The sequence below is a fragment of the Lepisma saccharinum genome, chromosome 2 (genome assembly GCF_977018435.1).
Source record: "Lepisma saccharinum chromosome 2, izLepSacc3.1, whole genome shotgun sequence".
Taxonomy (NCBI): Eukaryota; Metazoa; Arthropoda; class Insecta; order Zygentoma; family Lepismatidae; genus Lepisma; species Lepisma saccharinum.
The window spans coordinates 122,285,424-122,357,512 of NC_139230.1; the positions used below are offsets into that span (position 1 = coordinate 122,285,424).

The 72,089-nt window shown below is 37.6% G+C and overlaps 1 non-coding gene across 1 annotated transcript; it reads left to right on the plus strand.

The window, feature by feature from the left end:
• The first annotated feature begins 36,541 nt into the window (after window positions 1-36,541).
• On the plus strand, window positions 36,542-36,631 carry TRNAI-UAU (transfer RNA isoleucine (anticodon UAU)). The gene is given in 2 exon segments: window positions 36,542-36,579; window positions 36,596-36,631. It is a non-coding gene; the product is annotated as a tRNA-Ile (tRNA).
• Window positions 36,632-72,089: the final 35,458 nt, after the last annotated feature.

Here is a 72,089-nt window from a genome sequence, read left to right on the forward strand (position 1 = left end):
CTCCTGTATTTTCATTGATTTGAGACACTTTTGTGAAAAAAAGCCACAGAAAAACCTCAGGTTTCTTTTTTCAATAAAGCCATTTTTTCCCAACAATTTCCTATCCTAATTCTGCATGGATTTTTCTCTGTGCACGTGAAAATAGCAACGTTTATGAATCAAAATTCCATTGAATTTATACATGTCTACAAATATACTGAGGCACGTTTTTCACAGTTCAGCTTTATTTTTATCAAAGAAGGAAAGAAAGCTGTGTGCAAAATAAAACAGAATTCTTTCAATCCATTTACTTTGTTAGTATCCTTTGCAGAACAATCTATCTGACAGATGGAAGATTATTGCAAGATAAAATATCTTGAAGTTGATGTTAAATTGAGTTTGAAATTTTTATATATGCCGTAACATTTGTGATTTATGTTCATAGATGCATTTCGGGTCTTAGTATGTTAAATGGAGAATGTAAACTCTGCACCATAAATTAAATATTTTTTTTTAATATGTTCACCATTTAATTTAATTGGAATTTTTGGATACATTGGAATGACTCGGACACTTTATATTGTTACTATATCTGTGTGTGGGTGGTGAGAGATGGTACTTATATGTAGGATTGAAATAGAGAGAACATCTATTTGCATGTACCCTTGAATTTTTGGAAAATTCACCTTTAAAACCGGAAATTATACTTGAATATTATCATGGTCCTAAAGTTGCCACCATATAAGATCACTTAAACAAAAAAACAAATGTTTAAACAAAATAAATGTATTTTTGTTATTTAGTATCACTTTTCTGTCACTTTTGGCTATTCATGATGATGAAAATGAGTGATGATATGGTGAAGAGACAGTCACAAAGAACACCCATGTCCAGGCTGGGATTCAAAACCTGGGACACCCGCCATCGTAGCACACTGTGGTCACCCGTTGCCACAGAGGTCAACTAAACAAATAATGAATACTATTTAGGAACAACACAGCAATAGAATTATCCAAACGCACCCAGAAAATTCAATAGTGGTTCTTTGCAAACAATTTTTGTCTGACAACAAGGAACGAGGAAGAGCATGTTATGGTGAATGATACAATGGCTAAATGTAATAAAGACAACAGTATTGAGCCATGAGAGATAACACAGGTCAATAGAAAATAAGTAAAATAGAAGTTTGTGATAAGGGATGGAGTTTGTAATGTGGTACAAAGGTGCCCGCAGGAATTTTTCTCAGGGAGACTCAAAGTGAGCTTTCATATCTTGACCCTCAGTTACAGAAGTTGTTACCTTTTCTTGTTATTATTATTTTACAAATTATAAAATTGAAATATGAGTGAAAATACCTTGCCACTGTTGACAAATTCTGACTTTAGTCCACTATTTAAATAGAATTTCGATTTGCCTTGCTTCCTTTCCATAAATATCTATCACTTTGATGATGAACAATTCTTTATCATTTTGAAATTTTTCTTGATGCATTGATATCAAGCAGAGAGCACTTAATCTGCTCTCCATCGCGGCACCAATGATGAATGTTTGATGTTGTTGTTGCATCAAAGGTTACTGTATAAAATAAAAGTAATTCAAAATGGCAGCATGTGAATTGCCTACTTTGGGAAATGATTTTCGACTTTTCGAGATCCCGAGGAATCAAGAAATTCCAAAGGATTGTTTTGGGAAATGGTTATTTCTAGGTATTTTTTCTGCTAAAAATGTCTAAAATTTATTGAAATTAATGTTTTTTTATTTTTATATCAGAAGTGCAAAAACAATCACTTAAGAGGAAGGGGATAGTGTGTAGAATTCAAGATTTTCACCGTGTTCACAAATTTTGTAAGTTTCCCAAAACATGATTGGGGAGGGAAATTGTATCATACGGAACTGATAAAATTTGCCATTTCTGGACTAGTTTCAGGATGGGAAACTTGCAAAATTTGTGAACATGGTGAAAATCTTGAATTTTACACATGTTCTCATCACAAATTTTTATCCTTGGACACCCCTAGTTATGGCAGTCAAATGTTCTTTCCTTATTTTGTTCGACATGGCAGTAATTGCTATAACTTACAGTTTGCAAGTCATAAAAAAATATGATTATTTATCATAAAATATCACCACTTGAATTACATGGTATTTTCTCAGATATCTTAGCTTTTAACGAGTCAGAATATTTTAATATTTTAGTAAAACAACATTGCAATTTTGTTATTTTAGTTATGGTAAGGGCTGGACCCCGCATAACGTGACAGGTGCAAAATAGCCTAGGTGCTTACGCACCCAAAATTTTAAGTTCAAATTCAAATTCAAATAAATGTATCTCCAGAGTTTTTTACTCCTTAAACCACTCTATTCTTGTGAAAAAATTGTTGTAATTGCTGTACAGAAATCTGAACTATTTGATTGATTGATTGAGTTGGTGTTTTAAGTCCACTTTATGCACATTAAGGCTAATTGGGACTGGACCTGCAGTTTAAAGTGGGATCCGAAACACTATGTGACTCCACCGGGTATCAAACCTGGGACCCCTTGATTACAAGGTGACAATGTGCCATCGGGGAGGCCAGAAATCTGAACAAGAATTCATAAAAACAGTAGGAGGGAGCCGTGTTGGTATCGATAAGTATCTCTTGAATTTTCTCCACTGTTGCCAATGATCTTGAGTGACTAGATGAGCAGCCAAGAGAAACAACTCTTCAGTCAAGATATGTCCTTTTCAAAAGTTCATTCACCTTTGTGACTTGGGAGTCCAACACAGGAAGATCGCGGTGCAACGCCAAGGGTCCTGGGTTTGAATCCCGGTCGGGTTTGGTTGTTTTTGAATGTCCATTCATCAATTTCATCATTTCATCACTCAACTCCATCTTCACAAATTAGCCAAGAGGCACAAAAACGCGAAGTAAAATAAACTAAATCAATCAATCCAACACAGGAAGTTCCACGTAGATTTTCGAGAAATGCTGTACCCTTCTGAAAAACAGATGACAAGAACCAAGGCAGAACTGATGTGCTGCACCCAAATGTGACATCGAAGGCATGTAACTGCCTAGTGGTCAATGCTATGTGGAAAAATGAAACAAATCATCCATTCCCAATTCTTGCTTGCAAGCGGTAAGAACGTGGGCATTTTCAAAACCACCATTATCATCATGCTGGGCCGATTCCAGAGTTCTTGGGAAAGGGATGAATGTCACTGTGTGGAGGGAGGGTTGTGGATTCCTACTCTTCTGTGTAAGTCTTTTGTGGGTCTGCTGACTGATACCTACACTGCAGCGGCTTGTTTTTATTGCACATGACAGAAAATAATGGGCAGCAGGGGCATAAACAGAACTGGTCAAATTAGCATTATTATTTTTCCGTATTTCTATATATGTCTATGCCATTTTCTCCGTCTCCAGGTTAACCCAAACAACAAGAATCTTGATTACATCAAATTGAAGTAGGGACGCTCATAATAATCCACCAATTTTTCGGTGTAACTGCAACACTAAAAAGGCTTGCAACATTTCAAAAACAACTTCTTCTTTTTGCATCCTCTGGGTCTAGAAAGAAGTTCACATAAAATGTCATAAGACATTTTAAAGTGCTATAATGCTACATGAGAACAATTTAGGAGTTATTTAATGTGATGAGTTGTCATAACTCAGTAACTAGACTTTATTTTAAACTGCAATTATACAATCACACAGCCCTCCATTTTGGGGGAAAAAATTGGATGATTTCAAATCAGTAGGCGATTCTGAAAGTATAATAGTATTTTGAATGCAGATCACAGAAATGACATCCATTTTTTTCCCCATCATGTCATGATTTTTCAAAATTTCACAATTAAAATTCTCACATTCACCATTCCATTACACTTATTACAGAATGCAATAAACTAAATTTAAACATGGGAAATTTCGGTTGTTTACAAACCAATAGGCGATTCTGGAAGTATTTTGAATGCTGATGGCGGATATGACAAATTTCTTCCCATCATGTCAGATTTTTCTCCATGTCATTAGGTTCAATTAAGCCACCGTATTATAACATTCTGTTTTCAACACCTTCCCAAACACTCAATGTGTAATGAGAAGAAAGTAACACATGCCAATAATGTTTTCTCTTTGGAACAGTTCTTCATGTTATGAATTGGGTATAATATCACATCTTTTTTATTTGGAGTTTTTCATCTTGTGTTTCATTTATACATATATGTATGTGTGTGTGCGTGTGTGTGTGTGAGAGAGAGAGAGATGAAGGAATTGGGAGCATAAAAATTGAAATCTCCATTTGTTAAAGCATAGCTCTGAACTCAGATGCAGAGCCGAGTAATAAGAAATTTCACTCAGCTCTGCACAGTCAGCAAGGCAACGGCTCTTACCAGCAGTGATTTGCACCTCCACTATAACTATCCACTAGCACCAAGGGATACCCCAGGTGAACATCTTGAGGTGCAAAGTCCACCATATCTCAAAGAAATTCTGAAGTATAAAAATAAACCTGGAGATGGTAAATAGACACCATCGATGCTGATTGATAAGATTACATCATCACGAGGTGGTAACAAGTGTGCAGTACAATTGCAGCAGTCTGGACTACAGAGAGAAAGAAGCCAAGAAGCCAGTGTAAGTCCGGAGAAGTAGCAGTCCAGCGATAAGCCACCAAATCTCCTGCCGCCTCCTATTGCTGTCAACATCTAGGCCAGCAGTCTCCAGCATCTCCTGCCATCTCCAGTGCACCCATCTCTGCCCAACTGTCACCGACGCCAATAGCCGAGGGCCAAATCATCAAGCAAGTGGTATCATTCAACCGACTAAGGCTCCCAACATCCTTAGTCCACACTATTCAGGGTAGAGGTGGTCAAGCGTGACCCAAATTGAAATCTTATGTTTATTTAATTGAGCTATGTCCCAGCGTGACTCAATCCCATAATTAACCTGATGTCACACTACAATATATATACATAAGTAGACTTCTGTCACCATATCTTCCTGACTTTCTAAACCCAATCCTTAGACTTATTTATGCACAACCATCATTCCGATTTTTCATATAAGGAAGGGGGAACACTAAAATTTTGTTGAAATTCAGTTGAAATAGCCATGCTTATGAAGGGTTTGTGGTTGCTGTGCATGAACAACATGAGTATGATAATGAAATACAGTTATGTGCCCTGTTTCTTCATTTACTGTGGCTTCAATTCTTGCTGGACAGTTTACACGTTCGATTGCTAGTTGACAAACATACCACTGTTTTATGCATCCATCCTGAAATGTTTTTGTCCTGATCTGTTGAAATGGTTGGTTCTATTCAGTTCCTGATTCCACCTTAAAAATTTTACAAGAATTGTACATGCTTGCAGTTGTAAGAAATGTAATCTGTGAGTTAAAATGTCTCATGGTAATAGAAGAACCATCACATTGATTGATTGATTGAATTGGTGTTTTAAGTCCACTTTATGCACAGTAAGGCTAATCGGGACTGGACCTACAGTTTAAAGTGGGATCCGAACCACTATGTGCCTCCACAGGGAATTGAACCCGGGACCCCTTGATTACAAGACGACAACGCTATCACTGCGCCATCGGAGAGGCCCAGAAGAACCATCACATCAGATAATAAATACTCGCATTAGTGGAATGTCAATAGAGATGGGAGACAGTGCCTATCTCAACATTTTATTAGTAACAGCAAATCAAATATATATTGATTTTTTTAAATGCTGTATTTGGCAAAAGGATGAGTGTAGTGCAGTTCATAATCTGACAGTAAAAACAGAACACTAATCCAAAACAAACTGAACCATACCTCATCGGAGGCTGCAGCAGGAATGGGATTACTGATGGGTGATTTCTGGTTTCTATTTAGACAGGTTTCTATTTGCTATGCAGAAGTAAACTAGCTGATTGGAAGAATTTATTTAATTACTAGTATCGACACCATCATTCTTGACCAATCCTCTATTGCTTGACCAGAATTTTTGTGGAATGAACAAATGATGTGATTGATCATTCAGTTTGTGACCTTGATTTCTTTGTTTTGAGTTTCTCCATTGTTTGTGAATCCACTAGGTTTGGAAAACAATATGAATCTTTTCTTGTTAGGCTCAGTGCCAATCATTATTAACTTAAGTAGTAAACATGGTATCCCCCAGCTAGCAAAATTTTCCCAAAGCCTACTTCAACGGTCCCGTTGTCACAACGTCAAACCATAAGAGCATCTCCCACAGGGTGTTTATCAAAATAACATCCAAAATTCTTGACTTTTTCATGACTTTCTTGACCCCCCTTTTTTTTAACATTTATTTAATTGCCCTCTACTTAGGTGTACTTGGAAGTAAAGAAAATATAGATTTTTATTCAATGAAAAACCCCTACCGCAAGGCCAGTTAAGATCAAAATTGAAGCTCTACTTTAAAAAGAGATTTAGACTTGCTTTAATTATTAATACATGTAAAACTTAATGCTTCAGACTTCATCCTGGATGGGGAATGGCCACATTACTTTAATAGTTTTACAAAACTTCACGCATACAAGAATGTAATTCTTGAGAAACAGAGTGAACAAATCTTTACCACAACTCAATACAATTTCAAATTTCCAAATTTATCAAATCCCAGTACAATGTACATTCACTATACTGTAAAAAATAGCAACAATTCTTGACCACAAGCATAATTTTGTGACTTTTTCTTGGCCTACCTGTTAATTGCTCGACTTCCTTGACATTCCTAACTGACAGACACCCTGCCCCATATAAAATTTTCAACCTCAGGTGCTAGTTTAATGCAAATATTACATCAAACTGCAAGTTACACCTGCAGGCTTCGTTGCCAACAATTTTTTCTGGCCTTCACTACATGCATATTTATCATATTGGCAGGGCCTCCCTGATGGTGTAGTGGTAACCATCTTGTAATCAAGGGGTCCCAGGTTTGATACCCAGTTGAGGTACATACTGGTTCAAATTTCACATTAAACAGTAGATTCAGTCACAATTAGCCTTACTGTGAATAAAGTGGGCTTAAACTCAAACTCTTAGTGGGTATTGTCGATGTTAGATACAAGCCTTTTGATCATATAAGCAAATATTAGGAAGTAGTTTGGCCCCAAGCAATATCATTAGCTCGGGAGCTTGACAGTCAACATGTTAAAGGATCCCACATTCAATTTGCAATGGAGATACATTACCCAGTGGTTCAGATCCAAAGAGGCATGAAAACAAAAATTTGGAGACCTTGTATTATTCTGTAATACTGTTTACCATCAAATCGAACATGGCTTCATCACAAATATTTGTTTTAATTGTTTTTGCTAATATGCATTTTAACTTAGTGGGTCCATACACATGGTTTAAATTCATGTAGCAATAAAACTAATACATTGTGTGAGAGATTTGCATCCTTCAAGACTCTTATTTGTTTCTCAGACAGTGTATCCACATAAAGTTATTGTGTTAAAATCATAACATAAGTTCCCTTGAGTTTGTTCTGAAGAATAATCCACATTTTTGAGAGATCTTAGGGAGAATTCACACCATTTCGTCACTTCGAAGTGACACCAAACTGACAAGTGATGGTAGACACTTGTAGCTTGAGGATTTCACCAATCAAATGTGTCCTACAATGGTGCTATGGCTTGGAAATCTCCCTCAGTCTCATCTTAATGGACTTAATCACAGTACACCCAATCTGATTCATTTATCATTGCACAACAACTATTCCCCACAGTACTAGCCAGTGTTTGCTTCATCTCTACTTGTGGATATTTGCCTTCTGTTATTGAATGAAGGCTTTGTAATTTTTCAAGTGTACGCGAATGTCTATAATCATATACAGGGACATATCCAGAAATAGAATCTTGTGGGGAGGGTCCAGCCAGGGGTGACCATTCCCAATCCCCCCCCCCCCAGATCAAGTATTTAATGATGACAGCATATCTATTATTATTATTAATAATAATATTTACTACAAACGAAGTGAATCATGTTTCACACACTAACAAATAGTGTTTAATAGAACGAAGAAGAAAAAACAGTTTCGCGGATAAAGTGAGTATTAGTTTCCCCGTATTTAAATAGTGTTTCTTACTGCCTGGTAGTGATGCAATATATTGTTTTTAGGAAATCACCACCGCATTTATTATTCTGACGGAGCAAAAAACAACATTACATACTGTACCAAAACAGTTTCTCACAGTGGAGTTCAACATGGAAGACACAGGCTACATTTACTGTATGACTGGCACAGTGTGCACACATTCCTTCTGGGTATTGTTGATTTAATCACGATTGTACACAATTAGATCTGCCACTCATATCATAACCTCGACCTGCAATTTTTTTTTTCATGTCAAGACCAAGTTTGTGACATTGTTCGAAAAGAACTGATGTCAGATTTTCAGCTGACATATCACCACCCAGTGTGAAACTTGTAAACTTTTAGTGGATATTATTCTCAGAATCCACAAACCATGCACACAGAAAGAATTCTTCTATACCTGCTACATCGTGTCTCATCGGGAAGTATTATGAATCAACCATAGTATTTTCCAAATTTGGGGAGTATGGAGTTCCAGACCCCCTGATCACATACACACATGTATGCATGAAACAATATTAACTAATAATGGTAATTTGAAATGTTGTGTGTTAATTTATAAGAAAGTGATTAGGGTGGAGGAACCGGTTATGGCCACCTTAAGACATTTTTGTACTGTAGATGTAATTTTGTATCAGGAGAAAATTGATATTGATTTTGGAAGATTTGAAATGTATAGTTTGAAGTTTTGTGAATCTTGTCATATGGTCAAATTTATTCTATACATAATTCACAAAAGATGAAAACATTTTAAATTTTTGATGACACGTTTCCCCACTTTTGGTCACTCTGTATCTAGTTATGGGCATCACTTTCTCCATCTATGGTCAACCAAATTAATCTTAAAATTCAGCTACCAAATTCAAGTTTATGAAGTAAAAACAAACAAAAAAAAGGAAAAATCATTTATTTAGACATGAAGGAAAAGGTATGAACTGAAATATGCCAAGACATAGGCACCAAATGAGGCTTAAATGACAAGAAAGATATGACATTTATAAAAAGCAGTTTCTTAATGAAAAACAAATTGCCTACCCCAGTTTGAAACAATGTTACAAAAATTAGTGTTTTTCAACTGTTTTGACAGCCCCAGGAAATACATTTACCAACATACAACCCTCTTCCTTAAGGATTTAATCTGGTAATTTACTGATTATGTTCACAATATTAATTTGTGATATGTTATTCTCAATGATTACAAATTGTGTTGTTTGTGAGTCTACACATTTTAAACATTGAATAACAACAAACTCACAATCACATATTTTGTTCACAATTACACTCACATATTTGTACTCTGTCACATGGATATATTTTTTCCCTGCAAGATAAAATTTCGCCAATATGAATTCTTTACTTTTAGATTTTCTGTACCACTTAACTCGATGTCCTCAGGGTCATCTAATTCCCCCAATGCAACATCATCTAGACTGTCCCCGCTTTGAACATATTCTTCATCAGAGCTGTTTGGATAAGATTTGGATGACCTAGGCTTCTATGCTTTCAATTTTAATAGTAATAGGCTAAATGTTATTTGTCTGTCAAATTTTATGTTAGGTAGGACACTAAATCTAATGATGATAAGCTTTCGAATGATGCAAAACACGTTAAAGTAGCACTTCTGGTGTAGGTAGGAGTTTGCAACCAAAATTCAGTATGGAATAACAAGTAGGCTACGTCGTTGTAGGTATATATAGGCCTATATAATAACCTATTAGAACAAAATATCATGTAGATTTTTTTATGTGGAAATAATATTTATAGTGACTAGGGACTGACCAAATGATACAGGATACTCTCTATAAGTATTATTTTTGCCTAAAAAAGGCATTGCATAATGTTATTTATGTCATAGAAGCCAGACTATTCAAAGACAATTGAGAGTGTTTATACATAAGCTAAGATACATAATTACTTCAAATAGTTTGCAACTTTTACATAGGACTCTTGTTATTTTAATAACAAATTCAAATTACTATCATAAAAACCAATGTGGCCATAACAAAAAACTGAAGAAAAAACATGACCCACTAATGGCCATGCACATGCTCATGATGTTTTTCAGGTTATGTCAGTTACAATCAAACAACACACAAATAACAATGTTTTCTTACCTGGGAACTGAGTTTCTTCTTTGCAGGTTTTCAAATTAATTTTCTGTGATTTTCCAAAAAATTTAATACTCTTAAGAAATTTCATAAGAAATTATAGAGCAATTGAAGGTGACGGGAGTGTTTTCTGAATTATTTACTAGAGAATTTACTAACGAAATAAGTTTTCTGGATCAAGTATCAGAGGTTCTGATGTCTCGGTCAGTTGTTGAATTTTGGATTTTACGTGTGTTAGGTGTAATATATTGCTTTTCATAATTGCGATATTTCTCCTTAAAAACTAAGGAAGCCATGTTTTGTGGAATGTTTTAGGGAATTTTTTGACGAAATTAGAGGTAAAATGAGTGCTAATGGAACCTAACCTAACGTCGTGTGAATGGTTCGTGGGGCTCCCATGGATGGTTTCTGGGGCTAACGTCAATGGTTTGTGGGGCTACCCATTGATGGTTTTTGGAGCTAATGTCAATGGTTTGTGGGGCTAACATAACCTTCAATTTTCGGTTATATCTCAAGTTACAGACGTGACCAGGAAATTCTACTGTGAGATTCGTGTTCAGGAGGCCTCATTTAGCAAGTATACAAAATTTGAAACAAATCGGGGAACACTCCCGTCATCTTCAATTAAGCTGAAATTATACATTTCAGAACATCACAACCAATAAACCATGACATCGCATCTGTATGCATCAGAGTTTGAATGGCTACTGTGTAAACCTGTAGCTAAATGTCAGATGTTTTTTTATAAGCTTGGTTCTGATTCCTTGAAAATAGTCTGATGTTTAAAAATGGACCAATAATATGCAAGTGGCCATAAGGGGTGTCGTGGCCATAACCGGTGCCTCCACCCTATGTATTTAAAATGGATTAGTTCAAGAATAATATGAAGACTAAGGTATTCTGTTCATGACATCTTGGTTTGAGTATAGATAAATGCCCCCAATGCATCCTACAATATGTTGTTCATGTGAAACATATCTTCATTTGCTGTTCATAAATCATTCACTTTTATAGAAATGTTTATTGCACTGGGCATAAATTCCAGCTTAGTGGCCTGGTTTAGATTTTACACTTCCTCGTGAAATGCTATTCTGTCCTTGGTGATGTGACCCTAGTAATGGGATGACTTAATAATTCCTGCCGTGTTCAACTTGATCCTATGCCCTTCGTTACTTGTGTTTAGTAATAATCAACCCTAGCAATCCACATACCTTCTTTCTATAAAGTGGGTCTACTGAACTTCAGTCCCAGAAAATGAAAATTATGATGATATTCGTTGTTCAGAACTAGGAAATCTTTCAAGAATTCACCTCACAATTGCAAGTTTGATTCCTCGGTAAGACAAAGAAGAAAAAAATAAGCATGATTTTTGTAAGTCCGCTTTATACTCAGATTGTCTAATCAGCACTAGACCTACAGTTTAAAGTGGGATCTTAACCAATGTGAAATGTACCTCTACTGGAAATCAAACCGAGACTCCTTAATGACTCTGGTGGCAGCGTTACTACTATGCTGGTAAACATTGGTGGTTTCTCAATGCTAAGCCTTGTCTACCAAGGAAAAGTAAACTGTCCTTTACCCCTACCCTTTTCCCCCATATTTGGCACCCAATCTTTGCTACTGATTTTATAGCATATATTAGGCTCATAGCCTAGCAGGGACCTGGCTAGCCTGGCACTGCCATCAGTCGCCCCGACATTACGTAATTAAAACTTATTTCTATTCTAATTTGTTTTCAGTGGAGAGTGAAAATGTAGACAGCAGATATTACTCATATTTCACTGACAACTAGGTGAAAGATAAATTCAAAGAATATTAACAGTAACTACGGTAACGGTTCCGATTGTTTTATGATTTATCCAAGCACGACGACTAATTATCGTAAAATTTTGGAAATCATTGTCACACAAAATTTGAACCTTCCTTAAGTAATGACCACTGTTTGGACTCGAAAAAAGTTATTTATGTTGAAACAAACAACTTGAAAATTACCTTACGCACTTCTCATGGACAAGATATTCTCAGTCGACAAGCGACAGTAAATATCGTAGAAGCGTGGGAATGAATACAGAAGTAAATCGGAACCTTAGTATAATGCATTTAGGGACTTTATTTTAATGCTAAGGGAACCAAACGTAACATACCTAACCTAACCACAAAAGCATATATTGAACAAAACCTTAAATAACAATGATAAACAATGAAATACTCCTTTAAATAAAACTAAGCGATCTTTATGTATTCAGATGTGCTGATAACGAATATCTCATCCGTTTTCCTGTATCACCTAAATGTTTTGCAGAACACCCACATTTTATAGTTTTATGGTTTCAGGTCTCCGCACCCTGCTCCGCATCCGGCTTAACGTTTGGTTCATAGCAAATGGATATGAACCTATTAGCGACCTTGTGTGCTTATTACTGGCACTTTATATTTCGTGGAGGAAACATCTGGCAGTAGAGTTATTTCCTGTTTCTCTGTTAAAATTTGTTCTTTTTTTTATGGGTTAGTCAAGTCTTAACTTCCTTACTTCCTTTCCGAAAACTTCTCGAGTAGCCGTATTTTATGTTTGTGTATGTTCGTGAAATTGTGAATGTAATATTGTGTATAGTGAAGTGAAGTGTAAGTTGTATTTTAACAAAACGATCAGAGCATTCATAATTGTTTTTTTAAAGAAATATATTATAACTCAATTAATGAGTTCACCATGTCACGCAAATGTGTGAATAACCCTAACTTGTTTTGTTATGTTTGCGGGGAATTTACTCCGAAGTCACAGAGAAATACTATCACTCCTATAGGGAAAAAATCATATGAGTTGTATTTTGGAAGTAAAGTAGACGAGGGAGAAAGCTGGGCACCAGGTAAATTTGTTGTAATTGTTCGCGAACTTTACGTGGTTGGCTTAACGGCACTCACAAATCAATGCCCTTCGTAAACCCTGTAATATGGACAGAACATAAAGATCATACTACGGATTGTTACTTCTGTTTAACAAACGTAGTGGGATATAGTTCTAAATCAAAACATTCTATATTTTATCCTGATGTTCCTTCAGCCAAGAAACCTATGAGTCATGATTTTATACCAATTCCTAAGCCTCCTTAAGAATGGACAGTGGATGAAACAGAACCAAGCAGTGCTTCTCCAGATGACGAACCTGGACCATCATATTCAAACACCGATCCAAATTTTCCTGATCCAAATATACCTCACTTTATTTCCCAATCCAAACTAAATGATCTAGTCAGAGACCTCAACCTTTCTAAAGATCAAGCGGAATTATTAGGTTCTCGTCTCCAAGGGTGGAATTTATTACAAGATGGTGTTAAGGTGTCATATCGGAAACACCAACAATCACTGACACATATTTTTTCTGTTAGTAATGAGTTAACTTACTGCAATGATGTAGAATGCCTTCTGCAAGAACGTAGAAGGAGTCACAACCCAAACGAGTGGAGACTATTTTTAGATTCATCTAAGAATAGTTTAAAAGTAGTATTGTTGCATAATGGGAATATATACCCATCAGTACCCCTTGCCTATTCTTCCACCATGAAGGAAACATATGAAAATATGAATACAATATTAAAAATGATAAATTATGAAAAATATGGTTGGCAGATATGCGGAGACCTCAAAATGATTCGTATACTCTTAGACATGCAGTCTGGGTTTACAAAATGTTGTTGCTTTCTTTGCGAATGGGACAGTCGAGTAAAAGATAAACATTACAACATTGTGGATTGGCCCATACGAAAAAACTTAATTCCTGGAGAGATGAGTGTTAGGAATCACCCTCTACTTGAGAAAGATAAGATTTTGGTACCACCGTTGCATATAAAGTTAGGGCTGATGAAAAATTTTGTTAAGGCTTTGGATAAACACGGTGAGGGTTTTGGGTACTTGAGAAAACCATTTCCTAAACTCAGTGATAGTAAGTTAAAAGAAGGCATATTTATTGGGCCGCGAATCCGTGAGATCATTCATGATGACAACTTTGTGGAATTGCTAACAGAAAAAGAGAAATGCGCATGGTTAGCTTTCAGACAAGTATGCTATAATTTTCTTGGAAATGTGAAAGCTAACAACTACAAGGAACTTGCTAAGAACTTGTTGAAGTCTTATCAGTGCATGGGGTGCAATATGTCCTTGAAAATTCACTTTTTACATTCACATTTGGACTTTTACCCCATAACTTGGGCGCGGTTAGTGACGAATGCGGCGAGAGATTTCACCAGGATATTTCTGTCATGGAGAAACAATATGCAGGAAAATCGGTACAGAACATATTAGCAGACTACTGTTGGAACGTCAAGGAAGAGGTTTCTGGTGGCAGTTACAAACGGCAGAGTTCAAGAAAGAAATTTTGAAAATGTGAGTAAAAATGTGTTTCTTTTCTCATTTTTTTGCATGATATTTTTTCATTGAACAGTCAAAATCGGTCCTATATACATATATATTTTAATTTTTTTATATTTCATAGTTATTCACTTCAATATTTAAATCTTATTTCATGAGCAAACAAACAAAAATAATTTCAAACTTCGATGTATTATTACAAAGGGAATTAAATTTTTATTAAAAACAAAAACATGTAAATCCAGGGAAAACGATAGGTGATACATCATTTCTACTTTCAGATTTGGATTCAGCGGGGTCGAATTATAAATAATCACCTATTTTCGTTCAAAGGAGCAAAAAAAAGTTTGAATTTGTTCATCAGTGTAATCGCTAAAACTCCTCATCAAAATCGAACCATGTAAAAATTGCATTCATAGCATAATGAAATCGCAATAAAACAAAAGGAACTTGGGTCGTAACTACTATACTCATTCATCTATGAGCAGAAGTCTTAAGTATTGGTAAGTATTTAGAAGATTCTCTAGATTTTAGACATTTCTTTCAAAGGGGGGCTACTTTATCTGTGCCTTCACTGCCCCTGTTGCAGCTTCCCGTTTAGACAGAAATCTGTGAATTTGACCTTGATGTCATAATCCACATTCCTTCCACATCTGCGTCAAAGGTTAACAGCTCACAGGTTTTGGGAAGGAAGGGCTGGAATACATGGCAGGCACTATGACTGAATATTGTGCATTCATTTTGTATGATGTATATATCTGTATCATCAAAATTATTTTAGTAGCCAAGTGTGTAGTAGAGGATGATGTCAGTAGCAGTCAATTAACACCTCAAGATATGTTTTAGAAGACATATAGAAAAACTAGTATTACAACACACACATTTAATACTGTTAAATTTTGTTAATTTTAAATACATTTAAATTTTGATTGATTTTCGTCTTTATATTTTTTCCCTTGCTGTAGAGGATATTGCAACGATGAGATGAAATAGAACTGCCCTTGCCTTGCCTAGGATTCGAAGCCCAGACTTTCGGGAACAAGATCGTGAGTTTTATGAAATAACTTTCCTTCCAAAGAATCGAATTTACCAAATCTTTCTTACGTGAATAACTTCCTCCCAATGATTTCCATGCACTTTATACTGGTGTGATTTCAAGCTGCAGCAATCCACTGGACATTTAATATTACCTTAATTTGTTGTACATTCATGAGCTGATTTGGCATGGGCATTCAACGGCTTTTTATATTTGTAGGTTTTTGCACAAATGTCGCAGAGAAAAATTTCCACAAGCAAATGAGACATCTTTGCCACGAAGTTTGTATTTGCGTTTGCTTGTGTTGTGTTGTGCCTTTCAGTCGCAATGTTGCTAACTAAAAACTCTCATTTTTGTTTAAAGAAAATAGCATATTCGCATACGTCCGTAGCTTCTTTCTGAAGCTAATTATTTTTCTGGGTTGGCTACTCTGATTTTGTGAGACCCCGGAATCTGGATTTCATTATCACTTCCGGTGCGGGTCCTGGGATATGTGGAAAAAGAAATTTCGCAACCCGTACGCTTCGAGTACCTTAAAGTCGTGGAGATTTGAAACACTAATACGTACATTTGCTGGCAAGTGTATTAAAATTTCGGTAACCACCAAACGTCTCTAATTCCCTTATTTTCGTATTTTTCACATTGATACTCACATATTCTGCATTCGTAAGGATTCTTCTATTCGTTTTTTGCAGGCAAATAGTCTCAATTTTCGAAATATCGAGTATTTTTATTTTGTTCGCTTTTGCTTGCGTTACATGCGATATGGCGGAGAAATCTTGACTAGCGTAGTCCATGATCAGTGGTTATGCAGTGTTGCGACCTTCTTCATAGCAAAATATCTAGGTTCTAGTATGCAGAATACTTAAGTATGAATGTGAAAAATACGAAAATAAGGGAATTAGAGACGTTTGGTGGTTACTGAAATTTTAATGATATGGATAACAACATAGACCTTTAGCCTAAAAATAAACTTGAGTCTGCTGACGTCAGAACGGAAGGTAGCAAGAGTGTTGTGCGATAAGTGATTGAAATAAATCAAAGCAACTGATTGTGAAATAGGTAAAGCCCCTATCACACGGAACTGGATTTCTAGTTGGAATGCCCTAGTTGGCGATGAACTGACTTTCTGGGTAGTAATCATGGCCGCCTGGCTGACTGCTTGACTGGTTTTGAGCAGGGTTGGCAAAATTTGTGTTTTTTTTAAAAAGAACAAAACAAACTGTTTTTTATGTTTAAAACATGTTTTTTTTTGTTTTAAACATAGTTTTAAACATGAGTTAAAAAACATGTTTTAAACATGTTTTAAACATGTTTTAAACAAAACAAATTCAACCTTTTCCCAGTAAATTATAGTTAAAGTCGTTAAACAGAAAAAATACTCATTTTTATGAGTACATTGGCGACAAGGACAGTTTATTTCCCTTTGGAGATAAGGTTTACCATACTGCTGGGTAGGGGTGTGCGGGACAGAATTTTTTGGGTCGGGACGGGAAATTCTTTAAATCCCGACATTCGGGACGGGGAAAATTCTCAATTTCCCGAAAAAGTCGGAAAATTTTCGGGACGGGATGTGTTTGAAATTTCCCAAAGCTCTTGAAATCTCGAATTCTACCCGTAATTTCCATCTTAAGTGCTTGTTTTTGCACTTCTGGTACAAAACAACAATGCAGTGAACGTCTAGAATTGACGACGTTTTAAAATGACCATTCGGAATTTCCAGACTGCTTGGGATTCCAAAAAGTAGGGAAGTCATTTCCGGAAGTCGGGATCGGGACGGAAATTTTCTTTCCCGATCCCGGTCCCGACTTTTCGGGATCCCGCACACCTCTAATGCAGGCATAGGCGCCGACTCCATGGGGCTTGGGGGGCTCGAGCCCCCCAATATTAACAATGTGGGGGCAGAGCCCCCCAATAATTTTGCTTAAGAGGATCTAATGTATTATTTTGCTTCTCTTGTAAAGTTTACTCTGAATTGTACCACATGAAGTTAACTTTTAATAAACATTTAAAATTTTCTAGACCATCAACTTTGGGGGACTGAAACCGCTAAACCATCAACTTTAGGGAGGCTATGACCAGAGACAGCAAAACGCATGATTTATTACTAGTATATACTAAGTATGTAATTATGAGTATTGTTAAAATTTTTACTAAAAAAAAGTTTCAAAAGACGATGTGCATGAACTAGGGTAGTGGATGGGACGTTCGGGCTACAAATGGCTCTCGCATGACATTCAGAACGAGATCATTGATATATTAGGGAGATCTGTTTCGCGCTCCGTTGTAGCAGAGAATAAAAGTCGGGAATATTTTGCTATTATGGTTGACGAAACTTGTGACACATCCATCCGTGGACAATTAATATTCTGCATTCGAACTGTGAATAAAAAAATGATATTTTTGAAGAATTCATGGGCTTTTATTAGGGGTGTGCGGGACGGGATCTGGACGGGAAAAATTTTCAATTTCCCTACTGAGTCAGGAAATGTTCAAAATTTCCCGAAGCTCTGAAAATCTCGAATTATACACGTCATTTTCACTTTAAGTGATTTCTGGATTAAAAACTAACAATTTACGGTAAGTTCCAGAAATTGACAATGCAGAAAACGTCGAGAAATAACGACATTTTCAAATGAGCATTCGGTATTTCCCGACTGCACGGGATCCCGAAAATTCGGGAAATCATTTCCCGAAGTCCGGATCGGAACGGGAATTTTTTTTCCCGATCCCGGTCCTGACTTTTCGGGGTCCCGCACACCCCTAGCTTTTATGAGATTCCGAACACTGCGGCCAAAACTTAAAAAAAGGAGAGAGTGAGTCATTCATTAATTTATTCAGTGATCAGAGCCCCCTCCCAATAATTTTGACAAGTCGGCGCCCGTGACTGCAGGGACAAAAGTTGTTGGTAATAGCCCCCCTTTTTCCGCCACTACTGAAGTAGGTTAGGATTTATATTAATCTAAATTTCAAGAAACTAAATATTATAGAATTCCTATCCTCGTCTTGAAAAAATCACGGTTAATTTTTTCCTGCTGCCTGAACAGTTTATATAGCAGAAAAAAAAACCGCAGTGTCATAATAGATTCTCCAGATGAATTTTTTCAAAGTACAAAATTATGTTACCAAAAGTAAGCATCTGCGCTTCATTCAGTTATACAGACCAATGAATCGTATCGCAAAAGAAAAAGAAATCAGGTCATGATCAAAATCACGCATTGTGTATTAAGATATTAGTTTCCATTTCAAGCTTCCACCAGTCTCAAACTTACAGGACGATACGAAACAAGGAACTGAGAGGTTTCGATTTCTACAGTAAAGCACGGGTCTTTCTTGTCGCACAACAATTTTGCTACCTTGTGCATACATAGCTAGCCTGCCTAATCTAACAACATAGGCATTTAGCCTAAAATTAAAATGCTTTCTCCCGTGACGTCAGAACATTAGGTTGCTCAAGTGTTGTTCGATGAGTGAGACCTGTAAAGCACGGATTAATTGACACAGATTCAATGAAAAACAGGGTTGCCAAACAAAAAAATTATCACAGACTATAAAATATCTACCACCAAAATGTGTTTTAAACACTTGTAAAAAAAACATGTTTAAAACACATTGTTTTAAACGTTTAAGGGCCGGTTTTTCAATGTTCAGTTAAGGTTCATGTTAGCACGTAACTGGAAGTTAGTGAAAATTTCGGTTTTTCAATGTACAGTTAGCTCGTAACTGGAACTCTGGTGGCGATTATCTTTACTGGTGCTTCTTCTTGCAGTTACCAGCCTAACTGGAAGTTGCGAAGCAACATGGATGCCTCGTGCAGCTATCGAAGTTCCACACTCGCAACTTCAATGTCAGATTAAACAAGATATGATTCATAAAACTGTCAAATTGGTACAGAAAAAGACTTGTTTTGTTTGGCAGAGCTTACCAACGTCCATGCAAATATGGAAATTAAGCAGCGTAGTTGCTAGAATTCGCTTGGCAAGGTTGTGTTAGAGAATTTGTGGCCAGGATATCCGGTCTACTAGGCGTGATAATCTCTAATCGGTAATTTGGTGTAGCGGTTAGCGGCACCACCTTTGGGAGCGTGTTGTGTTTTGTAATACGAGTTCGAGTCCTGGTCACAGGTATTTTTTTTTCTTGTCAATTATTTATTACGTGTGTTGCATTCAATTCACGCTTTATTGTTGAATGATCTTCTCGGATAAATATTACAGTAAATTTTAAAATTATTTTTATTATTTTACCTTCATATTTTTAGAAGTTTAGAAAGCATGCTTGCTATTAACATGTTGTTTTCTCGCTCAACAACATGCATAGACAGGTACAAAGCATGCAGTCAAATGTACAATATTTACATATTAATAATAATAATAATAATGTTTATATCAACAAACCGTTATTATTAATGTCTCGACTTTCGAGTTCTTCACGTTTCTTCTACAAGAAAGTATGTGCGCTTGCGCCTCATAACATTGGAATTGGCCTTTATTAGAAGAAAACCAAATTTGTAGTGCTGTTTTTCGTTAATATATTTCGTAAGCATACAAAATGGATGCGCTGCCATTGTTCATATCGATTGATTTGTCGTTTTAAGTCCACTTTATGCACAGTAAGGCTAATTGGAACTGGACCTACAGTTTAAAGTGGGATCCGAACCACTTGTGTCTCCACCGGGTATCGAACCCGGGACCCCTTGATTACAAGGCGACGACGCTACCACTGCGCCATCGGGGAGACCCTACTATTGTTCATATCGTTTCACAATGCAATAACGTGCTTTCGAGCACGGCGTGCTTGTAGTTCTACATTTAAACGCCAGGCTGTGCGCCAGTCGACGCGGTTTGAAATTATACTAACAGATGGCGCGCAGATCGATTTCCTGTAATTTCCGTGCTTCAGAATTGCCAACACACTGTTGCGGAGAACGAACCATGGTTTAGTTAATTGGCAGTTACTTTCACATTGAAAAAACCCGGTGCTGGTTAAGACTGGCTGTTATCTCCAACTGGCAGTTAGTTAACAGAAAGATTAACAGGACATTGAAAAACTGGCCCTCAAACATTTATAAAAAAAACAAAGCCGTGTGTTTTAAACGTTTAAAACAAAGTGTTTTAAACACTTTTGTTTTAAACATGCCAACCCTGGTTTTGAGGAATAGGACATGTTCTAATTGCTACTAACTTCTTCGACTAGATTCTGTGGAACAGACAATCAGAGCAAAGTTTGGCCATGTGAAGATATTCTGTGAGTTTGTAAAGTAGCCTTTTTTTGTCTGTGGCTTCCGAGTGCATACAACACGAAAGGCATGTTTACAATTGAAAAAGCTAAAATATTCTTCCATACGTGTATAGTAAACGTTGTAAAGTATGTATTTTATCAGCGCCGTTCTTCTCTACCTAAAACAATTTAATGCGATGCGATATTCCTCTCGGTTGAATAGTTATCGTATTTTAAAAGTGTGAAGTGATACGTTGTTTACATCTCGCGCGGCCGCCATTATGGGAACGAAAGACTATCGACAAGTACGGTATAACACAGTGGTTTCCAACTTCAAAAGGTCCGAGGGCCAAAATTATATCCAGCAGTTGATAGACGGGCCGCATTTTTTTTTGGGGGGGGGGGGCCTTACAAATTACAAAAATTGTAAGTACTGAACTGAAAATGTAGTACTTTCGCATGACCTAAATTTCTAAAATGAAGCAATAAAACAATGGAATTACAAATCAAAATTGTATAATTACAATTTATTTCACAAAAACCCAATACTTATTGATGAACTGAAAGAAATTAAAGACACACCATACACATAATACTTCATAGTAGGGACACTAATTTATGGTAAATAAAAACTGAGGAGAGCGGTAAATAAAATGTTAGATCAGCGGTATATACCAGCGATGGAAAAAAAAGAATTGGCACACACTTTTTCATCATGAGAGGAAACAACATACAAAAGAGCTATAAATTGATAAACTATTTCTTCATTTTTATATACTTTACACATACACAAGTACTTAGCTGCCCAACCAAAAAGAAAACATCAAGAAAAAATCACTTCATTTCTAAAATGCATATTCGGGGGAAGAAAGGAATGCAGCTTGACATGGAGCGAAGTTTTCGAACTGAGATTATGTGCATAGGCAATCCCAATTTACAGCGTCTTCCTGATGTGATGGAAGTTAAAAAACGTTCTTCAGCTGCAAGTGGTAGGAAACTTTAGACAAACGTTTCGTTACAAATCGACAGTTTGCGCGCACAACCTCGATTGCCGGTTTTTGGGAGTTTTCTACTTAATTTGATGATATTTCACGGTTATTCCGCGAAAAAGCGTTCATTTCGTGGAAAAGCACACATTTCGCATTACTTCGCGAATAAAACTCATGCATATTTCATCATTGGGGGTGTAGTTACGTGCAGAATGTTCAAAATTGCATATTTTTTTTTCACATTTCGCGATTTCGCGCATCGCGAAAATTCAATGTCCCTACTTCATAGTAAGTGTTCAATGTAAGAATTGAGCCCGATCTGCATGTTTTATTAAAGTTGTATTTGAATTTCTGTATTTGAAAGTCTCAGAAGGTGAAGGAGTGAAGAATCTGCCAGTCTGCTTCTGTAGCGGTTCTTGATGAACTTCATTGAAGAAAAAACACTTTCACACGTGTATGTGCTGCCGAACATTGATGTCATTCTTTGCCCAAAACTACGAAGGTTTGGAAAGCGTTCCTTTATAAGGTATTTGAAAAACTCTGGCCCCTTTTCTTGCCTAGTTTGAAGGAACACATCGCCTTGCAAATCACGCAATTCAGGTTCGAGAGAAGCTATTTTCATTTTCAATCTTACGTTTTTTGGAGATATTGCTCATTTCGATATTTGCTTTAACAATCAGTCACAGTACAATCCGAGTTGGAACACTGGAAATCTCTTCGTACTTCGTGCGTAGTGAAACAGATCTCTATAGCGCCGCAGTTTGTTTCTAAACACAAAGAGTGAAGCCTTCACGGAAGCGGGCGAGTTCATCCCACATAGCGAAGGGGTGGAATGCATGGTGTGAAGAGAAAGTTACGTCACTTTAGATTCTTCTGATGATCATTATTGACTGCAAAATCAATTCTACCTGTGATATGGTCTTTCTTCACAGAGCTTCCGTTCCTTCAGTAAAAATATAACGTATTTTAATAAAAATAAATAAAATTAATGTATTTTGCAAACTGGCTTCGCGGGCCGCAGAAAAAGGCAACGGGGGCCGCATGCGGCCCGCGGGCCGCCAGTTGGAAACCCCTGGTATAACAAGTACCGTGTGAGGCGAAAACTAGCAAATGGGTAGCCAGTCCAGCGTCAACTAGAGCATTCCAAATAGAAATCCAGTTCCGTGTGATAGGGGCTTAATACACGTCTCGTACTCTCATTTGATGTCAAAGAAAAAGTCTGACGAACTTTGGATTTTTTCCCCACCTACTCGGAGCGAATTGACAATATAGAGAAAGGCTCCAATTTTGTTAATTTTCGGTATACTAACTAATTTTGGCCTCCTAATCATGAATCTCTTGTTAAAATGCAGGGTATTTATCCGATTTGTTTGAAATTTGGGATATTTACTAATTTGGGCCTCGTAATCACGAATCTGCACTTAAAATTTGGCGCTCACGTATAAATTTGGCGTTGATTTGGGGGCAGGTGAATCCGGCCAATTTCTAACATGCCCTTAACAGGGAGTCTATAGAAACAGGCGGGGCCGCGATAGCGGTTGGGGGCGGTAAGTCGATTACCCCAGGGGCGGAGCCCGGAACCGGCGGGAAATTCGGAAATCGAGGGTGTGGAAATACGAACTTAATTGAGATTATTTTGCTATTTGCACGTGTGAGCGCCAAATTTTAACTGCAGATACGTGATTACGGGGCCAAAATTGGTGAGTATACCGAATTTCAAACAAAATGAAGAAATTCCCGGAATTGTCAAATCCCTCCTTAAAATTCCATGTTGAGTTACAAATTGTACTGGATTTTGAACCCCATCGAATTTCACCACGCATCCTTTGCACGTCATGGTGTCGCAAGTTCGTTATGGCAAATGATGAACAGTAACGCAGGTTTATTTACGTTCTATATCTGTTACACAGTTACAAAACCGCGTATTTGGAAACACTGACCGGTTGTTACGTCATGAAACGCTCGCAAATATTTGGTTCACGTAGTAGACGGACAGCAAGGGAACAGCTTTCGTGCATCGGAATGAAATTAATGTCGAAAATTACATGATTTACCGCCAAAAAAATTCAACGAGGGAAAAACAAAATTCCAAGACCTTCCTAAAGTATAAATAAACGGATTTCGGTAAGTAATTTCTCCTATAAAATTGAAAAAAGACGTTTTGGGGAAACGAAAATTTTACCGGAAATGTAAATCATAGAAATATATAAATACAGGCGTAGAAGTTCAATGCAAAATTTTGAGGTGGTTTTGTCTCGTATCTTAATTTGTAATTCTTATGCACGTAGAAAATATGTAATATCTGATCATGCTGAATATAAAATAACTACAATACATTACAAGTTGTACAAGCGTGTTTTTCGTTAACACAGGCACAATAGCTCAGTCAATATAGCATCTTGACTACCATACGTTCGACCTGTGTTCGATCCTCGGGTTAGATGATCTGGGCCAGGCATTTTCCCAACAGTTAATATAATTTTTATAACAATTTACCTTTTGATTGTAAGCTAATTACTGGCGTAGCAGTGCAACGTGTACCGTGTTGGTTTCTATCGTATATTGCACCTTTTTACATTATGGGGTCCGTTGTCTCACTGTACTCCGTCGAGAATTACTTTGTGTTTTCTTTTAAACGACAGATTTCGACCATTTATGTAATATAAAATTGGTTCAAACATGCGGAAAACACATGTAGCTGAGACATTTAATCCCAAAATATGATCAGAGTAAGTAACAACTTGCCATGACAAAGTTGTTTCGCCAGTTTTTATGAGTAAAAACCGGTTGTGTGCTCACTCAAATAGCTAAAAAACACATCAAAAATTGCTATCAGCCCCATACCTAACCCTCCTAACGTAACATGTAATATTATAACTGCTGTTGTGATATGTCGTGTTGGGTGCTACATTCACTTGCATGAAACTTTCAGGCTGTTATGCTCATGTTAAATTAACAGGTGTACTTTTCTTCACAATAACACATTTCTGCAGGCTAAAAGCAAGGGAACATTCAAAAAATATTTCATTTTCTTGAGAGAGTTCAGAGGGCTAAACACATTGTTATGTTAAAAAGGTCAAACAGCGAGAAATTAAGTTTTGAAATTTTTATTGCATTTTTATTCTTTCACTGATCAATTTTCCACAAAATAAGTATTTTAATCTTGTGCGCATGAAAGTGGTGCATCGTGATAGTATGCCAATTATGTTCCCTGTGCCTACTCGGATATTTCCAAGTTTTTGCCACAAAAATGGTTGATGTTCTACCTCCTTCCGTCCGTGATCTTAGCACCGAATTAAAAGCAGAAATAAGCGACATGAACACAGCTGAAGCAACGATACAGTGGCGCAGGAACGGGGGGGTACAGGGGTACATTGTACCCCCGCAAATTTTTGAAGGGGGTACTGTACCCCCTAAATCCGTAAATCGAGTTGTACCCCCTGTACCCCCTTTGGTAATTTGATAGCAGACGGAAGGTGCTACTGTTAAAATTACCAATTATCAATTCGCCCAATAAAAAAATGTATTATTGTTTATAAATTTTAAGCATTATAGTCCTTACCACAGAAATTCAAAACATTTAATTGTAAACTTATTATACTACATTGTGCTTGCTAGTAGTTAGTTCATTGACCTATGTTCTTCGAAACCTCTTTAAGGAGATGAAAATGGTTTAAAATGTGTGTGGAACGATGGAATCAGATTCACTCTCAGGCAATTACGCTGCAGACGATTGCTGCTTTGCGTAAGGGGGGGGTACACATTTCTAAAGCAGTGGTCGCTTCGATTCGAAGATAAGATACAAATCTTCATCAGAAGAGTATATGACTAACCCCATTTTCTTTTGAATATTTATAATGGAATTTTCCGAAACGGAACACTTACACGAACGAGACGAGACACGACAGACCAACTTGGGGGGGTGGGGGGATTACAATGCACTCCTGTACCTCAACCATATTTTTCATAAATTTGTAAGAGGGTGTTGGGAAAACTATACTTAAACCTATATATTTTTAAAAATAGAGTGCCGATTAGCCTATCTGAGAATGAGGTGAATTTGGAATAAGTTTTCATAACTTCAGAGTGGAAACCGAAAGAAAAATAAGCACAAACAAGAAGGAGAAGGACCTCACCACACAGGAGACGAGATGAGGCTGTGACAATTCTCGACTCATCGCATCGCGATATCATTCCTAGGTGAAATTAAATCTTTCCTAGACATTTAAACAGGGTGCAATTTGCGATTTTATCAGAGGGGGGACTATTTTTTACCTATGTATTAGGTATACTTATAATTGGACATTAATTGCTTAAAAACTAATTGTGATATCGAATGCAACACAAACACAACGCCATTTTATGTTAAACTCTAAAGTCAAATTGTAAGAAAATTACATTAGTCAGATAAATGTACGAGATAAATGAGACTCACTGCAGGTTCTATTGGTAGATTTTGGATTGGATTTACAAGGTCTCTGGGAGTACGATGGGAATATTTGATTGATTGATTTGGTTTATTTTACTTCGCATTTCTGCCACATTTGGCTAATCGCGAAGATGAGGATGAGTGATAATGATATGATGAAATTGATGGACACTCAAAAATAACACCCATGGGCAGGCCAGGATTCGAACCTGGGACTCAGGCATCATAGCGCGCTATGATAACCCCTCCGCCACGGAGTCTGGCGAGGTGGGAATGTGTTTTGGATTTTCTTTGTAGATGCGAAAATCTTTAACTGTGACGCGCACATGCTTCTGCTTACATTAAAGTTTACCTTTTCACCTAAACGAGAAATTGACATGTCATCCTAAAACACACGCATGTATCTGCATTTAATACCACTACATACGAAAATAAACCTTGGCCGGCTCTTCACATTGTCCACCAAAAATTGAAAAGAAAGAATAAACTTTTGAGCGTATGGTTTTCCTTACTTCTTCTGAGAGCTGAAAGATTTCGGTTTTGTAAATGTACCGAATGATACATATTACTTTCAGTACTTGAAGAGCGTCATTAGATACAGCTAATTATATTACAAACAAATGATTTGTCAAATTTTTCACAAATATTTCAAAGTTAGACTTCTTACGAGTTGATTGGGAACCATCTGAACTCATTTTTTTCTTTTTTAATACAACGCCCTATAGAAGTCTGAGAAAATACCAAATACATGGCTTCTAAAAGGCATTGGATGTAGTACACATCTGCCATAAATTGTTTAAAGATATTTTTATGCGTAGCTATGGGACTTTTAAAATTAGAATGAACGGATCGGAAGTGGAACTCTATATAATGTAGTTTCTATATCCAGTAGGTGGGAGATGATTATTCCTGGTTGGAGTGGCTCAAGATTCCCCTCACTCCTGATTTTCCGTTCCGTGAAATCCAAATAAGCTCAGAATGAGATCCAGAGCTTACCCTTATATGTTTCAGAATTGTTATCTGATTTTAAAATCAGTTTTATTTTGTTTGTTTTTTTGAAAACTTAAATTCTAACAAAAACAATGTAAAATATTTTGCATTAAATAACAGGACATTCGTGTGTGCCGTTCTAAAAGAGAATATTTCTCATGGCTTCACATTATACCTAGGTATCAAAGACGTTTTTGTGGGGGTCGAGGGGGTCCGGACCCCTTCCCCCCGAAAGACTTACCAAGTAGTAAAAGTAATTTATCAAAATATAATTGTTTAGCATTTGTTATACTCAATTTCCATCAATGCCAATACCATGCTTGAACAGCGTAACAATTACAAGTTAGGGTGCGGCAGAAATATCTCCCGGATTTCATTTGTGAATAACAAAGCAACGATAGATGTTATGCAAAACTTTATTGCACAGTTGGAAAGAACAAGGTTTACCATTTTATTGCACATTTGCAAAGAACAAAATGTTCCAATTATTTTTTTGTCAAAATTGTCACAAGTCATCATTTTGTGTGACATAGTTGACTTTGTTTTAAAATGATATCGTCCATATGCCGATCTGCACAGTGTACGCATTTCTGAAGTCTCGCCCTGAAGTTCTGCATTACCCTCCTAGTCATGTCTGGTCGGTATTGCCGCTCTTTCCTGTCTGGTACTATCTTTCAGATCATTGGCTGTCCTCGGCCTTCCTTGGTAAACTTTAGCCTTCAGGTACTCCCACAGAAAGAAGTCGCAGGGTGCGAGCTCGGGGGAACGAGTTGGCCATGGAAGGTCACTTCGAAGTGAGATCAGACGCCCTGGAAACATTTCACCTAGCACGTTCATCGATACGCGTGCTGAGGCACCATCCTGTTGGAACCACACAGCCAATTTGCTACGTTCGTTCGATTTCGGCTGCAGGAAGTTGCGTAACATCCATACATAACGGTCAGACGTTACATTAACTGCGTGCCGTCTTCCTCAAAAAAGTAGGGGCGTTCGTGGAGTTGTCTCGGTACATATGGGAAACAAAATGGTAATCCTTGTTCTTTCCAACTGTGAAATACAATTTTGCATAACATCTATCGTTGCTTTGTTATTCACGAATTAAATCCGGGAGTTATTTCTGCTGCACCATGTATACTCGATGGTTTTCTCCGCTGAACTTATTGGAAGGCAAGGAATTTGGCTCATACGGCTTTCAAGGATTCCAAAGATTTATGCACACTTCTAATGATAATATCCATAAAATATTAATCAGGAACTTTACTTTTCGTTGATTGGATCAAACTCCTTTTTTGTTATTCAATAAATATTCAATTCTTTTTCTATCTGACATTAAATTCCTTGCCAGGGCAGTTGTTTTTGTGCAAATCTTGGCGATCTTAACTACACGTACGCTAGATAATGAATACTTGCTGTTATATTTCTATTCTTTTACTATATTTTACCTATTCATGTAATAATAACAATACAATATTAATTAATGTACATATTTAATTAATTAATATATTAATTTAATTAAATATAATTATCCTAATTATGATTGGAGATATATATATATATATATGGGAGGCTGAATTTTGTACCCCCCCAAATGAAAAACGTTCCTGCGCCACTGCAACGATAATACCTGGTAGCGCAGGGTTGCCAGGAGTGTAAAGAGAGGCACAAAATTATGTGAATAGCAGTTTCTGAATTTCTTCCTTTTGGGGGGGGCAATAGATGAAAGTCACTGGTATTACGAAAATGTATACACGTTCGAATACAAATGTAATTGTAAGGGGTAAATTGTAAAAAAAAAGAAATAAAAAAAAAACACTTTGGCCCAAAAGTGGTATTTCCTTTGGTTTTCAAGACAAAAGATTTTTTTTCTTAATCGTAATGATGATTAGGTTAGGAACTTGGATATAGGATCAGTTTTTGTTCATAAGTAATGTAGTTACTTATGGTTTGCATGAACAATCACACTTGTTTGCTCTGGTTGTTAGGTTCAGTGTGACTTTTACAAATATATATATATAATCTGTGAAAAATCCCTATGATTAGTATGTTAAGCAGTTAAATTGTGAAAATAGCTAGTCAAGTTTGTCAATTTGTTGTACCCCCCCCCACACACACACATACACATATACTACATAAAGGTGATGTCAGAAGTTTTAAACTTATGGAGTTATGGTAGTTAGAATGTATTCCCGAAATGGTATGTTTCTTGTACAATGGAGCTGCATAATTTGTGCTTGAAATGTGTGAATCAAATCATAATAAAATCATACATTTGTACATGAATAAAATGTAATTTGGGGAGAGGGGGAAGGCTAAGCCTAATCACTTAACCTACTCCTGTGTATTCTCGATTAGCCTGCTTAAAAACTTTCATTCATTCTAGCATATATTTAGCTTTGTTTAAATTGCTGAGAAATACTCAAGAATTAATAACAGGAATCAATGGAATTATGAGCTTAGCCAAAAATAAAATATATTTTTAATTTATTTGTATCATTACTGAAGTTCAGAAATGTATTGGAGTGGAATCTGTAAATTAATATTTCCTTGTTTTCTGTATATCTTATAGACAACCAATAAAACAGGAAGTCCTGGCTGGCCAAAGCAATGAACCATGTCCAGAGGTGCTAAAGCATTGCCACAATACCTGGAGCATTAGGCAGTGCTACAGCAGAAACTGGGATGTACGTATATTGGTCAGCACTTATCTAATTTATTTGTAAGCAAATAAGTTGAAAGATTTATGAACAATTTAAACTGCTCAATACTTTGTACAAATCAAACATTTATGCTTTTCTGTTGTTGATTTGGTTTCTTGTTATTTGGGTGCTACATACATCTATCTTTCCCAGGAGCTTCATTTTCCTATTTTTTGCTGGTGTATACAGTATTTCCATTGCTATTTCCTGACTATATTTTTATGATGTAACAGTTTCATAATGTTATCACATTGGTAAACGGTGGGACAGGGAGCGTTCTGTAGAATTTTTCCAAACTTCTTTTGAGGCCCAGGTAGAACGCTTGCTCAGATGCATCAAATGAGATGGGAACTATGTGTAAGTGTAACTCTGAGTAGAGGACATTACAAGCAAACTATATGTATGATCAATGTTTCAATATTTCCATTATTAAACAAATTATACCTCAACAGGCAAAACTTTTTGATGCCCCCAGGTAATTACATAAATATTCATGAATAGTTGTACAGAGTACAAAATACCTTAATCGGAAACTACCAGCAGGCCTATATAATATTAAGTCTTTGTGTTTATCGAGAATATGATTTTTTTTTGTTTCAAATTTTACTTGGATAAAATGTTGGGAATGAATTGCCTAAGTACCATATTGGAACCATATTTTCAGATTCAAAGCATGATGTTCATGCATCATTACCAATCATAAAGCACAAGATAAATAAGCACATATTTTTCCTATTCTATTTAACAACCGTAGAGAGAGAGAGAGAGAGAGAGAGAGAGAGAGAGAGACACACACACAGAGAGAGAGAGAGAGAGAGAGAGAGAGAGAGAGAGAGAGTAACTTTAATTTTCCTCTCATGGATAGTATTGCACAAATCGTGTTCACTTTTAGAAAATGTAAAATATTGCATTTTAAGTATTATTCAACCTTCCTTCTTACAACTTTGTAATTGCAAGCATTAACACATTTATTGCAATGTAAGTGTCTCACACAGAATGTGTGTGTGTGTGTTGTCTCCAAACTTTATGACAAGAAATATGTTCATTTGCTTGTAATAACTGTAAGTTATAAGAAAGAAGCTACAATGCAAGCAATATGTACAGTGTGATCAGTGGCGGCAATTGGGTTCCAAAACCAGGGGGCAACTGGGGGTCAAAGACAGTATGGATAAGGTTTAGCATAGTGCGGGGGCAAAAGTGATGGAAAGGGGGGGCAACTGCCCCCCTAATCGCTGACACTGAGTGTGATATATAAGTATTCCCAAGCAAAGTTTCCCCGAATGTGTTTATTCTTTGTTTTAGACAATGAGACCTTCAAGGAACAAAATTGAAACAACATGCCAAACAAGCCGCTGACAAACACTGCAACCACCAGGTGTAAACCCAGCTTAAAAACACTCAGGGTGCAAGAGAATAAAGAATCAATGAAATAGTCATGGTTAATTTGCCGAGCAACACTCGTACATCCACTGCACATACAAGCAGAAGAGGATAATTTGAAAACGGTTTTGGTTAAATAAATACAAAAAAAAGTTGCAAATTCAACATGGACTAACTGGGACTAGCCCTAACTGGGATTCGAACCACTGTCTCTACTTTACAGAATGTTATTTTGACGATACATTCTGCAGCAAATATATCTTTACCTGTAAGTTCAGAATGTTTTTCAACATGTTTGATGGTCATAGAATTTTATAATTCTAATTGATCTGATGAACCAAGGAACCAGCTAACTCTGTCATTTATTATATTTTTCTTTCTTTCTTAGCAAATAACACCTTCCGTGAATCCACTGGAGAGCACTATCTGTTTCACACAGTCGAGGATTTTTTTTAATTCCTATTTTGATGGATTGCCAGCTGAAAAAGTAACCAGACATGTTTCGATTCAGGAGGATATGGAACATTGAATCAATATTTACCTTAACAACTGTTGTACTTCATCCTTTTAGAAATCTAATACAGAAGAACTTTTTATATGTGAACAAGAAAGTTTTAATATGTAGTGTATGTGTGGGTATGAACACAAAAAAATCATGATACTAGATTATTCCTAATAAAAATATTATTGTTCCACATCAATATGTTTAATTGCTACATGTGTAAGAAGAATTTTGGTACTCTTAAATTGCTTGTGTGGTATGTTTTTTTAAGCATTGTGGCACCTATTTAACTGCTTGTGCTCACACGTGTAAAAGTAGTTTCTAAAATGCATGCAAGTTTCGCAGACATTTTGGAACACTAATTTGTGCCTTAATTATTTCTCATGCATATGTCAATGATGATATAATATTAAAATGTTTTTTTTAATTGTAGTTCGACTACTTTTTACAGCAATTTAGTGCAACTGCTGTAACATTAAATCCCCCTGCGTTAATATTTTTTTGTATGCTTGTGCACTGGAGTAGTGTAATGGTGGAAGAAAATCCAACTTTTAATATATTGAGAAACTTCATATCATTAAAGAAGTATTCATACTTTTTCCCTTTCTCTCTATCATTCATTGAATATTACGATGCATGTTAAAAATACAGAGGTTGCTCACACAGTGAACATCCCGCATAACAAACGTGTGCACACAGGCTAGAACTATTGTACAGTACATACTGTATTTTCTACAACTTGTATTTTGGTAAATTCATAGCATTTTCAACATTCTTGCCTTGGTGGTGTGTTCTGTATTTGCTCTACTAGTTTTTTTATGATGTTTCCAGGTCTTGAACCTGGCTTGGGAACAGACTAAAATGATTCCTGTAGTAAACTGGTTTAACACAGTGTGCCACTTAATACATGCTGTCCTGGAATGGATTGCGTTCATTATGCGAGACACCATTGTGTATGTATTGTGTGTGATGTGATAGGTCTGTGAGCTGATGACATTTTGCCATGTGCTTCGCAACTACTTGACTACTGCTGCTCCAAAACACATCATGGAATATCAACAAGCGCAAGTTCACGCAAAAATAACCAAAACCACCCACCTTGCTAACATTTAATAACTTCCGACCACATGTTGGCTCTTTTCATTGCAAACAATCTCACCACTCTGCCTGTGGGACAAAGGGTGACCTGCATTTTATCTTTGAACACAACAATAGGGCTGATTTATATTTTTTCCATATATCGAATGGTTTAACCCTAGAACACTAGTGTACGTAAAATTTACATGTGGTGTTCCCTCAATTCCCTTCCCTACCTCTCAGATACACGTCCCTCAACCTAGCAGTGCCTCGATCAGTCTGTCAGACATAAAGAATAGAATAGAATAGAATACTTTATTAGTCATTAGACAACATGATTGCAATAAGAAGAAGGTAAGTGCTGATCATCTTGATTTTGTGTGTTATGTTGTACAATGTATGATAATTTTGCGTGGCTCTAGTAAAACGAGAAAAATCTTTCACATAATTTTGACATTCGTAAATTCGACTTGGATAGTTAGATTTTGAAAAAAAGTTTAGAAGCATGCACTATTTTCTTGCAGGATTACAATATTGCATTCGTTCCTTATTTACAGTGTTATGAATATTTTTTTGTTTAATTTTCATTGTTTGAACTTTTCACCTTCATTCTTAATGTACATATTGGCTTGACAATCAAGACATTCTTTTAAAATATTATATGTTTAATAAAACCATTCTTCTTTGTAGCTAATCAGTGGTGATTTATTCATTCTAGTTAACAGTGGTTAGAAGTCCAAAAACTAGAATTAATAAAACCATGTTTATACTTTTAAAAATGAAAAATAAAACCCCAATATAAGGAATATACAAAAGGTGATTTTCAAAAGGAATCATCACACTGTTTTCATGATGTAGAGGATGTGTTGAAAATAGATTGCTTCATGTAAGTAAAATTTATGTAGCGCTAGTTACACTGTAATATGGGAACATGCTAGTGTTCTAGGTTACACTGTAATATGGGAACGTGCTAGTGTTGTAGGGTTAATAATACTTTAAGGTATTATTTGTTGTCTATAATGTCAGTGTGAAGAAATGGATTTTGTAGCTATGGTGAATATGCCTTTACGAAACATAATGCAAAAAAAATATAATGAAATTGCAATCTGTCTTTGCAACATTCACAAGGCAGTGTCTCAAAAATAAAGTTCCATTTTTTTTAGTTAAATACAGAGCATTAAGTGTAGATTTCCTATGTCCATTGTAACCGGTGGTCTTGTTTAACATGTTGGTCCAGTCCGTAGGATGTCTGACTACCATACAGGACACCTGGTTTTGGTTATCAGGATATGTGATTTTGGGAGGAATTTTTTTGATCTGCCCTAGTACAAGCAGCTATGGCACACATCCACCCTCATATCACTGGGGGTGTAGCTCCAGCATGGTTCTGATCACATCTCCACTTTCGAAGATAAAAAGGAAATATATGGGGGCCATCCATGCCCCCTTTGCACCAGCATGCCGCTGTAATTAACAGGGAATTACTTTACTTCAGGATGGAAATAAATCATTGAAGACTGGTGAAGGAGGGGGAAAACTTAATTCACACGAATACATATGTGTGTGAAAGAATTATTATATACGTATATATGTGTGTGTGTGTGTGTTTATATATAGTCATAGTTTATGTTAAAAAGCAGAGTGTAAAATCCTGGGGGATGGGGGAATTTCTACCCACCAACAATTTTGTCCTACGAAAATTTAGTTGGTATAGGAAATGGTTTGCTACTTTATAAATACCCGATATGTATAAGTATGTGTGTATTATTATCTACATATGTGTATATACACACAAACATACACATAAGGTATTCATTAACTAACAAAGCAGTTCGTTTACCAATTGGATTTTTGCAGGACAAAATTGTTTGTGGGGGGAAATCCCCCCTGTCCCCAGGATTTCATGTTTTTTAATATTTTAATAATAATAATTCCAACAAAATAACCTTTACTGCCAACAAGTTGATTTGGTTGATGGTACCAAGCATCTTGTTCAGAGAACTGGACCCAATTAGACACAACAAACAAATGATTTGGTTTGATGAACAAGATTAAGTCAATCAAATAATTTTGTACTCTGAACCTTCACGTTTTGCTCGCGTATAACAAACAAGGGATTTGGTTGCTGTAACTAGGATTTGTTGCAGCCAACCAGACTTTTTTCTCAGTGTAGATATTAGCTAATATTCGTGCTGTTATATTACTATTCTTCTACAATCTTTGTAACATTTCATGTAATAACAATAATAGAATTTATTAATTTACATATTCAAGTGAATAGACCTATGAATTATATTAATGTATTAATTTAAACATTTGCTTAATTGTTGTCGTTAATGTTATTATTATCATTTTTTCTGAAACACTTGGCTCGGACACCCTCCCCCGACATATATTTCTAGATGCGTGCCTGCCGAAGGATAAATTAGATCAAGCGGTGGTGGTATCTGACTTAGAGGCTAAAGAGAAAACAAAGAAGCATGTGCGTCATAAGCTGAGCATAAGAAACAGCACAATATTACAAAGAAACACTTTTTGAAACTTATGTCATAGAAGATGTTTAACAATATTAAAAACAATTAGTGTTGCCCACGAGACGAGCCTTTGGCCTGTCTCGTCTCGTGGAAATGCTGTCTCGTCTCGAAAATATTCGTTTGTCAAAGGGACACATGATCAATCTCGTCTCGTCTCGAATTTTTAAAAGCCTGTCCCGTCTCGGCCCGTGGACAACACTAAAAACAATAAATGCTTTCTAATTGTAATGTACTAGGTATTGCAATTTTAAATAGTCTTTTGTGTTCGTACTACACATTTAAAAACTTTTTGTTGCTCCCGAGCGCCAAGCTTATAATTTAAAGAAGAAATGTACATTTTCATAGTGCACGGAAGTTCGACATTCAGAAAGAAAGAAGGTCTAGTGGAAAACATTTCAAAACTTCCAAAAGGTATAGCAGTAATGAAAAGAGCACTCTTGTATGGAAGCCAGAAAAACCACAAGGTAGATTTCATAAGATACCTAGCAATCAATAACCAACAAACTGCATTTTTAATATTAATGTCCTCATGATTAACGAACCTTATTTATTCTCACCACGCAATGGGTAAAATATTTGGAGCTTTATCCCACTTTCCGGAAAAATATTTCGTGTTTCTGCTACTTTTGACTTTTGTTGGCATGATATCCCGGATCACTTTTACGAGACGAGACGAGACGAGACGGGACGAGACGAGACGGGACAGAACCCTTCGAGACGGGACACGAGACGGGACAAACGAATATTTTCGAGACGAGACACGAGACGAGACAGCATTTTCACGAGACGGGACGGGACAGACCAAAGTCTCGTGGGCAACACTACTCGGTGGAGGCACATAGTGGTTCGGATCCCACTTAAACTGTAGGTCCAGTCCCGATTAGCCATACTGTGCATAAGGTGAACTTAAAACATAAACTCAATCAATCAACATCGGCAGCGTTCGTCAGCAACCTAACATAAATTATACAAAACAGGGAATAAAATCACAAGGACATTTGTCACGTACGTGAAATTGAAAGGAAATCACGTGGAAAAGAAGCATGCAGAAAATCAACATCCTTGCAAGAATAGAAACAAGACGTAGCAATGAACCCTAAAATGAGTGCGTCCACTCTTAAGGTCGCAAAAAGGTGTTTCGTACCATGTCTCCCCAGTGGCGCAATTGGTTAGCGCACGGTACTTATACGACAGTAACCGAGAGATGCCGGGGTTGTGAGTTCGAGCCTCACCTGGGGAAACTTTTTTCGTGTTCAACTCAACTACTTTTTCCATCGTTTACATTATAATTGTTACCGAAGAAAGCGGGCTCGGGAATTGACGAGAGCGGAAGATTTTAATTCTTGGAAACTTCTGTTTCTTGTTGGAGTTAGTGTACCGAGAACGAAGACTTATTTGTTTACTTATTTCGGCTTTATTGTGCATGGCGAAGTTATGGCAATTTTGCTATCTTTTCCACTTAACTTAGTTTAAACTTTGTTTGAAACTGAAAATGAGTTTTCCTTTAAAAATATGTGTTTTAGGGGATAAAATAAACCTAATTTCGAGAATAGAAGTTTCTGTCATCTCTAGAATTCTAGATATTGCTTGGAACACATGTGTCCCTATATACGGATTTACATACATTTTCTCGTAATTGTGAAATTTTATTTTTGATTGTAAGAAAGATAAATTAGAGGTTACCTTACTACATAATATTGTTTATTTTACTCTTCTATTGTTATATGCAACAATTCTTGCTTATTTAACATTCAATCGCTTTTCAATAAAAATAAAAGAACAATATAAAATTAATAATAATAATAATAATAATCTGTTGCGCGACAGCCCATGAAGGGCCTAGGCATACCTACCGACTGCCGGTCTCCCTCCCACACTTTCCTTCGTCACCTCTAAGCGTGGAGATCTTCAACCAGTATTGGAATAGTCGGGGGGTCAGCCCGACGTATCCCCAGCCGTTATAGTAGGTCTTCTCGACCGGATTACGCTCACTCGCTCGGAGCTCCCCAATTTCCTCACGGTGGTGGGTTGGCACCGGCCCTATACGTAGGCCGAATAAATTCCGACCAGAGCGGGATTCGAACCTACGCCGTCCCGCAGCGAACGATCTCAAGACGAGTGAACGCCTTAACCCGCTCGACTACGGAGGAGGACATATAAAATTAATGCAATATCAAAAATAATGGAGCCCAAAGTAAATAGCATTAATGATATTCAAGAAAACAATTTGTATCTGGTGTAAAACAAAGGTGAGCATTACAACTTGAACATATATTATACGTTCTGTTCTCCATTCTGCTTTTTGCACACTGTACGCATCGCTTTCTCTTATCAGCCTTCACCATGACATGATCTGGAACTGCATGTGGAAGAATTGCCATGTTCTGAGAAGCAGCTGGTCCACTTGGAAGTGTGCGCTTTCTGATTGTGTACTTTCCAATGAGCCCACGAGCCACATATTGTCGGAATTCCAGAGTTGACAGGGTGCTGCCTGTTTCTGGATGCAACTCTTTCCTTATTTGCACGTATACAATGGATAGATTGTTTACTGCAATGTCCAACAAATCAAATAAAACCCAAAGATAGTACTTAATCCTAGCTCTTCTATCAATTTCATATGTGATCTTCTTTTTGGTCCATCAGATCTACTCCACCCATATTCTGGTTGTACAAATGATCCAATTTTCTCTGAATATCCACTTTTACGTCGTGATACAGTTACTTTTTTCTAATGGAGAAATGCAGTTAGACAGAAGCGAAACACTTCGATTGTCCATCCACTTCACACATGAAATCGATGTCACCACGTTTCATATCCTTGTCTGATGTAAGAGTTTTTTGGCATACCTTTCCTATTAGGACGCTCTGTTCCACAAAAAAAAATAAGATTATCCTTAAAAATCAATTGAAGAAATTATCAATAAATACTTCACAACCAATATGTTCAATTAATTTGCAGAGCTTGATTACAACTTCCTAACCTAGCCCGTGTTCAGTGCTTTCCTTTCTGCAAGAGTAGAAATCGCATTCATAGAGATAGCCTGTTTTTGCATCACACCTACATCAAAGCTTGAACCCCTCCCCCCTCACTTCACTGGTTTATTTCTAATATATTGCTTCATTGACATTTCAGTTTCACGATTCGAGAATTCATTTCCGGAAGTGCTCGATACTTCATTTAATTGTTGAGCAAAACACAGGAGATAACATTGAAAAAACACAAAGTGTAATCATATCGTTTTATGCAATTCTTAAGCTAGTTACAAACAAATTAGGAGCACCTCCGCAATATTCTTTAACTGTATTTGAATGTTTCTTGTTATAGGTGTACTCTGAGTTCACCATTGGGGGAGGGGGTCAGTGTGCGAATTAACGGGGGGTATGCCAGGAATTTCCCTCTCAAACAAACATTTTATCCCTTGGCGAAACAAAATTATTTTTATCTCTGCCAGGGACGATTTTATTCCCCTAAAATACAGTGGAATTGAAAGCATACGGCATAGCATTTCTTAACTCTAACAAGCAACTGAAAAATCATTTGTGTCCATTAATTGTCTAGTCACCAAAGATATTCGTGCTGAAAAGTATCCAGCCTTGTGGTTTAAAGGACACCATTCTCCAACTGACCAACCTCACCGAACATGTATTCAAGTGTTCACAAGAAACTTTTAGCTGGTTAAAGGAAAATTAAGTTTCAACCTGGCGATGGAAATTTGGTTGTTTTCGGTGTTACTTGTTCGATTGCTCTTTTTATGTATGAGTTTGCGGTTTCTTAGAATGTATTTCTGAATTACATCATACAAGTATTATGCAAGATTGAACGACCTAGATTAGAACCAATGTTCTAAGGTACTTAGAACCGCAAGACTGGTAACATACACACAAAATTCAATCATAAATACGCCACTGAGTGGCCCGAGATATATGGAAGAAGTTCATGTAATTCGAATGGTGAAATTGTAGCCATGATTTATTACAAGGAATGTTGTTTTCTGCGATTTACAGGCTCAGATCTGTCATGTCCAACAAAATAATTACAGGACGTTTACACGAGAGACATATTGAATGCGGTAACTAGGAGTGTACAGGACGGAAAACATTTGGTTGGGATGGGATTGGGAAGGGAATTTTAATAATTCAGACGATCTGACTGAAAATATTCTCCATTTCCCGATGAAGTCGGAAAATTTTCAAGACGAGAAATTCTCGAAATTTCTCGATGCGATATAAATCTCGAATTGTACACACTAATTCCTCTTCAAGTGACTGTTTTTGTAGAAAATATCAAGAATTAGCCTCTATTAAATAAGATCCTTTGGAATTTCTTGGCTGTTCGGGATTACGTGAAGTCGGGATCTTAACTCGATAATTCACACCCCGTCATTTTCAATTATTATTTTTTTTACAGTACCCTTCTGAATGTAATAGCATGGAACAGAGGTACCATGAAGGTCAGTAGATTAAGTGGTATCTGTTTGATATCTGTCCTTTGTGAAAAAGTACAAGAAGACAAAGAACTGTTTATCAACAAAGCGATAGATGTTAATGGAAAGGAATTAAGGCGAATCAAGTTTCTTTCTATAGAGCGTCTCAACCTTAAAAGTCAGTATTTGTTAAATGGAGCGCGGCGTTTCCAGATCAACAAACGGAGGAGCATCAAGTCGCTGTTAATCGCTAATGATTGTGACAAATTTACTTCCTTAATATCCTATAGGAAATTTACAAAATCTATGTATTTGATCCATTTTGAAAAAGAAAGGAAAAAGCGATAGTTACCTCAAGATTTGCATGTAAATCTTTATATTTCGACGTAACAATTTACTATTTTACATTTGCATTATATGTGTAATACACGCAACTATTGTTACTTCTTTCGTTGAATGTTCTATCTTTTACGTAAACAGAATTAAATAAATACAAAAACAAACATTAAGATATATTTTATTCCTTAAAATAAAGCACACTGCACATCCTACGAACCGGGGAAAATGCTTGCAATTGAATTGTAACCTTGGTGGCGCGCAATGAATTTGATACGCGAGACAGTGATGATATGATGAAATTGATGAATGTATGGACACTCACAAACATTCATGCCAAAGCCAGGATTCGAACCCGGGACCTCTGGAAGCTGCTATGGAAATGATTGTTGAGTGTTTTAATGAAACTATAATAATTTCAGTAACTTTACTTCCAGTGAAAATAAAACATTCCACGATTGTAACTTAAACTAATTTTGTAGTGTTTGAAGCTGAATTTTGACATGTTTTTAATGATAGTTTGAAAAACATATCAGCTGCCATGTTTAGTTTAATGATAATGGCACTATTTATGGTTTAGCATGATTAGTATTTTGTAAATTTATTTACACAAATGTTTGCTCCATTTTTGCCTATAAAAATTATTGTATTTTAAATCAATAGAAATTTAAGTGTGTTTACAGTTTACATATTACACTTCCTTTCATATGACCTTCACCCCATCAGTACATATATTTTGTTTCCCTTGTTTTCCTTTCTTAGAGTCTAATAAACACCATTAAATGATTACGAGATTAATATACCTTCACCAAAAGTGATTCTGATATCTACAATGTCTTTATGTACATTATTCTGTAAATGTTTCATATAGAGTGATTTAAATCAGTGATTTTAATCAATCTACCTTGCCTACGTAAGACCATGACACATATTTTGCATTGTTATTGAATTTATGTTTCAGTCTACTTCCCTGGTGGAGTGGTTAGCACAGTCGCTACAATAGAGATCCTGAGTTCGAATCCTGCCTGGCATGGGTCTTCCTTGTGGATTTCCTTTTATCAATTTCATCATACTATCACTCATCCTCATTGTCGCAATTAGCCAAAAGTGACAGATAAGCGACTTTAAATAACAAAAAACAAATCAAATCAAAGGAATGTACGTTTTAGTCGTTTTTCAACGAACAAAAGTATGTATCAACAATGTAAGAAACTTCTCTTTAATCTTCTCTTCAGCCCGACCCTGTGGCCGAGTGGTTAGCACATCGCGCTGCGACGCCAAGGGTCCCGGGTTCGAATACCGGTCGGGTATGGTTGTTTGTGAATGTCCATTTTCATCCATTTCATCATTTCATCACTCATCCCCATCTTCGCAAATTAGCCAAGAGGCACAAAACGCGAAGTAAAATAAACTAAATCAATCAATCTTCTCTTCAGTGGCTACTCGTGGTTTTTTCTTTGGTGTAGGAAGTTATGGTAAGCAGACCGAGGAAAGTTTTCGAAAATGCGTTCAATTACACAGTCACATGTATCGCTTGTACCTTGTACACTCACCTCACTTAGTACTCTTGCAGTTTGCTTCTTTATACAGCATACTTACAAATGATACAAGTCAACCTACAATTGTATCAATATACGCTGCATTAAACACAACTTATTACTAACTCGTTGACTGTATTATATCCATTTATAATGTTAGGTTCAGGCCCTCCCTGCCTGTCGCGTGTGGATTCAGGACAGCTTTGCCAATATAAACCTCCTGATAAGAAAAAGTGCTGTTTCAACTCATAAATTATGCTAAGTGCGACAAAAGTATGCTCCAGAATGGACCAGGGCCTGTAAAAGCATATATTTTGGTTGGCATACTTTCTTTTGTTTGAAACAAGTCGGCTCGAGAAGTATAAGTGTAGTTCAGAGTAAAACGTGTATGTCTTGTGCATGTATAGATAAGAAAACACACACACAACAAGGCTTACATCTATGGCGCAGTCGTATAGGATATTCTTGGTGATTCTTCGTAAGAAGAAGTATGGATGAAGACGTCACGAAGAGTACGCGACGATCATCATTCCAGCATAGGTTTATGCAAGGAGAAATTGTGTCGGCTTGATCAAATTCTACGGTAAGAACCAAGATTGCACGGTTTGTGTATTGTTTACAATAATTGTACAAGGGCAAATTCAAATCAGTGCGATACAAATTGTGTCTACGGCATAGATTACAATAATTGTACAAGAATCAGTGTGATACGGATTGTGTCTACGATATTGTGATATTTAGTTGACCACAATTATGAATATGTTCGGTTTGAATTTATTCACTGAGTTCCGGCCAGATTCGGTTTGATTTTTGATTTTTGATTTTGTGCCTCTTTGCTAATTTGCGAAGATGGGGATGAGTGATGAAATGATGAAATTGATGAATGGACATTCACAAACAACCAAGCCCGACCGGGATTCAAACCCGGGAACCTTGTCGTCGCAGTGCGATGTGCTAACCACTCGGCCACAGGGTCGGGCAACCGGCCAGATTCGGAAGAAATAGAACATTATTTAACTCTTTCAGGAGCAAGGATATGATTGCAACTGCACCGATTGAGGGGCAGTGGTTAGTTGCAATAACCACATATATTAGATTTTTGTGGGGCTACATGCAGATGTGGTTAGCTGTGCTGGCCACAGATTTACTTCGTATACTTGCCGGTAGATCGCAGCACAAGAAAGTTATTGCATTCTGAAAAGATTACCGTGAATGTTTGTGCCATTTATTAACTTTGATGAATTGATCAGTGGCAAGGAAAGTTTTGTTGTACATTTAGTGTCCGGTTCGTCTTTCGGCACGCACTATTGTTGACAGTAATAAGTATATAATGCTTTGTTGCGTGTTGTTTGTTGAAATGCTATATTTTGCATGTGGTTAGCAGCGATAACCACGGCACATACAAGGTACATTGCTTTGTGTTAGGCAGAAATGGCATCCAATAATATTGATAAAACTACGATAGAAACGATTCTATTTGAAGACATTCCTTCGGACCCTGAAAGGGAACTGGATGATTGTACCGATTCAGATGACGATCCAACTAACCAAATAACACTACGTGCATGACAGCAGGAGAAAGTGACAGTGATAGTGTGAGTGAGGAGTCCGAACCTGTTCGGAATCAAAGTGTTCCCGTTCCTTCGTCCCACATTTCAGTGTTGGTAGTTGTGCCACAAACAAACTCCGACATGGACTCAGACTGCTTCCGTGCCTGACGTTCCTAACTTCATCGGAGATGGAGGAGTTTCACAACATATTCACGACCTGCAGAATCCTATGCCATACTCTTTGTTCCAGCAACTGTTTACAAACGATTTGGTAGATCACATTGCTTCTGCTCCGGATTTGCATGATTACTACATTTCATTCCTTATGACACTCAAACGCTTCAGTTTTTTTATTGAGCCATTTACATGTAAATGACAACAATTTGATGCCAAAGAAGGGGGAACACAATTTTGATAAACTGTACAAAGTAAGACATTTGCAAGATTCGATATAAGAATCATTTGCAAGGTCATACAAACCTCATCAAGAAGTTGCTGTAGATGAGTCAATGGTGAAATTCAAAGGGAGGAACGTAATGAAACAGTACATGTGTAATAAACCCACAAAAAGAGGGATGCTGTGCGATGAGTTATATTATAATTTGCGATTCCAAGTGTATACTGGAAAAGTAGGCAATAAGCCTGAAAAGGAACTTGATGCACGCGTAGTTACAGATTTATGTCAAGAATTACATGCCAAAAATCACATTATCTACATGGACAACTACTTTTCCTCCTTCCGTTTATTCGTATTACTGAAAGCACAGCAAATTTATGCAGTGGTACAATAAATCCAAGTAGAAGACATTTACCAGAATTGGAAGCAGAGAGGACAATGAAGAGGGATGAATTTGATGTCAGAGTAAGTCATGAGGGAATTGCTGTGTATCTTTGGAAGGATAAACGAGCTGTGAACCTCCTCTCATCTGTTCACGGCCCCACCAATGTTATGTTCAGAGAAGAGACCTCTGTCAGTGTTTCATGCCCTGCAGTATTGGATGATTATAACAGACTCGTGAACTTTGTAGATAACTTCGATCGTCTCAAAGGAGACTACGAGACTGACAGAAAGAGCAGAAAATGGTCGCTGTTTTTCCACTTTGTTGATTGCTGTGTTGTGAATGCTTTTATCATTCATAAGGAGTTGGAAATGGAACAGTACAGTCACAAAGACTTCCGAAGAGCAGTTTATCAGGGACTTCTGAGTAAACAGATAGTGTCATCAAGAAAATCTGACAGTCCACGATCGCAGAACACAGGAATTGTAGCCTTGAAGAAACTCAAGCCATCAGTGGTTGCGACAATCCGATTCACGGAGAATGCTCATCAGCCAAAGAAGTCAACATCAAGAAGATGTGCTTACTGCCACACTAGAGAAAACCTGTGCGAAACACCTGGTCATGTAGTACATGCCAAGTACCCTTATGTATGAACAGCAAGACCTGCTTTCAAGATTTTCATTCCAAGTAAGAGATGAGTTCATCAGCAAATATCAGCATATCTCATCATAAGAAAATTTATGTGAAGATTTCATTTCACATGCAAAAGTTTATTGTTCTTACATCTTTTGCTATACAATTTTTTGTATAATTGTCATACAAATTACCTTTATTAATTCTTGTGAACTAAGTGAAACAATATTAAAATTCAGAATTTCATCTCCATCTGTGAAGCAATTACCATAATTTGTTTGAGCACTAACTAAATGCTACAAATAAAATACATTTTCTTGTCTGTCTATGCCTTGCTTGCATTTTGTGCATCTCTGTATATGCAATTGTGTGTGCAGTGGTTAGCATCAGAAACCACATTTGATGACGTCATATCTAGACAAACAACGATCACGGTTTGATGTTATTTATAGAAATGATATTACAATTAGTATAAGAATTACCATTAGCATTATTTTAAAAAATGAAGTGCAATTTCTATTTGTGCCCCTCAAAGGGTAAGAAAAAACGTGGTTACCACATTAAACCACCACCCTTCAAAGAGTTTTAACGAGTTTTGGATAAGGTAGATCTGTTGATGAGGGGTTTGGTCCACACTCACGTTTTCGTAGCCACGTGACGTGTACCGTTCGTGTTGATCCGTGGAACAACTGCACTTTATATATTAAGCTGTTGCCAACTCTAGACAATAACATTCCTGGTACATGCTTCGGAGAATTTACCTTCGGGGTCTGCACCCAGGCGGATCATTCGGAACATATGAAGTTTGGTCAAGTGTCTTCCTCTCTACTCGGCCCGGCCGTGATCCAAGAAATGGTGGGCGATGCACTCGCCTTTCCCGCTCAGGCATATCTGTTACCATCCACCAGAGTCTTGGTTGAAATCCCAGAACGGAAGCAGAAGGCAAACTTTGAGTTCCTCCTAATCTGGAATTCTCAAAAACAGAAGAACTTCCACGATCCTACGTCCATTTGTAATGAACTCAAATTGGGGTGTTCCAATACCAATTTTCTCAAATGTACAGTCTTAGAAAAAAATACCTGGGCCACGGGATGTAGAATTTCGTAACGTCTTAAAGCCTGTTGTTTATGCAATCCAAATAACAAAATATTCGCTTAAGTTTGCCTGGTGATTCTGAGTTCTCGGGAAGGATTGAGCTTTGATAGCATGAGTCACATGACTCGTGCCCCAGCTACAACAAACAGCTGGGTGCTACGATGCCTCCAGAAGAAAATTTCAGGAACTGGTTTCTTGACAAGACCTACTCGTAAAGAAATACTATTCTTTCAAGTGATATTAGAGTCATTGTCAAGAGGTTCGCTGAAATGATGGTTCTCATCACAGACCACATGCCACACGTTAATTGTTTAAGTCCAGTTCATGCACTGGACCTACAGATTAAAATGGGATCCGAACCAAATGCCTCTCTATTTGGTATTGAATTCGGAAGCCTTTCATTACATGGCGAAGACGTTACCACTACAACATCAGAGAGGCAATGGAACCCCTTGAGAAAGAGATAAGCGAAAATTGCTACGTGACAAACCATATTTGCCTGTAAATTTTAAAAATAAGGCAATATTTTGTACTGACAGTTTCGAACCGTGGGAGAGGCATATATTTTTTTGTACCATCGTCCATTTCACGAGTTTATAATTCTTCCTCACCGACACGAGTAACGCGAGTGGTAGAAGAAAAGCGAAGTAAAATAACTGAAACAGAAATAAAAGGAAAAAGCGAAATAAATTTTATTCATAATATTCTGCAGTCACTTGAGTTGCATTCACGGGATGCTATCTTTAAAGAAAGCCGTGGTCTCTTCCTTGTCTTTTTCGCTTTCTTTGTGCTCTTGCTTCCCCCGTCACGATTGGTCTAAAACTAATTAATGCGACGTTAATTAAACAATCCAAACAACGAAACAATGCACAATCAACTGCACAAAACAACATTCCAAATGTTTTCGAATCGGAAAACAATTGAGATGCTGTAAAATGACTTAAGATGCAGTAATAAAGTGGGAATTCGGTACCGTATAGAATTAAATCGGTAGAGATGTTCGATTTGATTGGATGTTTGTTATTTAGATTTGCTATTCTTTCACTTTTGGCAAATAGCGACGATGAAGATGAGTGATGCTATGATGAAATTGATGAAGGGACACTTACCAAGGACACCCACGCCCAAGTCGAGATTCTAACCAGGGACCCATGGCATCGTAGCGCGCTGTGTGGACATTATAGCATATTTTGTGAGCTCAATTGGGATCAATCAATGGAATGAATAGGCATATTATATGATTAATAAATTCATATCATAATACCACGTCATATTATTCGGCACGAAGTAACATCAGAGACATTCAATCTTGCATTTTTGCCTTTCAACTAATTCTTTGAATTCAGGTTAATCACAACAATAAGATAAATTATGAAGCAAATGATAGTGAATGTGGGATATTATTACGAATTACCTGACAGAAACAACATTAAGCAGGCTCGGTGGTCAAGCTCATTAAGTGATTGACATTCGATATCGTCGCCAAAGTTCCCGGGTTTGAGTACCGTCCTTGTCGGGGGTGTTTGACTATTTCGTCATCAATTTCATGTAATGGTCACTCGTCCTTATCGTCGCGATCTTCAAACAGGGAATATAAATTATAAAAATAAATACGATGGAAGAGTACTTATTTCATCTCTCACGAAATCTTCTACAAAACCGGAATATATAAAATACATGTATTTTCAGTTTAAAGTGGGATACTAATCACTATGTGCATCCACCGTGTATCAAACCCGGGATCCACTGATTACAAGGCGACGACGTTATCACTACGCCATCACATACATTTTCGATTTCTATATTTAACTAATCGAGACCGAGAATGGGAGAGCAATTTTCAATTCGACAAACCGAGAGACGAAGAAACTGTCAAGTCTCGTTTCTTCTTGGCACCTCCGTAATCGAGTTGTTCTGTTTGTCATTGGCTTTGTATTGGCAATTATTGCCAGTATTCTTCCCCTGCAGGTAAACCATAACGATGAATTATGATGAAATGAAGCAGATAAAAGGGCAAGAACAAGAAAGTCATGCCTGTTCGGGACTCCAACCCAGAACCTTATGTAACGAGATTTGAAATTCTGGAGAAGGCGTCCGTGTTTCGCTTGGTTTTCTCTTTCCTCTACTTCTCTTATATTATCATACATGTATAATAAAAATGGATCTGATACGATATGTTGCGATTCATAATTGTGCTGGTTAGATGCTACAGATGTGAACTCCAAACTGCAATATATTATTCCCTTGTGTTTCGTATGTGGTTGAACATGAAATTTTCTTACACTGTGACAATTTCTTTCTTAGTTTTGGTTTGGTGCACAGATATGCTAATCTGGACTCGACCTTCAGATTAAAGTGGGATACTAACCACTATGTGCATCCACCGTGTATGAAACCCGGAATCCACTGATTACAAGGCGACGACGTTATCACTACGCCATCAAGGAGGCCCCTTGACAAAATGTTATTCACTCGATCTCTACCAAAAATTATTTCAGCATTTACATTTTCGATTTCTTCTTCTTTTTTCCTTTTGTTAACTACTCTTATACAACTCGTTTTGCGTCTTCGAATTTCTTCTTGTTTCAGGAAAAAAATAATACATGCAGGCTGTATAAAAATCCCCCGTTCAAATAGATAAAACGTTCACTCTCGAGAACTAATTTACATGTTTATCACTAAAGTAACCATTAGGAAGGAAACTATTGAAATGGTAACTGATATAACTGCAGATGAAACAATACTTACAGCCACTAACGAAATATCTATTCTTGTGTAGCCTCACAGACTAGGGATGGCCAGATCCGGATCCTGACGGATCCGAAATCCGGATCCGGTTGGTTCCGGATCCTAAGGATCCGGATCCAAAATATTTTCGGATCCGGTACTTTCGGATCCGGATCCAAAACTTTGGGATCCGGATCCGGTACTTTTGGATCCGGATCCGGAATTTTCGGATCCGGTACTTTTGGATCCGGATCCGGTACTTTCGGATCCGGTACTTTTGGATCCGGATCCGGAATTTTCGGATCCGGATCCGTTTTGCCATCCCACATGCGCTTCTTTGGAAAGTAAGAATGTGCTTATACCATAATGTTACCTGCTAATACACATATATATATAATATACATACATATATATATATATGGTGTGTGTGTGCGCGTGCGCGATTTGTAATTATTTAATAGACTTACAAGGGAGGTCTAAGTCTCCCCCTCCGATTTCCATGAAACTTGGCAGGTGTATAGAGCCCCCCCCCTCCTCAAATGTCAAGATGAAGAGACATTGAAGTGGGGTCTGGCCCTGAAACCACGTAAATATGGCATAGGAAGAAACATGGGGCATAGGGCCTCTCTATACACCTGTCCAATTTCATGGGAATCGGAAGGGGACACAGGGGTCAGATCTTCATTTCAATTTGTCCTCATCTTGACATTTGAGGCGGGTTTTGCCCCCTAAAACAGTTTCTTAGCCGAAACAAAAAAACACGTATTTCTTCCTTTGGGCCCCTCTATACACCTGCGAAGTTTCATGAAAATCGGAGGTGGACACAGGGGACAGATTACCACTTCAATTTGTCCTCATCTTGACATTTGAGGGGATTTTGCCCCCTAAAACAGTTTTTAACTGAAACAAAAAAAAAACAACATGTAGTTCTTCATTTGGGCCCGTTTATACACACACCTGGCACGTTTCATGGAAATCGGAGGGGGACACAGGGGTCAGATCCCCACTTCAATTTGTCCTCATCTTGACATTTGAGGGGATTTTGCCCCCTAAAACAGTTTTTAGCTGAAACAAAAAAAACACGTATTTCTTCCTTTGGGCCCCTCTATACACCTGCCAAGTTTCATGGAAATCGGAGGGACACAGGGGTCAGATCCTCACTTCAATTTGTCCTCATCTTGACATTTGAGGGAGTTTTAACCCTGAAACCGTTTTTCAGCTGAAACCCGTTTATACACACACCTGCCAAGTATCATGGAAATCGGAGGGGGACACAGGGGTCAGATCCTCACTTCAATTTGTCCTTATCATGACATTTGAGGGGGTTTTGCCCTGTAAGACCGTTTTTTAGCTGAAACAAAAAAACACGTATGTCTTCCTTTGGGCCCGACTATACGCCTGCCAAGTTTCGTGGAAATCGGAGGGGGACACTTAGATAACCTCCCTTCTTAGTCTTACACTTTGTTTTATATAACACTGCATATATTATAATAAAGGTAAAGGTAAAAGGTAAAGTGCTCCCCTGTGCTTAGCACCACGCCATGAAGGCGTATAGGGGGTGTGGGGGTAACGCATATATTATAATGTTTTATTTTAATTTGTAAAACTAACTGTAGAACAATTGTATAATTTTTGTATAACATTTCTATCTTGTTATATGTGTTAAAGGTTTCATCCCGGAATGGAATGTCTCACATTTATGTGTGTTTTCATTTCCAATACATTCGAATGAATACATATTCGATTCAATGGCATTTACAAAATCACTTCTGACATTTTATGTTAAACAAGTAAGATTATTTTTGTGCACGAGTGTGTTAGCCGATGCGTAGCAAAGTATTTTAGGAACAACACTTGAAAAAAATTCTTGTAGGTCTACCTAATGAAAAATTTCTTTGTAATCGAAGATCATAATACCTTTTAAGGTGTGGTAATATTATAATGGGATTGAGATAGTTCCGGATCCGATTCGGATCCGGATTTTCGGATCCGGATCCAGATCCGTAACTTTCTGATCCGGATCCGAAGCTTTCAGACCCGGATCCGGATCCGAAAGGATCCGGATTTTTCGGATCCGGATCCGTTTGGCCATCCCTATCACAGACAAGTATATGGTGAGTCATTCACTCTTGCTGACTACGGGCGAAGGTCACTGAACTAAAGGGTGGTGGCAAGCAAGCAGGCTTCTGCTCTACCAAAGACTAGGTCACGTGTTCCAGTTATCAATGGCGTACGAAATAAGGAGGAACACAGCACTTTATCGTCGTGGCCTTGAAGTTTCCTCAGGGCACTCCTACGTAAAGGCTTCTCAGCTAGAAGGATATCTTCCCCATTGAGTGGAGGAAAAGTGGGTGCGTATAGAGGTCCTTCAACTTTCGTATTCTTTTTCATTTCAGAACCCGTGCTGTATCGTCGACTTAATCCAATCTATCCGATGTAGGTTTTAGGTTCTGTTTCTGTTCGGTTATTTCACGTTGTCTTCCTGCTTATGTTATTCGCGACGAAGGTTCTGGATTCGATAATCTGGACAATAACGGGATTGTGTTAGTTGCTTGATTTGGTGTCTTAAGTCCACTTTATGTCCTGTTAGGCTAATCGTGAATGGACCTATAATTTAAAGGGGGATCCGAACCACTATGTTCCTCCACCGAGTATCGAACCCGGGATCCCTTAATTACAAGGCGCCCACGATCCCACTGCGCCATCGGAGATTGTGTTCGAAACGAATGAATCAAATTTGAGTGATATGATATGCAACCATTGGAAGACTATTGAAAGAAAAGCTATGGGAACCTGCCAGTTTTTCTACTGCAGACAGGAAACCATAAACATGGAAGAGAAGCTTATATTCTATGAAACCTGACGCTATGTGCTCGAATACTGGCTAAATATAATCCATAGAGGCTTAGCAACGTTAAACAACCTCTTATATGATACATATAGGTTTAAAAAGGTCAAAATACAAAGATTGTGTGCGCCTCACTGATGGCGTAGTGGTAAGGCCTTGTAATCAAGGGGTCTGGGGTACGATACCAGGTGATCGCACATAGTGGTTCGGATCCCACTTTAAACTGTATGCACTTCAGATTAGTCTATCTGTGCCGGTGACTCAGTCGGTAACGCGTCTGACTACCATGCTATAGGTCCCGGGTTCGATTCCCGGCCGGTTCAAGCCCGGGAACTTTTCTAACGTTGGAAGCGGCCCCAGCGCCCACCCAGCGTCGAATGACATGGGTACCTGGGGGAAACCCTGGTGGTAAAGGCGGTCAGGGGCGTGATGCTGATCACATCACCCCCACTCACGAACGAATTAAGAAAGTGTGGGGCGGCGTGATGCTGATCACATCACCCCCACTCAAGGACGAATCAAGAAAGTGTGGGGCGGCGTGATGCTGATCACATCACCCCCACTCACGAACGAATCAAGAAAGTGTGGGGCGTTACCCCCACACCCCCTATACGCCTTCATGGCGTAGCGCCATGCACAGGTGAGAACTTTACCTTTTTTTTTTGCATACAGTGGACTTACAACAACATTTCAACTTGTTATAAAGATTATGATAAGGTATTAAAGAATTGGGTCTAACACATTTTTTTATTGTTTACCAATGACATTATTAACTAATATTCTTAATTTCAGTTTCAAGATGAAATCGGCTACGAAATAAAAGGAGTGGGTTCATATTTCTGTTACGAAATTCCACTTTTGTAGTAGACCTGTGCCACACTAAGTTGTGACAATAAACAAATCTGAGACACTTTCAAAGTATTAAATTTCTATCTACGTATTTGGGAAAAATCTTTCAATATAATACTTTTTTTGGACGCGTCAAATCATAGTATTTAATTCCTGTTTTAGCAGCTTTAAGAAACCTGATTTTTTTTGGGGGGGGTTACAAATGCCCTTTCTGCTCCCGTCAAGTTACGCCTATGACAAACAGGAATTCAAAGTAAAAGACTGTCCCGACTAAATCGGAAGACACGTCTGATAGATTTACAATTGGGAAAATCATAATTAAGCGTGTAGTTGAAAACAACCTATTTTCATATATTGCATGCAGCTCTACTTTTTCTGCAATGTGGATCAAGAACTGGGGACGTGGAGAAGCACAACACTCCACGTAACCAATAGTCACGTGACCCTCTTTGCTTTCCTGTCATGTTGACCTTCGCGTGGAACACATTTCTCGGTGTTAAGACAGGCAAAATCACCCGATCATCGAAGGGTGCAATATGTGTTGCCTACCCTCCTGCATTACCTGCTCCTATTAAAGCCTTATGAGGAAGAACTTTTTTCCATGACTGTACTTTAACGGTTCGTATATTTCTTTCGGCCTTTCCGTTACTCGGGCTATGGTACGGAGGTATGGTTAAGTGCCTTATTCCGTATTGTGAATAAAAGTTCTGGAAAGTTAGGCTACTGAACGCAGGACCATTATCTGACACACTATTGTCTGGTAGACCTAAGTAAGAACAAGACTGTACTATCCAACGTATGGTTTCCGCCGAATCCAGAGAATGAACTGGCCATGTGTCAACCCATTTACTGAATGCCTCGACTAGATTAAGAAATTTCTTTCCTCCGAAGAAAAAGTGGTCTACGTGTATTCTCTCTGCTACGCGTAAAGCTTCTGGCCACTCATTTATAGGGCCTTTTCTTGCAAAAATTGCAATTATCAACATATTTGTCTATGTCCTTGAGCATCTTTGGCCACCAGTATGAATGACGAAGCTGCATCTTTCATAACACGGGATGCTGCATGATTACAATGTAGTAATTTTAATACCTTTTTACGTAATATGGATGGTACAACAATTTTTCCCATCCAGCTAAGGCAGATGTTAGGATTTTTAGGTGAAAATTTCATTGGGAAAAAGGAAGGGAAAATGTGCTAAAATAAGACCCAAAAAGGGGCAAAAAAGGTGTTGATTGGGGCAAAAGAATGGTGCTGATAATTATACTACTTATTAAAACTTTCCCTCCTATTTTATTAGTCTAAGCTATTCACTCGAAGCTGTGTACACATCGCACACATAGGTTGTGTTACAGTTATTCACCAGAGTCGGGGAAAACACAAAGCTGTTGTACCTTACAACATTAAGCATTTCTAAATTTTTAAAAGTGAGTTTGTTTCTTTTCGGAGATAAAATATATTTATATAAGCTGAAGCTTCTCTCTACATCCACAGAAACAAGTGTGGCAAACTTAGTATTCACTCGGAATGGCAACTCTGTGGAAGTGGCAAATTCCACATCATCCGGATTCTTGTCAAGACTAGCCTCAAGTTTGTCTCTGGCAAAACCATCTAACTGGCCCCTCACAGTAGAAAAGATATCCCATTGTTTTTCCTTTTCGACGCCTTCTTCTTCTAAGCGTTTGATGGCTGTCGACAGGTACTTGTAGGAATGTACACAAAATAGTTCTTTTTTTGCAAATTATCTATCTTATCTGGGAGGAGATGTTGCTGTGTCTTGGAAATTGCACCTGCGTCGGTTGATTCCAGGAAAAGCACAAACTCCTTACTTTTCTCAAAATTTTCACACAGAAATGCAGCACACTCAATCCACGATCCCCAGCGAGTAATGATGGGGAAATATGGCAGGGGCACGCAGGTAGTTTCTCTGTAGGCAAGAATGCTACTCGGGGTCTTAAGGAGTATTTTCTTCAGATCAGATATGAACTCATTTTCAATGTTGTATTCGTTCGTAATAGATTCAGAAACCCTGTGAAGGGCATGAGCCAAACAGGTTACATGCTATAACTTAAGGAACAACGGATTCAATTGGTTAAATGCCGAAAGCATGTAGGGAGCCTGGTCAGTAACTACAACAACAACGTTTTCGAACTGAATTCCACCGGGCCACAGTTTTTGACAGAAATCCATAAATGACTGCATCACTGTACTGGCATTGATTTTCTGCAACTCATACATGTTTAGTAACATGGGCTTAACTTCCTCACCTGCCGCCTGTGTAAAAGATGCACACAAGTCAACATTAAATTCCTTTAAATTTTGGTTCTTGGAAGAACACTGCTCAAATGCATTGCGTAAGAGAGGCTGCCGAGATTTACTTCCTTGCAGATTCTTGATCTCTTGATGCTTAGAGATGGAAATATGTTGCTAGATGCGATCTCTCTGGTGGTTTTCATCTAATGTGATTCCCGTATCACAAACCGTGCATCGAATAACAGTTCCATCACTTTCTATGAACTCGTGCTTAAATTCTTGAGCCAGACTGAGAAATCGGGATCTGGGCACTTTCGGCATGGTAAAGTACATGCACTAACAGGATCTAACAGAGTGAAAAAGCAGGTAAGGAACTTACATCCACAAACAATATCTGTCCATTGCGCACACATGAAACGTGAAACCCACCACTTCAGAAACACATTGTTGCTTCACTGCTTCCAAGACCAAACTGCGTTTCCTTCTTCCTTCAATCTTAAAAAAAAATAACGGCGATCTGGTGCATATCAGTAGCGGTCTTTCCATTGTTGATTTCAAATAGGCAACAATCAAGCACAGTTTAAATACATTCAATTTCAGTTAACAATGTGAAAACATCTTAAAGAGAAAAGTGTCGCGAAAAAGGAAAATAAAAATTCAATGATTTTCTGAGGAAATATATTTAACAACACAAGTAAAAGGACACAAAAAAGGGGAGGAAAAGCGATTAAGAACACGAAAAAGGGGGAAAATAGATAAATGTCCCAGAAAAGGGAGAGAAGCGGAAAGGTTATCAAAAAAGGGGAAAAAAGGTGCTTGAAAATTAGCTCCATTCTCACGTTGAGGCAACATTTGACACACTGAGTCCTTCCAGAGAGGTCTCACTTTCACTACGAAAAAAAGGTGCGCACCTAAAAATCCTAACTCTAGTAATCACTCCTCACAAATAAAAGACGTCGTCGCTCGAAGAAAACACCCAATCCGAATTGAATATCTTCTACAGATAATCTATTTGGCCAACCATGTTAGACAAACAAATTTACCTTGTTTAACATTGGGTCTTCTAATGTGGCTTCATCAAATTCCTTCAAAGAAATGTGTGAATCACATGTGTCAACGCTGTTACAAGTTATTGGGATTTCACTTTGTTGTAGTAACCGACTCAACATGTCTGCCACAGGCACATGCGATGAAGAAACTACATGGTAATTATACCCCGATAAGAATAATGACCATCTTAATAGTCGGTTCGATGTGTGTTTCTTGAACCATAGCGTCTAAAGGTTTAATATTAGACGTAGATAATTGATCACTTGAAATTGTCTTACCCGCAAGTTAATGGTTCTTTTTCCTAAAATGTAAGGATACAATTGACTTTCAATAGAGTAATTACAACCGAGAATTGTCCGTGTCTGTACTAAGTGTAGTTCAGTGTAAAACCTTGCAAATTACCAGAGAAAACAGAAAAATAAATAGTATCAGATTCGCATTTCTAATTTAATGTCGCAGGACAATTTTCCTTTACAAGGTAAATTTGCACTTGAGATAAATTCCATACAATTATTTCTATGGATTACTAAAATAATTATACAGCATTTATCTGAGCAGAGGGAACGAAATCTTGAATGAGGCACCTGATTATATTCTCGCCCCAGCCTGGCTAGTCTAGCCTATCTAGTGAAACAATAATTGAATCATTCACAAGAACAAGCCAGTTATATGGTTCACCCAGGTTGGATATTCTAAATCTAAACAATTATAATAGAATAAAGCGAGAAGTTAACGACACGTTTAGAAGTAAAAAAGGAGATTACTTGAAAAGCAAAATTAACGAAATTGAAACAAACAGCAAAAATGAAAATATCAGAGATTTATATAAAGGTGTAAATGAGTTTAGAAAGGGGTGGCAACCTAAAGTAAACTTGATAAAAGATAAAGACGGTGATTTTCTAGCTGACCCAAGCGATATTCTAAATAGATGGAAGAACTACTTTAATGACCTTTTAAATGTCCATGTAGGAGATAAATCAGAAGTAAATGAAGTCCACACAGCAGAACCTTTAGTTCCAGAACCTAACTTGACTGAAGTTAAAGATGCTATTAAAAGGGTAAAGAATAACAAAGCACCTGGCATAGATTTAATACCAGCTGAGTTAAAATTAAATATGGTGGAAATTTGTTAATATGTCAAATTCATAAATTAATTTGTTTAATATGGAATAAAGAAGAAATCCCTCAACAGTGGAAAGAATCCATAATTGATCCTGTGTTTGAAAAAGGTGATAAAATCGTAACAGGCTCCCCTGATTAGAGAAAAGTAGGAAGCCAAAAGCAATAACCTCCTTCGTCGGCCGTTACTCTCTGAAGCATTCAAAGAATGCTAAGTCAGTATCAAATCAATATTCCTGGTTGATTGAAAGTAAGTTGCTGATCAACGGGTATCGGAGAGCAATAACCAGGTGATGGAAGAAAGAATAAGTTAGAGTGTAACGGGCGACGTGGGGTCTTTTGCATTGGTACGAGGAAGGAGAAAGATCGGGGAGCTTGAGCGAGTCTGGATAGAGCATTTGTAGGAGTTTTCTCCGAGGATTTCTTCAGCATCGAATAGACAGGTAATATCCTTCTCTAACCATGTTGATCGAAACTGGAAGACATAAAATCCAAATTCTTAGTGTTGTGCCATTTCAAGTGTGATAAGTAACCTCTCGCCATTACCATCGAGTTATCTGCCAAAGGGCCAGTGCTCACCAGTGAGGATGAATGAATGGCGAAGCTACATCACCCAAGCATAATGGTTAGGATTCTGGTAAGATCCCAACGAGCAACAGTACGTTACGTGGATGGAGGTGCTGGAATTTTCATTCATTTCAATTTGAAATAAATGAAAATTAAGAATCTAGTACCAGGATTTCAGCCATATATTTCTTTTTTAAATTTATTTACGTTTGCTCAGTTACGCTTAATCAGGATAAGAAAGGATGAAACTCATTATGAAAATGTTAAAATCATTAACTGCTTACGTACGCATTTAAAATAGAGAATTCAAAGGCGGCACGCGTTTTTTTTGTAATGTTAGAGGTCAGAGAAAATTATTTTTGTTATGATAGATGTTGGGTTCCAATTGGAGGATGAATTAGCCACCCGCAACATGTAATAATGCGGAGGAAAATAAGGTAGGATGTTGTCCTCGGTAGCCACGGGCGAGCAGCGAAAAGCCCTGCGCCCTAGTTCCATCGCGGTTATCCGCGTCGGGCTGGCGAAGTGGTATCAGGGGCGTCCGTCATTCCGCGTGGCGGAAGGTTTGTTGACGGATTTTAGGGAGGCCCATTCCATCAAAAATGTGGTCGGTCCTGGGATGTCCGTGGACGTTTTATCATCAATTCGCTCTTGGTAGCGCGGTGATTGGATCGCGAACCCTGTACCCTGGCTATGAAAGATCAACCATCTGGAAAATTTTCACCATTTCCAGGATTTAACTTAATTATGAACAATGACATTAGAAATTAGACAGTGATTCTGTTATACTTTTATGTATTTGTATAATTAAAATTTCAATTAAAAGATGGATAATAAGATTATTGCTAAAGAGGAAAATAATTTAGTCTTGACTCCGACTCATTTGCACTATGTATTTACTGAGTCCAGCAGCGAGTATGCTAAGTCAAATTTTGTTGTTGTTGTTTATTAATTAAAGTTCTTAAAAGTTTCAATTTAAATTTTGTTTAAAACTGACCGTAACTTGTAAATGATTTAGAATGCATGAGCTATAGCTGTTAAGATTATAGCAACGAGGATATTAAATTTTAATAAATATAATTTTGGGAACGAACAAGGTCCTATGGTCGACTCATTTACATTCAATATGACTGAAGTCTCCTAGCACCTCAAGGAGGGAGCTTAGATTAAGGAGATAGTCGAGGAATTCACGAGTCAATCACATTGACTTATGTTGCCCTAATTCAGCAATAAATTATTTATTATCAAATATATGTCACCATGTGAAGAGATGAAACGCCAATTATATTTCTAGGAAAGTGTAGCAATTATGTCCGCTACTGCGCTAAGCGTAATGTAGTAAGAGTGGCGCTACCAATCGTATAGAATATAAACCGCTTGATTAATTAAAACTTCTAGTTTAGGAATAATGGGTGTTTTAGTGGCATTCATAAATAGGCCTTAGTGACGTCAAAGAGTTTATACACATAATACATATATATATTTATGCTTAAAACACCTCAGTTAGGCAAAGCCAACTTAATGATAGCTAGAAAAGGATTAAGAGAGCAGTATACACGGCGCGGACGTTTCTCACATGTTAACAGAATTTATTTTTTTTGTGGATTATTTATATTTTTTTTCTCCTCAGCTATTGTATTCATAGATTAATATCCCTGTTTAGTTTTTTTATAGCTTTAAATTTTAAATATTTAAACTTCATCTGTTATATTTTAAACCTTAAAATATAAACATCGCAATTATATTTCAAGTTACGGCATTCACTAATATTAAACAGGTCCTACACGACTCAAGTGTGCAAAAAAAGAAAGTTTTTTTAAAGGCATTAGTTTATTAATTTATTTAAATGTTATAATATGCGATAATATTTTAAGCGGTATAATTTATACTAGTGTAGTTATCACATCACTAAAATTATAGTTTTATTAATATAAGAAGGCAAACTTTCATACTAGCAAAGTGTTGTATTTAGCGCAAAGTTATTGAGAATATTTATTTTTATGTGAATATGTATACATAGATGATAAGATTTTATTGCGCCCAAATAAGTATTTTCCTTTGGATATTGGATCCGGACCAATTCTTGGAAATCCATTTTGCTATCGCAGAATGTTTATGGTTAAACCACTAAAGGTTTTAGTTTTAAGTTTTGCTACAGTAATATGCTATGCATATTTTAGAATGAGTTGAGAGAAAAATAGATTCTCCAATTTTAGTGATGTTAGTATTCAAATGCATTTAAATATCGCATAAGTAATAATTATTATTTTAGTTTAGGTAGTCAAGAGTGAATTAGTGTTATTGTTCATCACCAGTTTGACTGATCTTTTAAGTAATTATAAATAAAGATAACATTTGAGATTAAATTATATAATTTTGTAGTAATTTTAAAATATGATAAGTCATAAATAGTGCTTAAAAATAAGGGATAAATAAAGTATATTAGTTAAATAAACTCAGCAGATAAATAGTGCTTTGTAAGAATTTATTACTGTATTTCCATGTAAAGTTTATTAGCTTTTATTTTCGCTTGCATTTTTCCGAGTTGTTGTTTTGCGCAAGCACGGGGAAGCATTCAAGACTTGCGCCCGACCCTGTGGCCGAGTGGTTAGCACATCGCGCTGCGACGCCAAGGGTCCCGGGTTCGAATCCCGGTCGGGCTTGGTTGTTTGTGAATGTCCATTCATCAATTTCATCATTTCATCACTCATCCCCATCTTCGCAAATTAGCCAAGAGGCACAAAAGGCGAAGTAAAATAAACTAAATCAAATCAAATCAAGCATTCAAGACTTGCAACCGCTCGTTGTATGCCCGTTAATCCCCTCCCACCTTTTTGCCACGTTTGCATTTCAAGGTTCTTGGCATTCAGTTTCGCCCAGCCTAGTTTACTAAATCTTGTCCGTAGTAAGTTATAGTAACGTCAACATTTACGCGTCATGCGACGCTTCAGCGAATCATAGCGCTCCATTTCCTTCTTCCTTTCCCTCCTCAAGTAGTATTTTTTTTCTTCAAGCGGCAGAAAGTTTCTGCTCGCAATACGAAACGCAACCTTTCAAGAATTTCGAATACATGTAGTCAACACATTCCTTCTCTGCGCTGAAGCTCTCCCGAGTACTTTCAGCACGTTTAGAACTTAGCATGAGGAAAGTCAACGAAAACTTTAGACTATGCATATTTTTCTGAGCCAGTGGCGTTCATTCATTAAATTTTCAAGGGACAAGTTTTATTTAAGGATATAGCCGTTAGATATTTTATTTAATGATAGAATTTATTGTTAACGACGTTAGGGATATTTTAGCCTAAATAGATAAAATTTTCCCATAAACGTTGCATTTATGCACTTAGGTTAATTACAATAATGAGATTTATTTTAAGTATTTTTTTTTTAAACAACTTGCAAGACAGTTCGATTAATTGATACGTATTATCACATGTATTTGGACCAGCAGTGATACACGTCACAAATAGGCACCGTGACTAATTGTTACGATGTTTTAAAGATCACAAATTAGCACCTTTAGGCATGTCATTAAATAAATTCACTTTTAAGGTATACTCATTTCTCTATTGACAACAAGATATTTCTCATAGCACAAGGGAAAACAATGTAATAGTTTCGATAAATTTAACAAATATTTCATTTGTTTCTTTATGAATTCTCACATAAATGTGACAAAACTGATTTATTATAAGCTTACCCATATATTTTATTATTCTAATACTTATTAGTCCTTTTTTTTAATTTGCATTTTCATAGTAATTTATAAATGTTCACACAAGGTATGGCACAGCATTGGAATTTTGTTATTTGTGTTAATAAGTCTCCCTTTTCCTCATTTCCCGTCTACGAAATTATATTTTATCCTTTACCTAAGTCTGTCTATTCATTACACCAGTCAAAAGTTCTCAACAGGAGAAGGATTTTCCCAGCGTATTGGGAATCAACATGCAGCAGTTTGGCCCATCACCAGCGAGGAGAACGGGATTCGAACCCGAATCCACACGCATCCCGATGGTTTATCTCCCCAGGAAAACAGCATGCAACAGCCATGTGAGCCAGCCAGCCAGCCAGTATTTTAGTACATGCAACAAACATTTTCCACCCTTGCTATAAGAAGAAACTCCCACGCCGGACTAAATTCTTCAGTCCTTTTCCCCATCAATGCTCCCACAAAAGAAGAACAGAAGAGATGCAGAAAAGAAGAACAGAAGACATGAAGAGGGAGCAGGGAAGAGAGTAGAATATCAGGGAGAAGAGTGCACACCGTAGTTTTGTCCCCACAAACTACACACAATATGCTTCGGTTCCGAAAGTGCATTACTTTCCACAAATATTACGCTACTTCCATCAAAAGTGCAGCTTACATAATGCAAGTCATCATCATGTGTAAACTTTTCCCCAAAATCTGCCAGTTTTTGTAGGTTTTACCCAATGAAGAAGCAGAAATTTATCAAAGAAGTATCATAGTGTTTCCACCTCTGTACACTTGCATTACAAAACGTGCATGACCCCTCCCTCAAGGTCATGCCGCAGTGTTTACAAAAGTGCATTTTATGTGACACCTAACGAGTCACATTCAACTCTTCCACTTCATGTAAAGCAGTTTTACACCCACAAAGAAGAACCTTCCAGTGTGTGCAACCAGTTGTGTAACTTTTGCACGGGAATATACCATGTAAAACAAAAAAATATTTCAGTCTATCTATTCATCATTAAGTGCACCGAACTATGATAATCAACAGTGCATTTAACACGGCATATATCTCCATGCAGCCATAATAACACAAAGTTATGTGGTGCAAACACTTACATGCCCTTGTCGATCGTTTTTTTACCAGTTCTTGAAGGAAACATCGCAATAAAGTGTATCAATTACCAAAGGAAAATCCCACAGTGATTCAACGGCAATTTTCACCCACAACAGTACGTGTGTGTTTCCTGGATACAAATAAATCATACTTACTTCTGTAATTCCAGTTAGTGCCTCAGCGATCCTAGGAACCCTTGTGATCAACGAACTATAGTGACACAACACTTTCTGCGAACACGTGTGTTTTATAAAACTACTGTGTGAGCTCCAGTGTAGATTGAACTCGTCACATTGTTTCAATGTTATGAAATACAGTTCTTCACAACACGTAATTGTGTAAACAGGCCGCTTGCCATCCCGAAACACGTGCGACATCGAAATTCTTGGAGACAGTCATGTGACTAGTGGCCATCTTTGTGTACCTAGCAACGCCCTCGAATTATGTCCACCTTTGTGTATCAAGTGATAGCCACGGCGGCCATTACAACATATATGTTGGGCTCCGCCCTTCAGTGATTATGACACCGACAGACTGCTTACGCGCAGACAACATTGCTTACGCTAACCAAAACATTTTTTTTTATCTCTTCGAAAAACACGTGTGTTTGTTTTGCTTACCTTGTTTTTACGGCCAAGTACATAAACAGTTCAGACTTATCACATTACTTATGGCCTGTTACCGCATCTGCACTTGAGATAATCATACAATTTTAATTTTGTTAATTTTTGGGTTTTCGGCAGGGAAAATATGGTTTATTTTATTTGTGTTTTATTTCCTTCTCTACGTTTTAATTAAAAAACTCCAACTTCTAAGTTTAGATCAACATGGGTATTTCAAATATAAATTTCAATTTGGGAATTTTTTTCCCGAGGGAGGTATCGTAACAGGCTCCCCTCATTAGAGAAAAGTAGGAAGCCAAAAGCAATAACCTCCTTCGTCGGCCGTTACTCTCTGAAGCATTCAAAGAATGCTAAGTCAGTATCAAATCAATATTCCTGGTTGATTGAAAGTAAGTTGCTGATCAACGGGTATCGGAGAGCAATAACCAGGTGATGGAAGAAAGAATAAGTTAGAGTGTAACGGGCGACGTGGGGTCTTTTGCATTGGTACGAGGAAGGAGAAAGATCGGGGAGCTTGAGCGAGTCTGGATAGAGCATTTGTAGGTGTTTTCTCCGAGGATTTCTTCAGCATCGAATAGACAGGTAATATCCTTCTCTAACCATGTTGATCGAAACTGGAAGACATAAAATCCAAATTCTTAGTGTTGTGCCATTTCAAGTGTGATAAGTAACATCTCGCCATTACCATCGAGTTATCTGCCAAAGGGCCAGTGCTCACCAGTGAGGATGAATGATTAACGAAGCTACATCACCCAAGCATAATGGTTAGGATTCTGGTAAGATTCCGACGAGCAACAGTACGTTACGTGGTAGAGGTGCTGGGATTTTCATCTACTTCACCAGGAAGTAAATGAAAATTGAAAGGATAGGTTCATCACAGTACGTTACGTGGTGGATGCTGCGGCTTCTCATGCATTTTTTCTCGGAAATGCGATGAGAAAATAGCTCGTTACGAAATGAACTGCAATAATTACCGTGGAATTTCTCTACTCTCAACAACATATAAAATATTATGTAACATTCTTTTAACAAGACTAACCCCATGTGCTAATGAAATTATAGGTGATTATCAATGTGGATTTAAACGTAACAGATCAACTACAGATCAAATTTTTCACATCAGACAGACACTTGAAAAAAAGTGGGAATATGATCAAAATGTAATCAGCAATTCATTGATTTAAAAAAAGCATATGATTCGGTCAAAAGAGATAAATTATATAATATATTAGTCGAGTTTGGAATACCTAAGAAGCTTGTTAGTATGATAAAAGTATACACCAGTGAAACAGAAAGTAAAATTCGTGTGGGTATTAATATGTTTGACAAATTTACAATACATGATGGGTTAAAACAAGGAGATGCATTATCTCCATTGCTCTTTAATTTTGCCTTAGAATATGCTGTTGGGAAAGTAAAAGAAACTAAAGAAGGACTAAAATTAAATGGTGTGACTCAGTTGTTAGCATATGCAGATGATGTACACTTACTGGGGGATGATGTGAATACAATTAAGAATAATGCTAAAATATTTTTCAAAACTGCTAAAGAGATAGGTTTGGAAGTTAACAAAGAGAAAACTAAATATATGCTTACAGGCCGAAACCAAGTGTTAGGTAATAATCAAAATCTAATTATTGATGACAACTCGTTTGAACCAGTTTCCAAATTCAAATACTTAGGAGTAATATTAACAAATGAAAATTATATTAAAGAGGAAATAAAAAGTAGGCTTAATTCAGGAAATGCATGTTACTTCTCTCTTCATAAACTTTTGTCTTCTCGTTTAATATTTAAGAAACTAAAAGTTAAAATATACAAAACAGTAATTTTGCCTGTAGTATTATATGGATGTGAAACTTGGTCTCTTACATTGAAAGAGGAACATAAATTGAGAGTATTTGAAAATAAGATCCTTAGGAAAATATTTGTACCTAAAAGGGATGAGGAGACAGGTGAGTAGAGAAGGTTACATAATTTAGAACTACATAATTTGTATTCATGTCCAGATATTATTAGAATAATTAAATCAAGAAGACTTAGGTGGGCAGGCCATGTGGCACGAATGGGAGAGGAAAGAGAAGTTTACAGGATTCTTGATGGGAAACCTGATGGTAAGAGACCTATAGGAAGGCCAAGACGAAGATGGAGGGACAACGTTGAGATGGACCTAAGGGAAATCGGTAGGGATGGAAAAGAGTATATAGAACTTGCTCAAGATAGGGAAAGATGGAAGGCCTGTGTTGCTGCAGCCATGAACCTTCGGGTTTAAGAAGGCTAGAGAGTTAGTAGTTAGTTAGTTAGGTTGGATATTCTATCTTACATTGTATCACAATTCGTGTTTAATACTCAAATTGTGGATTTTAAAAATCCTATTCTACCCACACAAACAATGTTTAAATGAATATTTACATACGCGTAATTAACTTTATGACATTTGAGATTAACTTAAGCATTCAAACCAATCAATGTGCTAGCTTTCCATTATTTCAAAATTTTGAACAAGTAACAAAATATGGACAGTTTAACAGACTATTTTATTCAAATGAAAATCAATGATTACAAAACTTGGCCCCCCGTGGCGGAGTGGTTAGCACATCGCCCTACGACACCAGGGATCGCGGGTTGGAATACCGGCCACCCTTTTTGTTTTATGTTCTCGTGTTTTGTATTGCTCTCGAGAATGAATAAATAAATGAACAGCTTCCAATCACATCTTGGTACGTTCGGCGATTACGTTCCCATTCTCCGCCCAAGATTCTTTGTGATGGGAGATATGAGGGTTAAAGAAAGATATGGAATTCCACTGCGAAATTTCTCGTTAATTTTGCGTATCTGACTTTCTTTATATGAAAACTGTCCCAAAGAATGGCTGAAATTTCTATGAATCTCCTTCCATTCTCTGTGTTCCTGTTGCAGACCTTATTCGAGTGCACATTCAAGATTTAAATATCTAACCTACTACTCACAAAAGGCAATCTACTAAAACTCATGAAGGACTTTTAGCACTATATTTCTGCCCCTCTCAACCTCTATGACTGACCGACAAATAGTCTGTTTTCCTCACACTTATTTGTAGGACGTGGTTACGTCGCCGGTTCGTAATTAAGGGGTCCGGGTTCGATACCCGGTGGAGGTAGTACATGGTGGTTCGGATCTCACTATTAACTATACTTCCAGATCCAGCCCCCGTGGAGATGTGGATATCACATTGCCCTACGACGCCATGGGTCCCGTCCTCGAATCCCAGCCTGGCCATGGATGTTTTTGAGTGTCCATTCATCAGTTTTATAACTCATCCCCATCTTCGCAAATTAGCCAAAAGTGGCACAAAAAGCGAAGTAAAATATTGTAAATGAATCAATCAACCGATTAGCCCAAGTGCGCAAGAAGTAGACTTAGAATGAAAACTAAAAGAAAAGAAAAAAACGCACAGTTTTTCATACATTATTCAGTGCAGTAAACGTGAAAATATCAATCAAAAGCAATTTTCAATATGTTTAAAATAATAAGTAAGAATATCTTTTTCCTTCCTTTATTGGCAATTGGCAATTGGCCCCGTGATATATCAGCTTAAAACGTTGGCATAAAATATGAAACCTTTTTCACATAATGCAACTTTATAGCCCTACGTTTTTTTAAATTCGAAAAAGATCCAACCACTATAGTGGGAGTTATAAGGGGTTAGATTAAGGCTGTAAAAATATTTATGAGATGAAATCTGCTCGTTTCCAATGTAATCAATGTGGGTAAAATATTCGTTATGATAATAGTGTGATCACTTTATTAGTGATATCATGATTCTATCATTATTCCCTTACGTCTTTAACAGTAGTATTGAATTTGTTGGAATATGTTAAGTGAAAATATCGGGGGTTGATTTTGTAGAGTGAATAGTGGAAAGTAAATAAATAAAACTTTTAACATAGCATGATCTAACAGGGTGGGACATTGTCATTCATTGAAAATGGTATATATTTTTCATACTGTTGGGTGTTGGAGTACTATATTTTCACACAACGCGGCTTGTTTTATGAATAGTTTAACACATGGCAGCCCGTAACGATGCAACGCCCCCCTACTCCCGTCCCCACCGACTCTAGTTTTTGAAGCAGCAAACAACGGAAGATTGACATTGCAGTAGGCGATATTTGGAGATGCTTACCAACAGTTTCCTTTCCACAGTTTCTGGCAAACGGACTTTCCATCAAAACCCAATGTTTTATGCAAGACGGGGGTCGGCCCGCATACAGCGAACATTGTTTTAGACTTCCTGACAATCAGTTTGGCCTTCGTGTCATGTCCAATCTTTTTCGAGAAAGTTTTCCGGACGGAGCAATGTGACTCACAGACAGCCCCGATATTAACCCATGTGGAGCTACATAAAGCAGAAGGTGTATCTGCAGAGAGCTGCAACTATAGAGCAAGTGCAAGCCATCATCATTACCTTTTTCCAGGAATTGGGAGAGGATTTGTGTCACCTAGTTGTCAATAACATTAGGTTCTGCGACAAGAAGGTGGACATTTTGAACATGTGCTGCTACTGGCTAGCTCATCACATTGTAGTATGTGTAATCCAATTTCTTTGTACTAGGTATTTTGTATTATAAACCATTTTCGATGGATGACATTTCGTGATCCACTCTGTATTTGTAAAGTATTGACAGAGGATGGAAGAATTTTGTGACGGAGCGACCAATTTGATGGCATAAAATGTACAGTCTTAGAAAAAAATACCTGGGCCACGGGATGTAGAATTTCGTAACGTCTTAAAGCCTGTTGTTTATGCAACCCAAATAACAAAATATTCGCTTAAGTTTGCCTGGTGATTCTGAGTTCTCGGGAAGGATTGAGCTTTGATAGCATGAGTCACATGACTCGTGCCCCAGCCACAACAAACAGCTGGGTGCTACGATGCCTCCAGAAGAAAATTTCAGGAACTGGTTTCTTGACAAGACCTACTCGTAAAGAAATACTATTCTTTCAAGTGATATTAGAGTCATTGTCAAGAGGTTCGCTGAAATGATGGTTCTCATCACAGACCACATGCCACACGTTAATTGTTTAAGTCCAGTTCATGCACTGGACCTACAGATTAAAATGGGATCCGAACCAAATGCCTCTCTATTTGGTATTGAATTCGGAAGCCTTTCATTACATGGAGAAGACGTTACCACTACAACATCAGAGAAGCAATGGAACCCCTTGAGAAAGAGATAAGCGAAAATTGCTACGTCACAAACCATATTTGCCTGTAAATTTTAAAAATAAGACAATATTTTGTACTGACAGTTTCGAACCGTGGGAGAGGCATATATTTTTTTGTACCATCGTCCATTTCACGAGTTTATAATTCTTCCTCACCGACACGAGTAACGCGAGTGGTAGAAGAAAAGCGAAGTAAAATAACTGAAACAGAAATAAAAGGAAAAAGCGAAATAAATTTTATTCATAATATTCTGCAGTCACTTGAGTTGCATTCACGGGATGCTATCTTTAAAGAAAGCCGTGGTCTCTTCCTTGTCTTTTTCGCTTTCTTTGTGCTCTTGCTTCCCCCGTCACGATTGGTCTAAAACTAATTAATGCGACGTTAATTAAACAATCCAAACAACGAAACAATGCACAATCAACTGCACAAAACAACATTCCAAATGTTTTCGAATCGGAAAACAATTGAGATGCTGTAAAATGACTTAAGATGCAGTAATAAAGTGGGAATTCGGTACCGTATAGAATTAAATCGGTAGAGATGTTCGATTTGATTGGATGTTTGTTATTTAGATTTGCTATTCTTTCACTTTTGGCAAATAGCGACGATGAAGATGAGTGATGCTATGATGAAATTGATGAAGGGACACTTACCAAGGACACCCACGCCCAAGTCGAGATTCTAACCAGGGACCCATGGCATCGTAGCGCGCTGTGTGGACATTATAGCATATTTTGTGAGCTCAATTGGGATCAATCAATGGAATGAATAGGCATATTATATGATTAATAAATTCATATCATAATACCACGTCATATTATTCGGCACGAAGTAACATCAGAGACATTCAATCTTGCATTTTTGCCTTTCAACTAATTCTTTGAATTCAGGTTAATCACAACAATAAGATAAATTATGAAGCAAATGATAGTGAATGTGGGATATTATTACGAATTACCTGACAGAAACAACATTAAGCAGGCTCGGTGGTCAAGCTCATTAAGTGATTGACATTCGATATCGTCGCCAAAGTTCCCGGGTTTGAGTACCGTCCTTGTCGGGGGTGTTTGACTATTTCGTCATCAATTTCATGTAATGGTCACTCGTCCTTATCGTCGCGATCTTCAAACAGGGAATATAAATTATAAAAATAAATACGATGGAAGAGTACTTATTTCATCTCTCACGAAATCTCCTACAAAACCGGAATATATAAAATACATGTATTTTCAGTTTAAAGTGGGATACTAACCACTATGTGCATCCACCGTGTATCAAACCCGGGATCCACTGATTACAAGGCGACGACGTTATCACTACGCCATCACATACATTTTCGATTTCTATATTTAACTAATCGAGACCGAGAACGGGAGAGCAATTTTCAATTCGACAAACCGAGAGACGGAGAAACTGTCAAGTCTCGTTTCTTCTTGGCACCTCCGTAATCGAGTTGTTCTGTTTGTCATTGGCTTTGTATTGGCAATTATTGCCAGTATTCTTCCCCTGCAGGTAAACCATAACGATGAATTATGATGAAATGAAGCAGATAAAAGGGCAAGAACAAGAAAGTCATGCCTGTTCGGGACTCCAACCCAGAACCTTATGTAACGAGATTTGAAATTCTGGAGAAGGCGTCCGTGTTTCGCTTGGTTTTCTCTTTCCTCTACTTCTCTTATATTATCATACATGGATAATAAAAATGGATCTGATACGATATGTTAAAAGGTAAAGTGTTCCCCTGTGCATAGCACCACGCCATGAAGGCGTATAGGGGGTGTGGGGGTAACGCCCCACACTTTCTTGATCCGGTCGTGAGTGGGGGTGATGTGATCAGCATCACGCCCCTGACCGCCTTTACCCACCAGGGTTTCCCCCAGGTACCCATGTTATTCGACGCTGGGTGGGCGCCGGGGCCGCTTCCACCGTTAGAAAAGTTCCCGGATTTGAACCGGCCGGGGATCGAACCCGGGACCTTGAGCATGGTAGTCAGACGCGTTACCGACTGAGCCACCGCGATATGTTGCGATTCATAATTGTGCTGGTTAGATGCTACAGATGTGAACTCCAAACTGCAATATATTATTCCCTTGTGTTTCGTATGTGGTTGAACATGAAATTTTCTTACACTGTGACAATTTCTTTCTTAGTTTTGGTTTGGTGCACAGATATGCTAATCTGGACTCGACCTTCAGTTTAAAGTGGGATACTAACCACTATGTGCATCCACCGTGTATCAAACCCGGAATCCACTGATTACAAGGCGACGACGTTATCACTACGCCATCGAGGAGGCCCCATGACAAAATGTTATTCACTCGATCTCTACCATAAATTATTTCAGCATTTACATTTTCGATTTCTTCTTCTTTTTTCCTTTTGTTAACTACTCTTATACAACTCTTTTTGCGTCTTGTTTCAGGAAAAAATAATACATGCAGGCTGTATAAAAATCCCCCGTTCAAATAGATAAAACGTTCACTCTCGAGAACTAATTTACATGTTTATCACTAAAGTAACCATTAGGAAGGAAACTATTGAAATGGTAACTGATATAACTGCAGATGAAACAATACTTACAGCCACTAACGAAATATCTATTCTTGTGTAGCCTCACAGACAAGTATATGGTGAGTCATTCACTCTTGCTGACTACGGGCGAAGGTCAATGAACTAAAGGGTGGTGGCAAGCAAGCAGGCTTCTGCTCTATCAAAGACGAGGTCACGTGTTCCAGTTATCAATGGCGTACGAAATAAGGAGGAACACAGCTATCTGCCGTATGTTTTGGTCCCGTCATTGCACTTTATCGTCGTGGCCTTGAAGTTCCCTCAGGGCACTCCTACGTAAAGGCTTCTCAGCTAGAAGGATATCTTCCCCATTGAGTGGAGAAAAAGTGGGTGCGTTTAGAGGTCATTCAACTTTCGTATTCTTTTTTCATTTCAGAACCCGTGCTGTATCGTCGACTTAATCCAATCTATCCGATGTAGGTTTTAGGTTCTGTTTCTGTTCGGTTATTTCACGTTGTCTTCCTGCTTATGTTATTCGCGACGAAGGTTCTGGATTCGATAATCTGGACAATAACGGGATTGTGTTAGTTGCTTGATTTGGTGTCTTAAGTCCACTTTATGTCCTGTTAGGCTAATCGTGAATGGACCTATAATTTAAAGGGGGATCCGAACCACTATGTTCCTCCACCGAGTATCGAACCCGGGATCCCTTAATTACAAGGCGCCCACGATCCCACTGCGCCATCGGAGATTGTGTTCGAAACGAATGAATCAAATTTGAGTGATATGATATGCAACCATTGGAAGACTATTGAAAGAAAAGCTATGGGAACCTGCCAGTTTTTCTACTGCAGACAGGAAACCATAAACATGGAAGAGAAGCTTATATTCTATGAAACCTGACGCTATGTGCTCGAATACTGGCTAAATATAATCCATAGAGGCTTAGCAACGTTAAACAACCTCTTATATGATACATATAGGTTTAAAAAGGTCAAAATACAAAGATTGTGTGCGCCTCACTGATGGCGTAGTGGTAAGGCCTTGTAATCAAGGGGTCTGGGGTACGATACCAGGTGATCGCACATAGTGGTTCGGATCCCACTTTAAACTGTATGCACTTCAGATTAGTCTATCTGTGCCGGTGACTCAGTCGGTAACGCGTCTGACTACCATGCTATAGGTCCCGGGTTCGATTCCCGGCCGGTTCAAGCCCGGGAACTTTTCTAACGTTGGAAGCGGCCCCAGCGCCCACCCAGCGTCGAATGACATGGGTACCTGGGGGAAACCCTGGTGGTAAAGGCGGTCAGGGGCGTGATGCTGATCACATCACCCCCACTCACGAACGAATCAAGAAAGTGTGGGGCGGCGTGATGCTGATCACATCACCCCCACTCACGAACGAATCAAGAAAGTGTGGGGCGGCGTGATGCTGATCACATCACCCCCACTCACGAACGAATCAAGAAAGTGTGGGGCGGCGTGATGCTGATCACATCACCCCCACTCACGAACGAATCAAGAAAGTGTGGGGCGTTACCCCCACACCCCCTATACGCCTTCATGGCGTAGCGCCAAGCACAGGTGAGAACCTTACCTTTTTTTTTTTTGCATACAGTGGACTTACAACAAAATTTCAACTTGCGATAAAGATTATGATAAGGTATTAAAGCATTGGGTCTAACACATTTTTTTATTGTTTACCAATGACATTATTAACTAATATTCTTAATTTCAGTTTCAAGATGAAATCGGCTACGAAATAAAAGGAGTGGGTTCATA